Raw genomic sequence first — 60,948 nt, 5'->3', positions numbered from 1 at the left:
AGTGAATCTTTCCTTTTTAAATCGCTACACACAAAGACATGGCTGTAATTCTGCCAGGTTTGGGATTGACATTTCATTTTACTGCCTGAATTGAAATGGACGGGGAAAAACAAACAGTTTCTATTGGACAAATTCAGGTAGGTCGAAACGTTTTGCAACAGAATCAGCGGAATGAATACACCCGTCTTCTACACACACACAGAACATTTCCCTACACTGGACAAGGTGCTTCAAACTATGTTCCATCATTTCTTTTAAAACTACTTTTTTTTATATTTTTTTTACTGCATATAGTAATTCACTTGATAAGATCTGTAAAGTTCATGGTCCTTGTATATTTGTCCCATTTATAACAAACTTAATGCCACTGAAAACATCACATTCTTCGAGATGGGGGAAAAACAAAGTTTATATTAAAAAATGCACTTCTAATGAGGAAATACAATCACAAAGAGCTTTATACTTAGTTCACACTAATCAGATCATGCTTCAACTTTACACGTCGTCTTGGGTTCCATCTCAAATGGCACCCGCTTCCCTTTATAGTGCACTGTTTAAACAGGGCCCATAGGGAGCCATTCCCTTTATAATGCACTGTTTAAACAGGGCCCATAGGGAGCCATTCCCTTTATAGTGCACTGTTTAAACAGGGCCCATAGGGAGCCATTCCCTTTATAGTGCACTGTTTAAACAGGGCCCATAGGGAGCCATTCCCTTTATAGTGCACTGTTTAAACAGGGCCCATAGGGAGCCATTCCCTTTATAGTGCACTGTTTAAACAGGGCCCATAGGGAGCAATTCCCTTTATAATGCACTGTTTAAACAGGGCCCATAGGGAGCCATTCCCTTTATAATGCACTGTTTAAACAGGGCCCATAGGGAGCCATTCCCTTTATAATGCACTGTTTAAACAGGGCCCATAGGGAGCCATTCCCTTTATAATGCACTGTTTAAACAGGGCCCATAGGGAGCCATTCCCTTTATAGTGCACTGTTTAAACAGGGCCCATAGGGAGCCATTCCCTTTATAGTGCACTGTTTAAACAGGGCCCATAGGGAATAGGGTGCCATTTGGGATGTATCCTTGCTTCAAGTAAAAACAGACATAAGGACGTAACAATGGGCTAACTTCACAGTTAATATGATCACAGCGTTTCCAAAGCAACACTAGCCTGGTCCCAGATCTGTTTGGGCTGTCTTGTCATTACCTAGCCTGGTCCTAGATCTGTTTGGGCTGTCTTGTCATTGCCTGGTCCCAGATCTGTTTGGGCTGTCTTGTCATTACCTAGCCTGGTCCCAGATCTGTTTGGGCTGTCTTGTCATTACCTAGCCTGGTCCCAGATCTGTTAGGGCTGTCTTGTCAACTCCTATGGTCATTAACCGTTCTAGTTGGTTATGAAGAAAAGCACAAACAGATCTGGGACCAGGCTAGGTAATGACCATAGGAGTTGACAAGACAGCCCAAACGGATCTGGGACCAGGCTAAATCCACACACCGTTAGAGTGCCTTAACGGGGCCTGGTTCAGTAGCCAGATAGAAATACCATGAATAGAGCAGACATCACTCCGGTTGAGGGTTGTCATGGGGAGAGAGAGAGCAGGGGGGGTATAGAGGAGATGGAATAGCAGACTGGTTAGAGGAGATGGAATAGCGGACTGGTTAGAGGAGATGGAATAGCAGACTGGTAAGTGGAGATGGAATAGCAGACTGGTTAGAGGAGATGGAATAGCAGACTGGTAAGTGGAGACTATAGAGGAGATGGAATAGCAGACTGGTAGGTGGAGACTATAGAGGAGATGGAATAGCAGACTGGTAAGTGGAGACTATAGAGGAGATGGAATAGCAGACTGGTTAGAGGAGATGGAATAGCAGACTGGTAAGTGGAGACTATAGAGGAGATGGAATAGCAGACTGGTAGGTGGAGACTATAGAGGAGATGGAATAGCAGACTGGTAAGTGGAGACTATAGAGGAGATGGAATAGCAGACTGGTTAGAGGAGATGGAATAGCAGACTGGTTAGAGGAGATGGAATAGCAGACTGGTAAGTGGAGATGGAATAGCAGACTGGTTAGAGGAGATGGAATAGCAGACTGGTGGAGGAGAGATGGAATAGCAGACTGGTAAGTGGAGATGGAATAGATGCAGACTGGTTAGAGGAGATGGAATAGCAGACTGGTAGGTGGAGACTAGAGGAGATGGAATAGCAGACTGGTAAGTGGAGACTATAGAGGAGATGGAATAGCAGCAGACTGGTAGGTGGAGACTATAGAGGAGATGGAATATTAGACTGGTTAGAGGAGACTATAGAGGAGATGGAACAGCAGACTGGTAGCAGGAGATGGAATAGCAGACTGGTAAGTGGAGACTATAGAGGAGATGGAATAGCAGACTGGTTAGAGGAGATGGAATAGCAGACTTGTAGGTGGAGACTATAGAGGAGATGGAATAGCAGACTGGTAGGTGGAGACTATAGAGGAGATGGAATAGCAGACTGGTAGGTGGAGACTATAGAGGAGATGGAATAGCAGACTGGTAAGTGGAGACTATAGAGGAGATGGAATAGCAGACTGGTAGGTGGACAGTATAGAGGAGATGGAATAGCAGACTGGTAAGTGGAGACTATAGAGGAGATGGAATAGCAGACTGGTAAGTGGAGACTATAGAGGAGATGGAATAGCAGACTGGTAAGTGGAGACTATAGAGGAGATGGAATAGCAGACTGGTTAGAGGAGACTATAGAGGAGATGGAATAGCAGACTGGTTAGAGGAGATGGAATAGCAGACTGGTAAGTGGAGACTATAGAGGAGATGGAATAGCAGACTGGTTAGAGGAGACTATAGAGGAGATGGAATAGCAGACTGGTTAGAGGAGATGGAATAGCAGACTGGTAGTTGGAGACTATAGAGGAGATGGAATAGCAGACTGGTTAGAGGAGATGCATACCTAGTCAATAGGACAACTGAAATGTGGGTTGTAAGGCATAATGTAAATGAAGTTAGGATATATACGGCACTGTTGGTATGTGTTGGGGGGGGGAGAACAGCATATGGTGGACAATGCAGGCAGCATTTAGTTGCGGACGTTAAAGTAGAACCCTCATCCCAGTCCATTCATCTGGCAACACAGCAGCAACCTTCCTTCACCCTCCTTTACTTTCTGTCCAAAAGGCATCAAACATTTCCACTAATAATCACCATGTTCTAGAATTGTGCATGATTCTAGAATTGTGCATGATTCTAGAATTGCGCATGATTCTACATAGCAGCTGCAGAGAAATCATTGACAACAACAACAAAAAAATCTAGGATTTTGCTGGTAGTTTAAGCTGTCATCTCCCATGTTCTGTGGTACAGCTCTGTCCCTCTCCTATCTGGACATATACTGCATCACCGCCTCTTCCTCTTTCCTCTGCGGCTGTCCCGCCACCCTTTCTTCCTCATCCTCTTCCTCACCCCCCTCTTCCTCACCCCCGCCGGACATCTGAACTTTGACCCATCCGTCGGTGGCGAGGCCATGTTTCTTCTGGTGTCGTTTGTAGTTGTCCCAGTGTCCCGTGGTGTAGCCACACTGCTGGCACTTATAAGGCTTCTCTCCTGTGTGTCTCAGCATGTGTCTCTTCAGATTCATACTCTGGTTACAGCTGTAGCTACACACTGTGCACTGGAACGGCTTGGCGCCCGAATGGACCCGCTGGTGACGTTTTAAGTTAGCCAGGTTCCCACAGGCGTAGTCACACAGGTGGCACTTGTACGGCTTCTCGCCCGTGTGCACGCGGTGATGGCGTTTCAGGTTGTCGAAGTGGGCGGAGGCGTAGTCGCACTGAGGGCACTTGTACGGCTTCTCTCCACTGTGCGTCTTCATGTGTCGCGCCAGGTGGTTGGGGTAGTGGGTGAGGAAGGGACAGGCACTGCAGGTGTAGACCTTGTCCCCGCGCTCTCCGGGGCTGTTGGGGCCAGATGACTCCTTGGTCAGCATGTCCAGGGTGCATTTGGCACAGATCTGTGCAGTGGAACCGTCCTCGTCCTCCAGGGGGGTACCACAGAGACGACAGGTAAAGGGGAAGAGCAGAGGAAGGAGAGAGTCTCTGTGTGTCTCCTCTGACTTCACTCCAGACCTAGACCCAGTCAAACACCTTCCTAAAGTCCCAGCCCCGACCCTAGCCCCAAGTCCAGGCCCCTCAAGAAGTCTTGGGGGCTGTTGCTCCAGTGGTGGTTGTAACCTTAGTCTGCTGTAGCGTGGCAGGTAGTCTCTGTTGTGGAGGTTTAGATCAGACCTCACCACTTCTGAAATCAGAGCAGAGGTGGGCCAAATTAGTCATCACACACACAGGGTTTTGGTTTAGTTTTACTATTTTTATGAGATTCTTCAAAGTAGCCACCCTTTGCCTTGATAACAGCTTTGCATTCTCTCAACCAGCTTCATGAGATAGTCACCTGGAATGCATTTTAATTAACAGGTGTGCCTTGTTAAAAGTTCATTTCTTTCCTTCTGATTGGCTCAAACGCATTAAGTTGTGTTGTGACATGGTAGGGGTGGTATACAGAAGATAGCCCTATTTGGTAAAAGACCAAGACCATATTATGGCAAGAACAGCTCAAATAAGCAAAGAGAAACGACAGTCTATCCTTACTTTAAGACATGAAGGTCTGTCAATATGGAAGACTAAGAACTTTGAACGTCTCTTCAAGTGCTATGATGAAACTGGCTCTGAGGACCGCCACAGGAAAGGAAGACCTAGAGTTACCTCTGCTGCAGAGGATTAGTTAGTTTACCAGCCTCAGAAATCTGCAATTAACTGCACCTCAGACTGGCAGCTTCATAAAATAGTACCCGCAAAACACCAGTCTCAACGTCAGCAGTGAAGAGGCAACTCTGAGATGCTGGACTTCTAGGCAGAGTTGCAAAGAAAAAGCCATATCTCAGACTGGCAAAATAACACAGACACTGGACAGAAGAACTCTGCCTAGAAGGCCAGCATCCCGGAGTCACCTCTTCACTGTTGACGTTGAGACTGATGTTTTGCGGGTAATATTTTATGAAGCTGCCAGTTAAGGACTTGTGAGGCATCTGTCTCTCAAACTAGACACTAATGTACTTGTCCTCTTGCTCAGTTGGGCACCGGGGCCTCCCACTCCTCTTTCTATTCTGGTTAGAGTCAGTTTGCGCTGTTCCATGAAGGGAGTAGTACATAGCGTTGTACGAGATCTTCAGTTTCTTGGCAATTTCTCGCATGGAATAGACTGACGAGTTTCAGAAGAAAGGTCTTTGTTTCTGGCCATTTTGATCCTGTAAACGAACCCACAAATGCCGACGCTCCAGATACTCAACTAGTCTAAAGAAGGCCAGTTTTATTGCTTCTTTAAATCAGAACAACAGTTTTCAGCTGTGCTAACATAATTGCAAACGTGTTTTCTAATGATCAATTAGCCTTTTAAAATGATAAACTTGGATAAGCTAACACAACGTGCCATTGGAACACAGGAGTGAAGGTTGCTGATAATGGGCCTCTGTACGCCTATGTAGATATTCCATTAAAAATCAGCCTTTTCCAGCAACAGTAGTCATTTACAACATTATCAATGTCTACACTGTATTTCGGATCAATTTGATGTTATTTTAAATGGACAATTAAAAAAAAAAAACATTTCTAAGTGACCCTAGACTTTTGAACGGTGGTGTAATTGTATGAAAATATACATGAACACATCTTTAAAGTATTCCAAATGGTGAAACTGAAGAACAGGCCTAAATCTTTAGTTCACATGTTTCATGAGCTGACATAAAAGATCCCAGAAATGTTCCACACACACAAAAAGCTTATTTCTCTCAAATGTTGTGCACACATTTGTTTACATCCTTGTTAGTGAGCCTTTGCCAAGATAATCCATCCACCTGACAGGTGTGGCATATCAAGAAGCTGATTGAACAGCATGATCATTACACAGGTGCACCTTGTGCTGGGGGCAATAAAAGGCCACTGTAAAATGTGCAGATGTCTCAAGTTGAGGCAGTGTGCAATTGTCATACTAATTGCAGGAATGCCGCCAGAGAATTGAATGTTCATTTCTCTACCATAAGCCGCCTCTGTCGTTTTAGAGGATTTGGCAGTAAGTCCAACCGGCTTCAGAACCGCAGACCACGTGTAACCACGCCAGCCCAGGACCTCCACATCTAGCTTCTTCACCTGCGGGATCGTCCTGCGGGATCGAGACCAGCCACCTGGACAGCTGATGAAACTGTGGGTTTGCACAAACTGTCAGAAACAGTCTCAGGGAAGCTCAACTGCGTGCTATTCTTCCTCACCAGGGTCTTGACCTGACTGCAGTTTGGCCTCGTAACAGACTTCAGTGGGCAAAACCTTCGATGGCCGCTGGCACACTGCTCTTGATGGAGGAATCATGGTTTTAACTGTACCGGGCAGATGGCGTCATGTGTGCGAGCGGTTTGCTGATGTTAGTGTTGTGAAAAGCCTCATTGTGGGGTTATGGTATGAGCAGCAGGTATAAGCTATGGACAACGAACACAATTGCATTGTATCGATGGCTATTTGAATGCACAGAGATGCCGTGACGAAATCCTGAGGCCCGTTGTGGTGCCACTCGTCCTCCACCATCACCTCATGTTTCAGCATGATAACGCACGGCCCCATTAAGCAAAGTTCTGTACACACTTCCTGGAAGCTGAAAATGTCCCAGTTCTTCCATGGCCTGCATACTCACTAGACATGTCACCCATTGAGCATGTTTGGGATGCTCCGGATTGACGTGTACGGAAGCCTGTTCCAGTTCCCGCCAATATCCAGCAACTGCGCAGAGCCATTGAAGAGGAGTGAGACAACATTCCACAATCAAGAGTCTGATCAACTCTATGTGAAGATGTGTCACTGCATGAGGCAAATGGTGATCACACCAGATATTGACTGGTTCTCTGATCCACAGCCTTACTTTTTATCTGTGACCAACAGATGCATATCTGTATCCCCAGTCATGTGAAATCCATAGATTAGGGCCTAATGAATTTATTTACATTGACTGATTTCCCTCTATGAACTAACTCAGTAAAATCTTTTAAACTGTTGCATTTTATATTTTTTCTGTGTAATTGAAAAATACCTTCAGCTGAAGCACTGGGCTCCTCCTTCCTCTTAAGACCATGCCCACTAGCAGGAGGACCAACAGCAGGAGGGCCATTAGCAGGAGGACCAACAGTAGAGGGATCAATAGGAGATCCGCAGGCAGGTCTCACTGCTCCCTGTCCCGCCCCCTGTCCCGGCTGTCCAGCCACATGCATCCTCTGATGCCTCTTCAGGTTGCCTAGGGAACTGCAGGCGAAGGAGCAGCAGTCACACCTGTATGGTTTCTCCCCAGTGTGAATCCTCAGGTGTCTCTGCAGGTTGACCAGCTGGGCCGAGGCGTAGGTACACAGGGGACAGTGGTACGGCTTCTCCCCGTTGTGAGTCTTCATGTGCCTCTTGACGTGATTGGCATAGCGTGAGGAGAACCCACACAACTGGCAGGAGTGGAGCTTGGAGTTGGGACCGTCGTCACCCATTATGGAGTTGTCGTCCGTTACGTCCCCTCCTTCCTCGCTGTCGTCCGCTTGTGACTGCGAACCGGAGCGAAAGCCACCGAACGCGCCGCTGAATCCCCCTCCCCCTCCTCCTCCCTTGCAGCAGCGGTGACAGTAGGGTCCCACCAGATCCAGACCACAGCCCCGGCAGGACAGGTAGGGGGGGAAGGGGGGCTCGAGGTCGGGCTGGGAGGTTGGACCATCCTCCTGGTCCCTGCAGCTCTCGGTGGCGGTGTGGGGCTCATCTGCGTCACTCTCCATACTGAGACGGCTGAAGGCACAACTCTCTTCCTCATCCCCCAGAGGGTACACAGAGAAGCCGATCTCAGCCGCTACAGAGTCTGAAAGGCAGATAAAAAAGATGTTACGATGAATCCTCACAGTCACAGGGTTAAATAAACTACCAGTAGACACGTTAGACTGAGAACCCATCTACACCACAGGAGGAGAGACACGTTAGACTGAGAACCCATCTACACCACAGGAGGAGAGACACATTAGACTGAGAACCCATCTACACCACAGGAGGAGAGACACACTGAGAACCCATCTACACCACAGGAGGAGAGACACGTTAGACTGAGAACCCATCTACACCACAGGAGGAGAGACACGTTAGACTGAGAACCCATCTACACCACAGGAGGAGAGACACATTAGACTGAGAACCCATCTACAGACACGTTAGACTGAGAACCCATCTACACCACAGGAGGAGAGACACGTTAGACTGAGAACCCATCTACACCACAGGAGAGTTAGACTGAGAACGTTAGACTGAGAACCCATCTACACCACTGGAGGAGAGACACGTTAGACTGAGAACCCATCTACACCACAGGAGGAGAGACACGTTAGACTGAGAACCCATCTACACCACAGGAGGAGAGACACGTTAGACTGAGAACCCATCTACACCACAGGAGGAGAGACACGTTAGACTGAGAACCCATCTACACCACAGGAGGAGAGACACGTTAGACTGAGAACCCATCTACACCACAGGAGGAGAGACACGTTAGACTGAGAACCCATCTACACCACAGGAGGAGGAGAGACTGAGAACGTTACAGACTGAGAACCCATCTACACCACAGGAGGAGAGACACGTTAGACTGAGAACCCATCTACACCACAGGAGGAGACTGAGAGATCACGTTACAGACTACACCACAGGAGAACCCATCTACACCACAGGAGGAGAGACACGTTAGACTGAGAACCCATCTACACCACAGGAGGAGAGACACGTTAGACTGAGAACCCATCTACACCACAGGAGGAGAGACACGTTAGACTGAGAACCCATCTACACCACAGGAGGAGAGACGTTAGACTGAGAACCCATCTACACCACAGGAGGAGAGACGTTAGACTGAGAACCCATCTACACCACAGGAGGAGACACGAGACTGAGAACCCATCTACACCACAGGAGGAGAGACACGTTAGACTGAGAACCCATCTACACCACAGGAGGAGAGACACGTTACAGACTGAGAACCCATCTACACCACAGGAGGAGAGACACGTTAGACTGAGAACCCATCTACACCACAGGAGGAGAGACGTTAGACTGAGAACCCATCTACACCACAGACACGTTAGACTGAGAACCCATCTACACCACAGAGGAGAGACACGTTAGACTGAGAACCCATCTACACCACAGGAGGAGAGACACGTTAGACTGAGAACCCATCTACACCACAGGAGGAGAGACACGTTAGACTGAGAACCCATCTACACCACAGGAGGAGAGACACGTTACAGACTGAGAACCCATCTACACCACAGGAGGAGAGACACGTTACAGACTGAGAACCCATCTACACCACAGGAGGAGAGACACGTTACAGACTGAGAACCCATCTACACCACAGGAGGAGAGACACGTTAGACTGAGAACCCATCTACACCACAGGAGGAGGACGTTAGACTGAGAACCCATCTACACCACAGGAGAAGAGATTGAGAACCCATCTACACCACAGGAGGAGAGACACGTTAGACTGAGAACCCATCTACACCACAGGAAGAGACACGTTACAGACTGAGAACCCATCTACACCACAGGAGTTACAGACTGAGAACCCATCTACACCACAGGAGGAGAGACACGTTACAGACCGAGAACCCATCTACACCACAGGAGGAGAGACACGTTAGACTGAGAACCCATCTACACCACAGGAGGAGAGACACGTTAGACTGAGAACCCATCTACACAACAGGAGGAGAGACACGTTAGACTGAGAACCCATCTACACCACAGGAGGAGAGACACGTTAGACTGAGAACCCATCTACACCACAGGAGGAGAGACACGTTAGACTGAGAACCCATCTACACCACAGGAGGAGAGACACACTGAGAACCCATCTACACCACAGGAGGAGAGACAGGTTAGACTGAGAACCCATCTACACCACAGGAGGAGAGACACGTTACAGACGAGAACCCATCTACACCACAGGAGGAGAGACACGTTAGACTGAGAACCCATCTACACCACAGGAGGAGAGACACGTTAGACTGAGAACCCATCTACACCACAGGAGGAGAGACAGGTTAGACTGAGAACCCATCTACACCACAGGAGGAGAGACACGTTACAGACCGAGAACCCATCTACACCACAGGAGGAGAGACACGTTAGACTGAGAACCCATCTACACCACAGGAGGAGAGACACGTTAGACTGAGAACCCATCTGAGAACCCATCACAACAGGAGGGAGAGACACGTTAGACTGAGAACCCATCTACACCACAGGAGGAGAGACACGTTACAGACTGAGAACCCATCTACACCACAGGAGGAGAGACACGTTAGACTGAGAACCCATCTACACCACAGGAGGAGAGACAGGTTAGACTGAGAACCCATCTACACCACAGGAGGAGAGACACGTTACAGACTGAGAACCCATCTACACCACAGGAGGAGAGACAGGTTACAGACTGAGAACCCATCTACACCACAGGAGGAGAGACACGTTAGACTGAGAACCCATCTACACCACAGGAGGAGAGACACGTTACAGACTGAGACGTTAGACTGAGAACCCATCTACACCACAGGAGGAGAGACACGTTAGACTGAGAACCCATCTACACCACAGGAGGAGAGACACGTTAGACTGAGAACCCATCTACACCACAGGAGGAGAGACACGTTAGACTGAGAACCCATCTACACCACAGGAGGAGAGACACGTTAGACTGAGAACCCAACCCATCTACACCACAGGAGGGAGAGACACGTTAGACTGAGAACCCATCTACACCACAGGAGGAGAGACACGTTAGACTGAGAACCCATCTACACCACAGGAGGAGAGACACGTTAGACTGAGAACCCATCTACACCACAGGAGGAGAGACACGTTAGACTGAGAACCCATCTACACCACAGGAGGAGAGACACGTTAGACTGAGAACCCATCTACACCACAGGAGGAGAGACACGTTAGACTGAGAACCCATCTACACCACAGGAGGAGAGACACGTTAGACTGAGAACCCATCTACACCACAGGAGGAGAGACACGTTAGACTGAGAACCCATCTACACCACAGGAGGAGAGACACGTTACAGACTGAGAACCCATCTACACCACAGGAGGAGAGACAGGTTACAGACTGAGAGCCCATCTACACCACAGGAGGAGAGACACATTAGACTGAGAACCCATCTACACCACAGGAGGAGAGACACGTTACAGACTGAGAACCCATCTACACCACAGGAGGAGAGACACGTTACAGACTGAGAACCCATCTACACCACAGGAGGAGAGACACGTTAGACTGAGAACCCATCTACACCACAGGAGGAGAGACACGTTACAGACTGAGAACCCATCTACACCACAGGAGGAGAGACACGTTAGACTGAGAACCCATCTACACCACAGGAGGAGAGACACGTTAGACTGAGAACCCATCTACACCACAGGAGGAGAGACACGTTAGACTGAGAACCCATCTACACCACAGGAGGAGAGACACATTAGACTGAGAACCCATCTACACCACAGGAGGAGAGACACATTAGACTGAGAACCCATCTACACCACAGGAGGAGAGACACAGACTGAGAACCCATCTACACCACAGGAGGAGAGACGTTACAGACGTTACAGACTGAGAACCCATCTACACCACAGGAGGAGAGACACGTTAGACTGAGAACCCATCTACACCACAGGAGGAGAGACACGTTACAGACTGAGAACCCTCTAGACTGAGAACCCATCTACACCACAGGAGGAGAGACACATTAGACTGAGAACCCATCTACACCACAGGAGGAGAGACACATTAGACTGAGAACCCATCTACACAACAGGAGGAGAGACACGTTAGACTGAGAACCCATCTACACCACAGGAGGAGAGGTGAACGACGAGTCTCTACAGTAAGGGGCGACATACTTTTTTTTTTTTTTTTTTTCATTTTTACTTTTTGTGGGGGGAGCCTTTCATTTTTATTACCAAAAAAACAAACATTCTACATTTAAACATTTGTTATATTCTTCAGATCAACAATGGATCGGCCATCTAAAGATATCCATGTGAACACTGTACAGAATGCACGTTTTTAAAAATCTCTCTTTTCTATTCTGTAGGCCAACAATAACAAGCAATCCTTTTTCTCCTATTAGGGATGGAACCAATGATGGATATAAACCCTGGATTGATGATGCTATGTTTTGACCATTGAGAGGCTTTGAATCCACCGGTCGGCCATGTTGGCACTCCCCAGTAGGAGCAGTCCTACATCGGAATTAATGGAATTCTACAGTGTTTCAGTTAAAAATGACAAACATTTTAAAAAGTATAACAATTGTAGTGGGGACAGTCGCATTAGTAATCTATAAAAAATTATACTTTAAGGAGAATGTTTAACTCATGTTTATGTCTGTAATAGAATAACGTGGCAAAAACAAAATGTAGACATTAAGTGCATTTCTATATCTTCCTAAATCTTTTTTTACACTGGTGAGGGCGAGCCAAGATGGAGGCAAGGTGGCTTCAACACAATGGTGAGGGAGAGCCAAGATGGAGGCACAGTGGCTTCAACACAATGGTGAGGGAGAATCAAGATGGAGGCACAGTGGCTTCAACACAATGGTGAGGGAGAACCAAGATGGAGGCACAGTGGCTTCAACACAATGGTGAGGGAGAACCAAGATGGAGGCACAGTGGCTTCAACACAATGGTGAGGGAGAATCAAGATGGAGGCACAGTGGCTTCAACACAATGGTGAGGGAGAACCAAGATGGAGGCACAGTGGCTTCAACACAATGGTGAGGGAGAATCAAGATGGAGGCACAGTGGCTTCAACACAATGGTGAGGGAGAACCAAGATGGAGGCACAGTGGCTTCAACACAATGGTGAGGGAGAGCCAAGATGGAGGCACAGTGGCTTCAACACAATGGTGAGGGAGAATCAAGATAGAGGCACAGTGGCTTCAACACAATGGTGAGGGAGAACCAAGATGGAGGCACAGTGGCTTCAACACAATGGTGAGGGAGAATCAAGATGGAGGCACAGTGGCTTCAACACAATGGTGAGGGAGAACCAAGATGGAGGCACAGTGGCTTCAACACAATGGTGAGGGCGAGCCAGGATTATTTACCTTTATTTATTTAACTAGGCAAGTCAGTTAAGAACAAATTGTTATTTTCAAATGACAGCCTAGGAACAACTGCCTTGCTCAGGGGCAGAACAACAGATTTTTACCTTGTCAGCTCGGGGATTCGAACTTGGGGGGGATTCGATTAGTTTCGGTTACTAGTCCAACGCTCTAACCACTAGGCTACCTGCCGCACCACAAGATGGAGGCAAGGTGGCTTCAAAACAGTGCCCCATATCAGGCATCTAGTGTATGTATAAATCATTGGATGTGACAAATGGATCATTTCCCAATGCTTCAACAAGCATCGGGTCTGGGTGTCACGGTGCGTCCCTGTCAGATGGTTAAGCACGGCACCTGTACTACCCTCTACTGTACCCCACCTCGCAAAGTTTGCATTTCCTTCTCATTTAACTTCTCAAAATATTGCCGTACAGGACTTCACTGCTGTCGCTAGCCTTTCTCAACTCCAAAATAATTATTTCCTTGACTCCTTGTACGTCAACTCCCATTGGTGAGTGTCAAGATTCGACTCCTAAGATTCAGTATTTTTGGAACGGAAGAGACTGATTAGTTGCAGTAATTCCGAGAACACAAACAATCACATCTTTCATAGCGAGCTAGCGAGGGACGGAGAGAGAGAGAGAGAGGCGAGGGGCACAGTATAGGCAGGTCTTTAAAACTTTTTTTTGTAGCAGGTTAGGAAAGCATTTTAGCTAACCTTAACCCTTTTTCTAACCTAAGTCTCCTACCTTCCACATAAATTCTCCTAACCGGCTACAAAAAAGGTAACTTCCGGTCGCAGCTGTACTACGTCTGGCCAGAACTGTGGTGGAATCAGGGCACCAAAACAGTAGAGCAGTTGAGCCTCGTGCTTCAACACTCTTTGTTGTGGAAATTGACCCACTAAGCAGTTAACTTTCTGCATCGACCAAAAAAAACATGTTTTTCTTTTTGGTTAGGGATTTTTTTTCTTAAACGTTTAAGGATCCCAATTTCGTTTAAACATTTACATCCCTATCTCCTATCAAGAGTGAAATAGCCAAACCTCCAAACCCAATAACCCATAGCAGATGTGCTGACAATACTTAGACAGTGTTAGACAGGTCAGACTAAACAGACAAGAATGCATCCCAACTGGCACCCTATTCCCTGTATAGTGCACTACTTTTGATTAGGGCACATAGGGCTCTGGTTAAAGTAGTGCACTACTTTTGATTAGGGCCCATAGGGCTCTGGTTAAAGTAGTGCACTATATAGGGGAAAAGGGTGCCATTTGGGACGGAGGTAAATCTGACAGACCTGCATTTGATTAAACCCTCAACAGAACAATTTAAAAGCCTTACTGTGAAACAGTGTCTTTCGAATCCTGGCTAAGACTGCATGCCCTAGACTCCAAAGAACATTTCAGTGTTCACAAGAAGGTATCTAGCTCCATCTCCGAGGTCAGACTAGAATACATTCAGAAGGTATCTAGCTCCATCTCCGAGGTCAGACTAGACTACATTCAGAAGGTATCTAGCTCCATCTCCGAGGTCAGACTAGACTACATTCAGAAGGTATCTAGCTCCATCTCCGAGGTCAGACTAGACTACATTCAGAAGGTATCTAGCTCCATCTCCGAGGTCAGACTAGACTACATTCAGAAGGTATCTAGCTCCATCTCCGAGGTCAGACTAGACTACATTCAGAAGGTATCTGGCACCATCTCCAAGGTCAGACTAGTATACATTTAGAAGGTATCTGGCTTCATCTCCAAGGTTAGACTAGAATACATTCAGAAGGTATCTAGCTCCATCTCCGAGGTCAGACTAGAATACATTCAGAAGGTGTCTGGCACCATCTCCGAGGTCAGACTAGAATACATTCAGAAGGTATCTAGCTCCATCTCCGAGGTCAGACTAGACTACATTCAGAAGGTATCTAGCTCCATCTCCGAGGTCAGACTAGACTACATTCAGAAGGTGTCTGGCACCATCTCCGAGGTCAGACTAGAATACATTTAGAAGGTATCTGGCTTCATCTCCAAGGTTAGACTAGACTACATTCAGAAGGTATCTAGCTCCATCTCCGAGGTCAGACTAGACTACATTCAGAAGGTATCTAGCTCCATCTCCGAGGTCAGACTAGACTACATTCAGAAGGTATCTAGCTCCATCTCCGAGGTCAGACTAGACTACATTCAGAAGGTGTCTGGCACCATCTCCGAGGTCAGACTAGAATACATTTAGAAGGTATCTGGCTTCATCTCCAAGGTTAGACTAGACTACATTCAGAAGGTATCTAGCTCCATCTCCGAGGTCAGACTAGACTACATTCAGAAGGTATCTAGCTCCATCTCCGAGGTCAGACTAGACTACATTCAGAAGGTATCTAGCTCCATCTCCGAGGTCAGACTAGACTACATTCAGAAGGTATCTAGCTCCATCTCCGAGGTCAGACTAGACTACATTCAGAAGGTATCTAGCTTCATCTCTGAGGTCAGACTAGAATACATTCAGAAGGTGTCTGGCACCATCTCCGAGGTCAGACTAGACTACATTCAGAAGGTATCTAGCTCCATCTCCGAGGTCAGACTAGACTACATTCAGAAGGTGTCTGGCACCATCTCCGAGGTCAGACTAGAATACATTTAGAAGGTATCTGGCTTCATCTCCAAGGTTAGACTAGACTACATTCAGAAGGTATCTAGCTCCATCTCCGAGGTCAGACTAGACTACATTCAGAAGGTATCTAGCTCCATCTCCGAGGTCAGACTAGACTACATTCAGAAGGTATCTAGCTTCATCTCCGAGGTCAGACTAGAATGCATTCAGTTGGAATCAAACCAATTCAAAAAGGCAAATACAATCTCTGTTCTAGCAAATAATCATTCATAGCTCTACGTAGATAGTGTTTCATACTCACAGTGCTGGCAGCTTGTATTACCGCTATGCTGTTTGCAGTATTTATCCAAATAATAAGGGGTGAAAGATAAATAAGATGCCTCTGTTGCAGTAGGCCTCCCCCCAAAAACATGAAGAAAGAACAGACAGTTTGGCTAGGCCTCTGTTCTCTCCCTCTCTAAATCCTTCGTTCTCCGTCTCCTTTTCACTCCCTTTATCTCGGTCTGTGAAGAAGCAGCCTTCTCTGACCTAGTCGTGGCTAGGCCTCTTTAGTGTTTTTCTTCTCCCTCAGTCTCTCTCCTTCTTTCTGGCCTTATCTCTCTCTGAACTAAACCCAGCAGCAGTAAGGAATGGGAGATAAACCTCCTTCTCCCAGCCAGGCAGAGAGAGACTGTGAGCAGGGTGGGAGTCTGATACAGCCTTTTATTGAGCTTGTCTGTCCCTGCTCTGCTAGAAACTCTGCCTGCTGGATGATTACCAAGCCTAATGATGATGACTATAATGGCAGTGGCTGATGGTAATGATGATGGTGATGATGATGATGATGACGATGACAGCGGGGGAGCAGGAGGCAGACAGGACATGATGATGATGATGATGATGATGATGAATAAATGGTTTCCAGGGTAATGGAGTCCTTGATGATAATGGTGTCCTTGATGATAATGGTGTCCTTGATGATAATGGCACTGCGTCTTTTTATCACCCTTATATAATAATGGCTGCTGCTTGCCACTGCTCTTTTTTAAAATATTTTCCTTTGCCATTTTTCAGATTGTTCTTTCTGACAAAGAGGCCACAGAGGGAGGGAGAAGAAGGAGAGAGAGGGAGAAGGAGAGAGAGGGAGAGGAAGAAGGAGAGAGAGGGAGAGGAAGAAGGAGAGAGAGGGAGAGGAAGAGAGCAGGAGGGAGAAGGAGAGAGCGGGAGGGAGAAAAAGGAGAGGGAGGGAGAAGGAGAGAGCAGGAGGGAGAAGAAGGAGAGAGCGGGAGGGAGAAGGAGAGAGCGGGAGGGAGAAGAAGGAGAGAGAGGGAGAGGAAGAAGGAGAGAGAGGGAGAGGAAGAAGGAGAGAGAGGGAGAGGAAGAAGGAGAGAGAGGGAGAGGAAGAGAAGGGGAGGGAGGGAGAAATGTCCCTGAGCAGCACCCAACCAGCAGTGGGTTTATTTCTCTCTCTCTGTCTGTCATACTAAAAAGAGGCTGTCACCAACACAGAGAGACAGCTCAATGTGTGGTCAAATGCTTTTATGCAAATATTGTTCATGGCACATTGCTTTAGTAAACCTAATCAAGGATTCTCAAAGAATTTTCAGAAAGATATTTACTGCTGGTTATGAACTTTGTGTAAAAAACAATCTCACAAAATAGCCACAGACCTAATACTCATAGAAAAAGCAGAAATATAAAAATGAATGATAAAATGTAGGCAAGCGTTTAGTTTTCCAACAGACAGTGATTTTTCTTTGTCTCTATTTTTTAAGTGATAAACACCACTGACTACAGCGTTACCCTGTGAACTACTTTCAGCGTTACCCTGTGAACTACTTACAGCGTTACCTCGTGAACTACTTACAGCGTTACCCTGTGAACTACTTACAGCGTTACCCTGTGAACTACTTACAGCGTTACCTCGTGAACTACTTACAGCGTTACCCTGTGAACTACTTACAGCGTTACCCTGTGAACTACTTACAGCGTGACCTCATGAACTACTTACAGCGTTACCTCGTGAACTACTTAAAGCGTTACCCTGTGAACTACTTACAGCGTTACCTCGTGAACTACTTACAGCGTAACCTCGTGAACTACTTACAGCGTTACCTCGTGAACTACTTACAGCGTTACCCTGTGAACTACTTAAAGCGTAACCTCGTGAACTACTTACAGCGTTACCTCGTGAACTACTTACAGCGTTACCCTGTGAACTACTTAAAGCGTAACCTCGTGAACTACTTACAGCGTTACCTCGTGAACTACTTACAGCGTTACCTCGTGAACTACTTACAGCGTTACCTCGTGAACTACTTAAAGCGTAACCTCGTGAACTACTTACAGCGTTACCTCGTGAACTACTTACAGCGTTACCCTGTGAACTACTTAAAGCGTTACCCTGTGAACTACTTACAGCGTTACCCTGTGAACTACTTACAGCGTTACCCTGTGAACTACTTACAGCGTGACCTCATGAACTACTTACAGCGTTACCTCGTGAACTACTTAAAGCGTTACCCTGTGAACTACTTACAGCGTTACCTCGTGAACTACTTACAGCGTAACCTCGTGAACTACTTACAGCGTTACCTCGTGAACTACTTACAGCGTTACCCTGTGAACTACTTACAGCGTTACCCCGTGAACTACTTAAAGCGTTACCTCGTGAACTACTTACAGCGTTACCCTGTGAACTACTTACAGCGTTACCCTGTGAACTACTTACAGCGTTACCCTGTGAACTACTTACAGCGTTACCCTGTGAACTACTTACAGCGTTACCCTGTGAACTACTTACAGCGTTACCCTGTGAACTACTTACAGCGTTACCTCGTGAACTACTTACAGCGTTACCTCGTGAACTACTTACAGCGTTACCCTGTGAACTACTTACAGCGTTACCTCGTGAACTACTTAAAGCGTTACCTCGTGAACTACTTACACCACTGACTACACTGTTACCTCGTGAACTACTTAAAGCGTTACCCTGTGAACTACTTACAGCGTTACCTCGTGAACTACTTAAAGCGTTACCCTGTGAACTACTTACAGCGTTACCCTGTGAACTACTTAAAGCGTTACCCTGTGAACTACTTACAGCGTTACCTCGTGAACTACTTACAGCACTGACTACACTGTTACCTCGTGAACTACTTAAAGCGTTACCTCGTGAACTACTTAAAGCGTTACCTCGTGAACTACTTACAGCGTTATCTCGTGAACTACTTACAGCGTTACCCTGTGAACTACTTAAAGCGTTACCTCGTGAACTACTTAAAGCGTTACCTCGTGAACTACTTACAGCGTGACCTCGTGAACTACTTAAAGCGTTACCTCGTGAACTACTTACAGTGTTACCTCGTGAACCACCTCGTGAATAACCCTTTTCAGGTTTCAGCACTAGATTTAAATTTGTGAAAGGGGCATACTCATAATGGTAAAATTAAATTGGCCCCCACAGGCACAACACAACCAGTGTTAAACAACCTCTATGTCAGGCAGTGTCAGAGGAAGGGCACCCCCCCCCCCAAAAAAAAATCCAAGACTCCGGCCACCCAAGCCATAGACTCTCCTACCAACCGGCAAACTGTACCAGAGCATTGGCTTTTGAACCAACAGGCTTCGAGACAGCTTCTACCCAGAAGCCATAAAACTACTAAATAGTGAATTAATGGTTACCCAGACTATCTGCACTGACTTATACACACTCACCAGACTATATACGGTGCATTCGGAAAGTATTCAGACCCCTTAACTTTTTACACATTTTGTTACGTTACAAATTTATTCTAAAATGATTCATTTGTTTTTTCCCCCCCTCATTAATCTACACACAATACCCCACAAAGAAAAAAAATATATATATATAATTTTTTGCACACGTGTTAAAATAAAACTGAAATATCACATTTACATAAGTATTCAGACCCTTTACTCAGTACTTTGTTGAAGCACCTTTGGTAGCGATTACAACCTTGAGTCTTATTGGGTATGACGCTACAAGCTTGGCAAACCTGTAATTGGGGAGGTTCTCCCATTCTTCTCTGCAGATCCTCTCAAGGTCTGTCAGGTTGGATGGGAAGCGTCACTGCACAGCTATTTTCAGGTCTCTCCAGAGAGTGTTCGATCGGACTCAAGTCCGGGCTCTGGTTGGGCCACTCAAGGACATTCAGAGACTTGTCCTGAAGTCACTCCTGTGTTGTCTTGGCTGTGTGCTTAGGGTCGTTATCCTGTTGAAGGTGAACCTTCACCCCAGTTTGAAGTCCTGAGCAGATTTTCATCAAGGATCTCTCTGTACTTTGCTCCGTTCATCTTTTCCTCGATCCTGACTAGTCTCCCTGTCCCTGCCGCTGAAAAACACGCCCACAGCAAAATGCTGCCACCACCATGCTTCACCGTAGGATTGGTGCCAGGTTTCCTCCAGACGTGACACTTGGCATTGTGAAAAATAGTTCAATCTTGGTTTCATCAGACCAGAGAATCTTGTTTCTTTTAGATGCCTTTTGGCCAACTCCAAGTGGGCTGTTGTGTGCCTTTTACTGAGGAGTGGCATCCATCTGACCACTCTACCATAAAGGCCTGATTGGTAGAGTTCTGCAGAGATGGTTGTCCTTCTGGAAATTTCTCCCGTCTCCACAGAGTAACTCTAGAGCTCTGTCAGAGTGACCATCATGGTTCTTGGTCACCTCCCTAACCAAGGCCCTTCTCCTCCAATTGCTCAGTTTGGCCGGGCAGGCCAGCTCTAGGAAGAGACTTTGGTGGTTCCAAACTTCTTCCATTTAATAATGATGGAGGCCACTCTGTTCTTGGGGACCTTTAATGCTGCAGAAATGTTTTGCTACCCTTCCCCAAATCTGTTCCATGACACAATCCTGTCCCCGAGCTCTATGGACAATTCCTTCAACCTCGTGGCTTTGTTTTTGCTCTGACATGCACTGTCAACTGTGGGACCTTATATAGCCAGGTGTGTTTCTTTCCAAATCATGTCCAGTCAATTGAATTGACCACAGGTGGACGCCAATCAAGTTGTAGAAACATCTCAAGGATGATTAATGGAAACAGGATGCACCTGAGCTCAAAGCAAAGGGTCTGAATACTTATGTAAATAAGATATTTGTTTTTTATTGTAATAAATTTGCAAACATTTCAAAAATGTTATCGCTTCGTCATTATGGTGTATTGTGATGTCAATATTTTTTATTTAACCAGGCAAGTCAGTTAAGAACAAATTCTTATTTTCAATGACAGCCTAGGAACAGTGGGTTTAACTGCCTTGTTCAGGGGGCAGAACAACAGATTTTTTCCCTGTCAGCTCAGGGATTCGATCTTGCAACCTTTCGGTTACTAGTCCAACGCTCTAACCACTAGGATACCTGCCGCCCCATGATGGGGTATTGTGATGTCATTATGGGGTATTGTGATGTCATTATGGGGTATTGTGTGTAGATTGAAGGATGAAATAAGGTAAACATCTCTCATCTTAGAAAAAGGCTGTAACGTAAAACAAAAGTCAAGGGGTCTGAAAACTTTCCGAATGCACGGTACACACAAACATCATTTACTGTTCTTTATTTTACTAATACCTAGTCACGTTACCCTGCCTTCCATGTACATATCTACCTTATTATTATCTATCCTGATGTCTAGTCACGTTACCCTGCCTTCATGTACATATCTACCTTATTATTATCTATCCTGATGTCTAGTCACTTTACCCTGCCTTCCATGTACATACTGTATCTACCTCAAATACCTTGTACCTCTGCACATTGATCTGATACTTCCTGTATATAGCTCCACATTGATCTGGTACTGGTACTCCCTGTATATAGCTCCACATTGATCTGATACTTCCTGTATATAGCTCCACATTGATCTGGTACTGGTACTCCCTGTATATAGCTCCACATTGATCTGGTACGGGTACTCCCTGTATACAGCTCCACATTGATCTGGTACTAGTACTCCCTGTATATAGCTCCACATTGATCTGGTACTAGTACTCCCTGTATATATAGCTCCACATTGATCTGGTACTGGTACTCCCTGTATATAGCTCCACATTGATCTGGTACGGGTACTCCCTGTATACAGCTCCACATTGATCTGGTACTGGTACTCCCTGTATATAGCTCCACATTGATCTGGTACTAGTACTCCCTGTATATAGCCCCACATTGATCTGGTACTCCCTGTATATAGCTCCACATTGATCTGGTACTTCCTGTATATATTGATCTGGTACTCCCTGTGTATAGCTCCACATTGATCTGGTACTTCCTGTATATAGCTCCACATTGATCTGGTACTGGTACTCCCTGTATATAGCTCCACATTGATCTGATACTTCCTGTATATAGCTCCACATTGATCTGGTACTTCCTGTATATAGCTCCACATTGATCTGGTACTTCCTGTATATAGCTCCACATTGATCTGGTACTTCCTGTATATAGCTCCACATTGATCTGGTACTTCCTGTATATAGCTCCACATTGATCTGGTACTTCCTGCATATAGCTCCACATTGATCTGGTACTCCCTGTATATAGCTCCACATTGATCTGGTACTACTAATTATTGTATAAACACAAACTCACTTCATTGACAACAGCTCTGCTAGGCGCAAGAAGTATGAATGTCCTGACTTATACGGAGGCCGTATCAGTCAAATGCTGTACGTCACCACAGATTCCACAATGACCATAAAATAGGCTTTTAGTGATTTACGCCTTGTGCACAACGGTTGCGTCAAAATGTATGTGTTCCAGCAGAAGCCAATTAAATTAATTGGGAGGGACTCTGCACTGCTGCAAATCACCAGCTGGACTAGTGTGCAGTGTGGCATGCTTTAGATTTATTGAACTTGTGTGTTGTTTTGTCTACCAGTAGTAAACCACCTTAGAAGTTACTCATGTGTAACGCGATTCCTTTTGTTGTTATGCGGCGCGTGGATTGTGAAGACTAAGTCAAATGTACCGTAGGGCAATAACCACATGGCGTTATGCTTGATCTGGTAATGTGGTGCGGAAGGCGCCGTACAGAGTGTGTGATGCAATTGCCGAGCCTTCAGATGCTTGTTGCCAAATCAACTCTCCATAACGGAGATGCCGTGCGCCCCGCATAGCTCCCACATCAACATGATTGTTTTGACGGTAGGTGGGACCGGTACATCCTATACAAACACATTTCCTTCACAACAAACACGGGAGAACTTTGACTAAAGGCCTCATCTGAACAAGTTTACATAAATAAACAGATTTCTATATCTCGTGTAGGGTTTTTATTTATTTATTTTTTTTAACACGAAAATGAGTTTGAACTCCTGGAAAGAGATCGGGGAGGTAAATAGGGATTCATGCGGTGGAGGTCAAAGGAACATCGACCGTGGATTGGCACACATTCAGGAAATCTGCTGTAACAATGTGGATATCCGTCATGATTGATGAAAACATTTTTTTTTTTAAAGAAATGGCCCACAATGGGGTTACTAAAGTCCGATTTTGATATATTTGGCTGTTTTTGCTGCATAACATTTAGAAGGTGACCCTTTTTGGGATTTAGAAGAAGTGACTGCTAACTCCCGTTTGTATCAGCTGTTAGCATAGCTAGCATACAGAAATCGGTGGTGGTGGTGGTGGAAGTAAAGTTGTTTTTAACTGTAATGCATTTGATTGATGACATGAAATGCATTGGGGTTGGCATCTATACAAGCATTATACTCCGATTTTTAATCTCAATATAGTGGGAAATACAAATGTAGGCTAATTTTGCTGGAGGGGGGCAATGAAGAGATTCGGATATTTCCCCCGTGGCTTCTCCGATGTTTTTGGTTGACCTCTTTACAGTATCTATGGAAACGCAAGCTTGCCACAAGAAGTGGACGCAGTTGCGGGACAAGTTCGCAAAACCACAAAAAAATATATATATATATAATCAAAAGGTTGAAATGGAGATGCATGTGGGAAATCGCCTTTTTACTTGATGCCATCTTGGCTGAGCTCCTATGTCAAGCACACGGGAATTGCAGTCCAACATCTCAGAAGTAGGAAGGTAATTCTTTCGCTTAGCCAGTTGCTTGTCATTAGCAGGCTGGCTAAGGAGATTAGCCCTGAGTGGTGCGTTTTAGGAGGAACTCCCCGAAGCACGATAGGTATGAATGCTCTTAACTTTTGCGGAGGCCACGTTACTGTAGAAGCTGTATGGACACTGCAGACGCTGGATGGACCATACAATCTCTCTCACTCACACACACACAGCCTCCACTCCTTAATAGCCTACAGCTGTTAGCTCTGTGCCTCTCTCAAATCAAATCTTATTTATCACATGCGCCAAATACAACTAGCTATATACAGGGAGTACCAGTCCCGGATCAATGTGGAGCTATAGACAGGAAGTACCAGATAAATATGGAGCTATATACAGGGAGTACCAGATCAATGTGGAGCTATATACAGGGAGTACCAGTCCCGGATCAATGTGGAGCTATATACAGGAAGTAAAAGATCAATGTGGAGCTATATACAGGAAGTACCAGTACCGGATCAATGTGGAGCTATAGACAGGAAGTACCAGATCAATAGGGAGCTATATACAGGGAGTACCAGTACCAGATCAAAGTGGAGCTATATACAGGGAGTACCAGTACCAGATCAAAGTGGAGCTATATACAGGGAGTACCAGTACCAGATCAGTGTGGAGCTATATACAGGGAGTACCAGTACCAGATCAATGTGGAGCTATATACAGGGAGTACCAGATCAATGTGGAGCTATATACAGGAGTACCAGATCAATGTGGAGCTATATACAGGGAGTACCAGACCAATGTGGAGCTATATACAGGGAGGGAGTACCAGTACCAGATCAATGTGGACCTATATACAGGGAGTACCAGATCAATGTGGAGCTATATACAGGGAGTACCAGTACAAGATCAATGTGGAGCTATATACAGGGAGTACCAGATAAATATGGAGCTATATACAGGGAGTACCAGATCAATGTGGAGCTATATACAGGGAGTACCAGTCCCGGATCAATGTGGAGCTATATACAGGAAGTAAAAGATCAATGTGGAGCTATATACAGGAAGTACCAGATCAATGTAGAGCTATATACAGGGAGTACCAGTACCAGATCAATGTGGAGGTATATACAGGGAGTACAAGTACCAGATCAATGAGGAGCTATATACAGGGAGTACCAGATCAATGTGGAGCTATATACAGGGAGTACCAGTACAAGATCAATGTGGAGCTATATACAGGGAGTACCAGATCAATGTGGAGCTATATACAGGGAGTACCAGTACCAGATCAATGTGGAGCTATATACAGGGAGTACCAGTACCAGATCAATGTGGAGCTATATACAGGGAGTACCAGATCAATGTGGAGCTATATACAGGGAGTACCAGATCAATGTGGAGCTATATACAGGGAGTACCAGTACCAGATCAATGTGGAGCTATATACAGGGAGTACCAGATCAATGTGGAGCTATATACAGGGAGTACCAGATCAATGTGGAGCTATATACAGGAAGTACCAGATCAATGTGGAGCTATATACAGGGAGTACCAGATCAATGTGGAGCTATATACAGGGAGTACCAGATCAATGTGGAGCTATATACAGGAAGTACCAGATCAATGTGGAGCTATATACAGGGAGTACCAGATCAATGTGGAGCTATATACAGGGAGTACCAGATCAATGTGGAGCTAAATACAGGAGTACCAGATCAATGTGGAGCTATATACAGGAAGTACCAGATCAATGTGGAGCTATATACAGGAGTACCAGGAAGTACCAGATCAATGTGGAGCTATATACAGGGAGTACCAGATCAATGTGGAGCTATATACAGGAGTACCAGATCAATGTGGAGCTATATACAGGAAGTACCAGATCAATGTGGAGCTATATACAGGAAGTACCAGATCAATGTGGAGCTATATACAGGAAGTACCAGATCAATGTGGAGCTATATACAGGGAGTACCAGATCAATGTGGAGCTAAATACAGGGAGTACCAGATCAATGTGGAGCTATATACAGGAAGTACCAGATCAATGTGGAGCTATATACAGGGAGTACCAGACCAATGTGGAGCTATATACAGGGAGTACCAGTACCAGATCAATGTGGAGCTATATACAGGAAGTACCAGATCAATGTGGAGCTATATACAGGGAGTACCAGATCAATGTGGAGCTATATACAGGGAGTACCAAATCAATGTGGAGCTATATACAGGGAGTACCAGTACCAGGTCAATGTGGAGCTATATACAGGGAGTACCAGTACCAGATCAATGTGGAGCTATATATATATGGAGTACCAGTACCAGATCAATGTGGAGCTATATATATATATATGGAGTACCAGTACCAGATCAATGTGGAGCTATATACAGGGAGTACCAGATCAATGTGGAGCTATATACAGGGAGTACAGATCAATGTGGAGCTATATACAGGGAGTACCAGTACCAGATCAATGGGGAGCTATATACAGGGAGTACCAGATCAATGTGGAGCTATATACAGGAGTACCAGATCAATGTGGAGCTATATACAGGAAGTACCAGATCAATGTGGAGCTATATACAGGAAGTACCAGATCAATGTGGAGCTATATACAGGGAGTACCAGATCAATGTGGAGCTATATACAGGGAGTACCAGATCAATGTGGAGCTATATACAGGGAGTACCAGTACCAGATCAATATGGAGCTATATACAGGGAGTACCCATACCAGATCAATGTGGAGCTATAGACAGGAAGTACCAGATCAATATGGAGCTACAGTGCCTTGCGAAAGTATTCGGCCCCCTTGAACTTTGCGACCTTTTGCCACATTTCAGGCTTCAAACATAAAGATATAAAACTGCATTTTTTTTGTGAAGAATCAACAACAAGTGGGACACAATCATGAAGTGGAACGACATTTATTGGATATTTCAAACAAATCAAATCAAACTGATTACAGCTGTAAGTCGCTTGGGGTATGTCTCTATCAGTTTTGCACATCGAGAGACTGACATTTTTTCCCATTCCTCTTTGCAAACAGCTCGAGCTCAGTGAGGTTGGATGGAGAGCATTTGTGAACAGCAGTTTTCAGTTCTTTCCACAGATTCTCGATTGGATTCAGGTCTGGACTTTGACTTGGCCATTCTAACACCTGGATATGTTTATTTTTGAACCATTCCATTGTAGATTTTGCTTTATGTTTTGGATCATTGTCTTGTTGGAAGACAAATCTCCATCCCAGTCTCAGGTCTGTTGCAGACTCCATCAGGTTTTCTTCCAGAATGGTCCTGTATTTGGCTCCATCCATCTTCCCATCAATTTTAACCATCTTCCCTGTCCCTGCTGAAGAAAAGCAGGCCCAAACCATGATGCTGCCACCACCATGTTTGACAGTGGGGATGGTGTGTTCAGGGTGATGAGCTGTGTTGCTTTTACGCCAAACATGACGTTTTGCATTGTTGCCAAAAAGTTCCATTTTGGTTTCATCTGACCAGAGCACCTTCTTCCACATGTTTGGTGTGTCTCCCAGGTGGCTTGTGGCAAACTTTAAACGACACTTTTTATGGATATCTTTAAGAAATGGCTTTCTTCTTGCCACTCTTGCATAAAGGCCAGATTTGTGCAATATACGACTGATTGTTGTCCTATGGACAGAGTCTCCCAACTCAGCTGTAGATCTCTGCAGTTCATCCAGAGTGATCATGGGCCTCTTGGCTGCATCTCTGATCAGTCTTCTCCTTGTATGAGCTGAAAGTTTAGAGGGACGGCCAGGTCTTGGTAGATTTGCAGTGGTCTGATACTCCTTCCATTTCAATATTATCGCTTGCACAGTGCTCCTTGGGATGTTTAAAGCTTGGGAAATCTTTTTGTATCCAAATCCGGCTTTAAACTTCTTCACAACAGTATCTCGGACCTGCCTGGTGTGTTCCTTGTTCTTCATGATGCTCTCTGCGCATTTAACGGACCTCTGAGACTATCACAGTGCAGGTGCATTTATAAGGAGACTTGATTACACACAGGTGGATTGTATTTATCATCATTAGTCATTTAGGTCAACATTGGATCATTCAGAGATCCTCACTGAACTTCTGGAGAGAGTTTGCTGCACTGAAAGTAAAGGGGCTGAATAATTTTGCACGCCCAATTTTTCAGTTTTTGATTTGTTAAAAAGTTTGAAATATCCAATAAATGTCGTTCCACTTCATGATTGTGTCCCACTTGTTGTTGATTCTTCACAAAAAATACAGTTTTATATCTTTATGTTTGAAGCCTGAAATGTGGCAAAAGGTCGCAAAGTTCAAGGGGGTCGAATACTTTCGCAAGGCACTGTATATACAGGGAGTACCAGTACCAGATCAATGTGGAGCTATATACAGGGAGTACCAGTACCAGATCAATGTAGAGCTGTAGACAGGAAGTACCAGATCAATGTGGAGCAACAGTACCAATCAAACATTTGGACACCTACTCATTCAAGTTTTTATTTTAAAATTGGACTTTTCTACATTGTAGAATAATAGTGAAGACATCAAAACTATGAAATAACACATATGGAATCATGTAGTAACCAAAAAAGTGTTAAACAAATCAAAATATATTTTGGATTCTTCAAAGTAGCCACCTTGACAGCTTTCCACACTCTTGGCATTCTATCAACCAGCTTATCCTTCTTGGTCAAATATCCCTTACACAGCCTGGAGGTGTGTTGGGTCATTGTCCTGTTGAGAAACAAATGATAGTCCCACTCAGCGGAAATTAGATGGGAAGCGTATCGCTGCAGAATTCTGTGGTAGCCATGCTGGTTGAGTGTGCCTTGAATTCTAAATAAATCCCAGACAGTGTCACCAGTAAAGCACCCCCACACCATAACACCTCCTCCTCCATGCTTCACGGTGGGAAATACACATGCAGAGATCATCCGTTCACCCGCACCACGTCTCACAAAGACATGGCGGTTTTAACCAAAAATCTCATTTGGGCTCATCAGATCAAAGGACAGTTTTCCACCGGTCTAATGTCCATTGCTCGTGTTTCTTCGCCCAAACAAGTCTCTTCTTCTTATTGGTGTCCTTTAGTAGTGGTTTCTTTGCAGCAATTCGACCATGAAGGCCTGATTCGCGCAGTCTCCTCTGAACAGTTGATGTTGAGATGTGTCTGTTACTTGAACTCTGAAGCATTTATTTGGGCTGCAATTTCTGAGGCTGGTAACTCTAACTAAGCCTCTGCAGCAGAGGTAACTCTGGGTCTTCCTTTCCTGTGGTGGTCCTCATGAGAGCCAGTTTCATCATAGCGCTTGATGGTTTTTGCGACTGCACTGCACAATGTTCCGTATTGACGGACCTTCATGTCTTAAAGTAATGGACTGTCGTTTCTTTTTGCTTATTTCAGCATAATATGGACTTGGTCCAAATAGGGTTATCTTCTGTATACCACCCCTACCTTGTCACAACACAACTGATTGGCTCAAACACATTAAGAAGAAAAGATCGGCTCTCGAGTGGGGCAGTGAGCTAAGGCACTGCATTGCACCTGTGCCACTAGAGATTCTGGGTACGAGTCCAGGCTCTGTCACAGCCGGCCGCGACCGCAAAATTGTCCCAGCGTCGTCTGGGGATATCCTTGTCCTATCGCGCACTAGCGACTCCTGTGGCAGGCCGGGCGCAGTGCACGTTGACACGGTCGCCAGGTGAACAGTGTTTCTCGGAGTTGCAGCGATGAGACAAGACGATAACTACCAATTGGATATCATGAAATTGGGGAGAATTTTTTTTTATTTATTTAAAGGAAAGAAATTACACCAATTACCTTTTAAGGGACACCTGGTAATTGAAATGCACTACCTCATGAAGCTGGTTGAGAGAATGCAAAGAGTGTGCAAAGCTGTCATCAAGGTAAAGGGTGGCTATTTGAAGAATCTCAAATTTAAAATATATTTAGACTTCTTTAACACTTTTTCGGTTACTACATGGTTCCATGTGTTATTTCATAGTTTTGCTTCATCATTATTCTACAACGTGAAAAACCCTGGAATGAGTAGGTGTCCAAACTAGTGGGCGTGTCCAAACTAGTAGGCGTGTCCAAACTAGTAGGTGTGTCCTAACTTTTGACTGGTACTGTATATCAGCTGTTATGACAGATGATGACATGGTTATGACCGTGTTACGACACTGAGTGTCAAATAAAGTGTTACCGAAAATAGCTTTTCATGCCAGGAGAGGCAGGCCTACCGTATCAGGCCAAATGGGTTCCGGAACGAAACAGTCAAGAACAGAGGAGGTGGATCCTGTTCCGGCAGGACACAGCTCAAATTAAGCACTGGATGCATCGTTAAAACAGTCCAACCTAAATTCCATCGCTAACGGGAAACCAGGCCCAGGCCATTAACGAGGGCTGTTATGAAGTTTGGTCGACTACCCATCAGTGCCATTCATTTGGACAGTTTTGGATTGGATTACCGTGAAAAACGGTCGCAGGGAATTTGACTGCGGTCGGGACTTGTGACTGCCGTTGTGGCGGTAATACAGTCACCACAACAGCCCTTAGCCTGGAGGTAGCAAACAGCCCCATCATACCTGACATGATAAAATAACAAAGGAGCCGTCTAAAGCCCAACAAGGCACGTGTCTAAAGCCCAACAAGGCACGTGTCTAAAGCCCAACGAGGCACGTGTCTAAAACCCAACGAGGCACGTGTCTAAAACCCAACGAGGCACCAGTCTAAAACCCAACGAGGCACCAGTCTAAAACCCCAAAAGGCACCAGTCTAAAACCCCAAAAGGCACCAGTCTAAAGCCCAACAAGGCACCAGTCTAAAGCCCAACAAGGCACCAGTCTAAAGCCCAACAAGGCACCAGTCTAAAGCCCAACAAGGCACCAGTCTAAAGTCCAACAAGGCACCAGTCTAAAGCCCAACAAAGCACCAGTCTAAAGCCCAACAAGGCTAGTATGCAGGTTAAGCAGATAACTCAGGCCTCAAAACCTTGACATAGGACTGGGTGATACGGCCAATATATAATTTTACAATATTTTTCAAATTTTTGGCAGTATTTGAACAATGACAGCTCTAAATATGTTTTATGAGTAGTGCTGTGCGTGACCCTAGAATGGCAACAAATGAATCCTGTGGTTTTAATTGGCTTTCTCTAATCTCATGGTTACCATACTCAACCAAACTAGGACCGAACTGACAGTGAAGTAGTCCAATTTGTGTAACTTTTCATTTAATTCAGCACCGCATCAAAATACCGTTATAGAAGATATTGTAAAAAAAAAAATCATACCATACATATGTATATTACCCATACTTTGACCCCGACTGTTCTAGGTTTCTCCAGAACATCTGAAATGTGTCTGGCAATGCAAGATTTATTCAGTGGTAAACGTTTTGACCTCCACGACATGCTTCTATCATGGAACAAGTCTCGGTTATAAAATAGATTTGATTTCAATCGCCCATCATTTACATTACGTTTTAGTCATTTAGCAAGACGCTCTTATGCATACATTTTCATACCATTTTTGTACTGATCAAGGCCTTGATTTAGGCCTAACAATTGTCTAGTTAAGATGAGATGCTCTACATCTCAAGTTATACACTGCTCAAAAAAATAAAGGGAGCACTAAAATAACACATCCTAGATCTGAATGAATGAAATATTCTTATTAAATATTTTTTTCTTTACATAGTTGAATGTGCTGACAACAAAATCACACAAAAATTATCAATTGAAATCAAATGTATCAACCCATGGAGGTCTGGATTTGGAGTCACACTCAAAATGAAAGTGGAAAACCACACTACAGGCTGATCCAACTTTGATGTAAAGTCCTTAAAACAAGTCAAAATGAGGCTCAGTAGTGTGTGTGTGGCCTCCACGTGCCTGTATGACCTCCCTACAACGCCTGGGCATGCTCCTGATGAGGTGGCGGATGGTCTCCTGAGGGATCTCCTCCCAGACCTGGACTAAAGCATCCGCCAACTCCTGGACAGTCTGTGGTGCAACGTGGCATTGGTGGATGGAGCGAGACATGATGTCCCAGATGTGCTCAATTGGATTCAGGTCTGGGGAACGGGTGGGCCAGTCCATAGCATCAATGCCTCCCTCTTGCAGGAACTGCTGACACACTCCAGCCACATGAGGTCTAGCATTGTCTTGCATTAGGAGGAACCCAGGGCTAACCGCACCAGCATATGGTCTCACAAGGGGTCTGAGGATCTCATCTCGGTACCTAATGGCAGTCAGGCTACCTCTGGCGAGCACATGGAGGGCTGTGCGGCCCCCCAAAGAAATGCCACCCCACACCATGACTGACCCACCGCCAAACCGGTCATGCTGGAGGATGTTGCAGGCAGCAGAACGTTCTCCACGGCGTCTCCAGGCTGTCACGTCTGTCACGTGCTCAGTGTGAACCTGCTTTCATCTGTGAAGAGCACAGGGCGCCAGTGGCGAATTTGCCAATCTTGGTGTTCTCTGGCAAATGCCAAACGTCCTGCACTGAGTTGGGCTGTAAGCACAACCCCCACCTGTGGACGTCGGGCCCTCATACCACCCTCATGGAGTCTGTTTCTGACCGTTTGAGCAGACACATGCACATTTGTGGCCTGCTGGAGGTCATTTTGCAGGGCTCTGGCAGTGCTCCTCCTGCTCCTCCTTGCACAAAGGCGGAGGTAGCGGTCCTGCTGCTGGGTTGTTGGCCTCCTCCACGTCTCCTGATGTACTGGCCTGTCTCCTGGTAGCGCCTCCATGCTCTGGACACTACGCTGACAGACACAGCAAACCTTCTTGCCACATTTCGCATTGATGTACCGTCCTGGATGAGCTGCACTACCTGAGCCACTTGTGTGGGTTGTAGACTCCATCTCATGCTACCACTAGAGTGAAAGCACCACCAGCATTCAAAAGTGACCAAAACATCAGCCAGGATGCATAGGAACTGAGAAGTGGTCGTTTTTTTTTTTTCACCTGCAGAACCACTCCTTTATTGGGGGTGTCTTGCTAAATGCCTATAATTTCCACCTGTTGTCTATTCCATTTGCACAACAGTATGTGAAATGTATTGTCAATCAGTGTTGCTTCCTAAGTGGACAGTTTGATTTCACAGAAGTGTGATTGACTTGGAGTTACATTGTGTTGTTTAAGTGTTCCCTTTATTTTTTTTGAGCAGTGTATTTCTGTCCCAACAAAACTGTAATACATTTAGTACCAACCTGAGTACTTGTCGTCCAAGCCTAGGATCTTGTCATGGCCGGGGTCACCAAACTCAAGGTTGTGTCCCAGAAGGAAATCTGCCTTCAAGGTCAGGCTTCCTGGAGCTACAATGGTTAATACACCATCTTCAGAATCCACTGAAACACAAAAAAAAACTGTATTTATATTTGTCAGGGAATTAATACTCAAGTATAATAATCTAGTATTAATAATCTAGTATAATAATCTAGTATAATAATCTAGTATTAATAATCTAGTATTAATAATCTAGTATAATAATCTAGTATATTCTAGTATAATAATCTAGTAATAATAATAATCTAGTATAATAACCTAGTATTAATAATCTAGTATTAATAGTATAATCTATCATAATCTAGTATTAATAATCTAGTATAATAATCTAGTATTAATAATCTAGTATACTAATCTAGTATTAATAATCTAGTATTAATAGTATAGTATAATAATCTAGTATTAATAATCTAGTATAATAAAATAGAGTTTCCTAGAAAATAGCTTTATATGAAGGTTAGAAGTCATAAGGATGTGAGGAAGTATGAATATTAATCAAGCCATGTTTTCCTAGCCTTACTGACAGAAATGTTAATTGATAAAGCCAGTGACTGATGTGGTGTACTATGAATATTACAGAATATTCATAGTACCACCTGCCAGTAATTTCCAAGACAGTCTGCCACAATTAAAGGGATACTACGGGATTTTGGCATTTTGTAAAATTGTATTTATTTATCCGTTATTTTACCAGGTAAATTGACTGAGAACACGTTTTTGCAGCAACGACCCGGGGAATAGTTACAGGGGAGAGGAGGGGATGAATGAGCCAATTGTAAACTGGGGATTATTAGGTGACCGTGATGGTTTGAGGGCCAGATTGGGAATTTAGCCAGGACACCGGGGTTAACACCCCTACTCTTACCATAAGTGCCATGGGATCTTTAATGACCTCAGAGAGTCAGGACACCCGTTTAACGTCCCATCCGAAAGACGGCACCCTACACAGGGCAGTGTCCCCAATCACTGCTCTGGGGCATTGGGATATATTTTTTTTTAGACCAGAGGAAAGAATGCCTCCTACTGGCCCTCAACACCACTTCCAGCAGCATCTGGTCTCCCATCCAGGAACTGACCAGGACCAACCCTGCTTAGCTTCAGAAGCAAGCCAGCGGTGGTATGCAGGGTGGTATGCTGGGTGGTATGCTGCTGGCAAATGACTGGAAGTCTACAGGTATTTTATTTTTAACCTTTATTTAACGAGGCAAGTCAGTTAAGAACAAATTCTTATTTACAATGACGGCCTACCCCGGATGATGCTGGGCCAATTGTGTGCCACCCTATGGGACTCCCAATCACAGCCGGATGTGATTCATTATGTATGGATTAGGTATGTAGACTTCCAGCCATTGTGCTAACACTAGTTAGCATTGGCTCGGGAAGGTACCACTAACTTCCTTCATACTGGACACAGAGACATGAAAATTGTATCCACAAGTTTATCTGACTCTGGGGAAGTAGTGCCAAAATCCCAAAGTATCCCTTTAAAGGCCTTCTGAGTGAACTAATACTCTGCTGCCCTCTAGTGGAGAGTGTGATGCATGACAGTACATGAGTCAGTGGCTGCCTCCCTGCATAATTCAGAGCCATATGGGGCCCTGGTCAAAAGTTGTGAACTATCTCGGGTTCACAACTTGTTCGGGCCAAACGCTACACCACGCTCGCGGACGTTAGTTTCTTTTCTGCAATGAGTGAATCCCCGAGCTGGCAAGGTAAAAATCTGTCATTCTGACCCTGAGCAAGGCAGTTAATCCACTGTTACGTGCAGAAGACACATTTCAGTTGGACAACTGACTAGGTATCTCCCTTTCCGAGAGTCTTCCCGGACCCTTCACCGAATGCCAACATATTCGAGGCAGTCTGATTTCTCCAGAAACCAATGGGTTTGGCCAGAGCCAGTCACACAGGTGGGTAAAGCTGCGTTTTTTTTAAAAATCAGTCATTGGCTTTGATACTCTGATTGGTTAGAGACGACCAAAAGCGTTGAGGACTTTGTTTTGTACAAAACGGCCCTCGTGCCCCTTGAAAAACCACAAACGACTTCAATGACGTCAGGCTCAGACTGAAGTATGTAGCGAACGACAGCAGAAAAAAATGATTTAGTGTGAGTCGTCAGACTAGAATAGGGCACCATTTGAGACGTAGCCTTAATTGGTCTTTGGAGAGGAGGTTTAGTTAAGGCAGTAGCCAATGTTAATGACGAGATCCCATCTGCTGCCATCGATGAGAAACCAAGACGCCTAGTAAAGTGTTTCTATGATGTTTCCTGTATGTCATATTCAAGTCTTTCCTGAATTGCCACCTCCTCAAAACACATTGGAAGGAAGGACCCCTGACATTTTTTCTCCAATATTGGTGAGGAGGCGAGGCGATTGGATGTGATGTAATCACAGGAAGTCAAATTGGTACAGAGCCACTTCCGGCATCTTACCTAATAAGTCATTTCCTGACTGATAGTTTTTAAAACTATTTTTTTTCTTACACATGTGTTCCTCAAAGATTATATAGTGAAAACAACTGTTTAAGCATAGCGAGGTTCTCCAGTAAAATGTCTATGTGGGGACATATTGTTTGTGTCCATTTCTATGTCTGGCATTTTTTTGGTCTGTAGCTACATGAACTTGATGATCCCCCTCTTCAGCGTGTTAGAAAGTGGTCACCATTAGTTCCCACCCTACAACTGGTCTAGTAAACAAAATTCTGTAGTGAATGAATACAGTTGTTCCTGTATTTCATATTTGACCATCTGCTCTCATACAGGAAACGTTAAAACCAGAGCACAAAGATCAGGAACGTCATTATCATGCATGTTGCCCTCTAGAGAATAGATCAACGTTTGAGCCCTTACACTTGACAGGTTGAGGATTCTGTTGTTTTCTTCTTGGCATCTTCCGGTCAGCCTCTCTCTTCTGCCACCTCTTCTGAAAGACCACTGGAACTATCAGCTCATTCTGTTTTTATCCATGAAACCGCTTCTCCAGTGGTTCTAATAGTCACACAAACACAGATACATATCGATGACAATCAACCAGATATGACAATGCATTTTCAAGCAATTAGCCCAAGCTATCTCTATTGCCCTGGTATGGGCATTTATTAGTTAGCTACCTAGCTAGCAAACTACACGTGAGATACACGGACCTGCCAGCTCCACACCAATGATTAAAATGCCATTTTAAACAACTAGATGGCTTGATAAGTAGAGTATGATAATGCAGGCAGATCGAATCGCTGGCTATCGTGTGGATGTTGTTGCAGCTTGCTCCTGGCCCTTAATGATCCTTTGTAGACAGCTAGCCAGCTGGTTAATGATGTTAGGCTAACGAATACACAACGTTACCAGGCTAATTTGTCTGGAAGAGCAAACAAAACAATAACGTGAGAATTATAGCTAGCCAATGTTAGATATGTATGTCCGGTTTGTTATATATGAAGTACTCTGAAAGCGTGATAGTTAATAATAGCGTGAAGGTTAACATTAGTAGCTAGTGAGCTAAACAGCAAGTACAGTATGTGCTAAATTAGCCAGCTAGCTAACGTTAGCTATCAAGCTACCTTTTATTTACAAAGCTACATTTAGTAAATAACCCTCTCGATTGTAGCCAGTAAAGCTCCATGTACCCGTGCATAAACGAGACCTAAATTACCGTGTCTATATATCCGCCATTTCTTTATCTGCAGCGGCGACAAAGAAAGGCAATTAATATTGTTTTTCATAACTTAATTGTTTTTTTTATTTCCATTGTATACATTCGCTTCCGCTGTTGTACGTATTTCCGCTTCCTAAATTAATTTCCGGTCGTCTGAGTCATGGTACTTGTAGTTATTTATTGTTTCTAATCATTTTAGCCATGTGAAATGTATATTTTTGTGTATTTCATGTGCTGTGACAGGAGAAGAAGACATTTATTATTATTAGAAGAAGACGTTATTATATTCTTATACATTCTTATTCAATGTCTTAAAAATGTATGTTGGGGAATTTATCAAGATCGCACATTTTAACCTATTTTATGGGGAAGTTTGAGGTTAAGCCTGATGGTTGCAGACTTCTACGCTACATTTTTGGGCAATTGCGTGACACTTAATGTTTAACCCATTTGAAAACGAATGAATGAGGCTGTGTTGTAACGTTTGACGAGGCTGAGATATTTATGAATCGGAGAGTGATCCCATCGGTCTATGTCACTAGAGCGTGCCACCCGCAGGCAGCCGGACGGTTGCACCCACCCTCCCCAATATGAACCAACAGGCGCCTGCGAGTGAAATAACGGGGATGCTCGCTCTACAAAGGGTAGGGGGATCTCCTCCGCAGCGTCATACGTCACTGCCCTGGGGCATTGGGATATTTTTTTTAGACCAGAGGAAAGACTCCTACTACTGGCCCTACTGGCCCTCCAACACCACTTCCAGCAGCATCTGGTCTCCCATCCAGGAACTGACCAGGACCAACCATGCTTAGCTTCAGAAGCAAACCAGCAGTGGTATGCTGGGTGGTATGCTGCTGGCAAATGAGGTGGAATATGTAATAACCTCGCCACTCCCGGCACTGCTGCCTTGGTCAGACCCCCTAATTAATAATAGACCGTCCGTGTGATGATACGGTGTCAAGCCTGTAAAACGAGGCGTTGAATGGTGCCGCTTTCGATGCGTCTCAAAGGGTTTCTTTAAATATGAAATAAGTGTTGACTTTTCTCCCCGCAAAATTGTTCAGCATATAATCTGAAATAATATAATATAAAATAATATATAAAATAAATAATAAATAATAATATATAATAAATAATAAAATAATATAATATGATAAAATGTTCAGCATATAATCTGAAATAATATAAAATAATATATAAAATAAATAATAATATATAATAAATAATAAAATAATATAATATGATAACATTTTCAGCATATAATCTGAAATAATATATAATAAATAATAATATAATATGATAAAATGTTCAGCATATAATCTGAAATAATATAAAATAATATATAAAATAAATAATAATATATAATAAATAATAAAATAAGATAATATGATAAAATGTTCATCATATAATCTGAAATAATATAAAATAATATATCAAATAAATAATAAATAATAATATATAATAAATAATAATATAATATGATAACATTTTCAGCATATAATCTGAAATAATATAATATAAAATAATATATATAATAAATAATAATATATAATAAATAATAAAATAATATAATATGATAAAATGTTCAGCATATAATCTGAAATAATATAATATGTTTTCTAGGCAATATATTATTGTCTATAAAACGGACCAACCTCAACAGTTTTTTTCGTGATATTTTAAAACGGGGCAAACATATATTTTTACCCAACTCTCTGTCCATAGCCTACTGTATATAACAAGGTTGGTTATGTATTGGGATGTTTATGTATTCCGGGTTGGTTGAATTTACATATCAATGAGGTTTTATGCCATTGGTCCTGCTTGCACCAGTCTAAAACCCAATGAGGCACCAGTCTAAAACCCAATGAGGCACCAGATTCCAAGAACACAGGATGAGATGTTACTATCCTTTGTGCAAGCACTTCCAAGAGTTAATGAACAGTGAGCGTGGTGGTGAAATTTGGGGAGCGCATCGTCAGTAGTGTACCTTTGGTTCCTAGGGTGTTTCGGCCTTTCACACTATACACCCTCCCCAAAGGCGGCCAGCGACAGGGTGATCAATCCTACGCTTGCGTCCCATTCCCAATTAGTCATAGGAGTTGCCTTGTTGTTGATAGCCAACATCCCATGGGACTATGCATGGCAGGGGCGTCCTCCTCCCTGAGTCAAGCATTGTTGACCGCATACCTCCTGGCCCTCTCACTTCAGGGCCCGCCCACCAGTCTAAAACCCAATGAGGCACCAGTCTAAAACCCAATGAGGCACCAGTCTAAAACCCAATGAGGCACCAGTCTAAAACCCAATGAGGCACCAGTCTAAAACCCAATGAGCCACCAGTCTAAAACCCAATGAGGCACCAGTCTAAAACCCAATGAGGCACCAGTCTAAAACCTGCTTGCAGATAAGGGGAGATCACGAATTCTTCACAGCCTGATGTTAATATGCAACTTTCTGAAATACGGTGTTCTATTTTCATATTCACAATGTTTACTGTGTGTGTGTGTGTGTGTGTGTGTGTGTGTGTGTGTGTGTGTGTGTGTGTGTGTGTGTGAGAGAGATGTTTTCACAAGTGGACAAAACATTAAGAACACCTGCTCTTTCCATGTCATAGACTGACCAGGTGAATCCAGGTGAAAGCTATGATCCCTTATTGATGTCACTTGTTAAATTTGCTTCAATCAAATACAAATCAAATTTTATTTGACACATGCGCCGATTACAACAAGTGTAGGACCAACCCTGCTTAGCTTATTGTGAAATGCTTACATACAAGCCCTTAAACAACAGAAGAAGAGTTAAGAAATATTGACCAAAAATACTAAAGTCAAAAATGATAAAAAGTAACACAATAATGAGGCTATATGCAGGGGGTACCAGTAATCTGTGGAGGTACAGGTCATTTGTACATGTAAGTAGGGGTGAAGTGACTATGCATAGTTAAACAGCAAGTAGCTACAAAACAATTGCAATGCGGTAGCAGATAAAACAGTCTATGACTTGGGTGACTGGAGTCTCTGACAATTTTATGGGCTTTCCTCTGACACCACCTATTCTGTAGGTCCTGGATGGAAGGACGCTTGGCCTCAGTGATGTACTGGGCCGTTCGCACTACCCTCTGTAGTGCCTTACAGTCAGATGCTGAGCAGTTGCCATACCAGGCGGTGATGTAACCGGTCAGGATGGTCTCGATGGTGCAGCTGTAGAACTTTTTGAGGATCTGGGGACCCATGCCAAATCTTTTCAGTCTCCCGAGGGGCAAAAGGTTTAGTCGTGTCCTCTTCACAATTGTCTTGGTGTGTTTTGACCATGATAGTTTGTTGGTGATGTGGACACCAAGGAACTTAACTCTCGACCCTCTCCACTACAGCCCCGTGAATGTTAATGGGGGCCTGATCGGCCCGCCTTTTCCTGTAGTCCACGATCAGCTCCTTTGTCTTGCTCACATTGAGGGAGAGGTTGTTGTCCTGGCACCACACGGCTAGTTCTCTGACCTCCCTATAGGCTGTCTCATGGTTGTCAGTGATCAGGCCTACCACTGTTGTGTGTTCAGTAAACTCAATGATGGTGTTGGAGTCGTGTTTGGCCACGCAGTCGTGGGTGAACAGGTAGTACAGGAGGGGACAAAGTACACACCCCTGAGGGGCCCCAGTGTTGCGGATCAGCGTGGCAGACGTGTTGTTACCTACCCTCACCACCTGGGGGCAGCCCGTCAGGAAGTCCAGGATCCATTTGCAGAGGGAGGTGTTTATCCCAGGGTCCTTAGCTTAGTGATGAGCTTTGTGGGCACTATGGTGTTGAACTCTGAACTGTAGTCAATTAACAGCATTCTCACATAGGTGTTATTTTTGTCCAGGTGGGAAAGGGCAGTGTGAAGTGCAATAGAGATTGGATCGTCTGTGGATCTGTTAGGGTGGTATGTGAATTGGAGTGGGTCTAGGGTTTCCGGGAGGATGCTGTTCATGTGAACCATGACCAACCTTTTAAAGCATTTCATGGCTACTGCCGTGAGTGCTACCGGGAGGTAATCATTTAGGGGAGAAGACAGGTTAAAGAAGGATTTTTAATTATTGAGACATGGATTGTGTGTGTGTGCCATTCAGAGGGTGAATGGGCAAGACAACATATTGAAGTGTCGTTGAACGGGGTTTGGTAGTAGGTGCCAGGAGCACCGGTTTGTGTCAAGAACTGCAACGCTGCTGGGTTTTTCATGCTCAAGTTTCCTGTTTGTTTCAAGAATGGTCCACCACCCAAAGGACATCCAGCCATCCAGCCTTGACACAACTGTGGAAAGTTATCCCTGGGGAACGCTTTCAACACCTTGTAGAGTGCATCCCTGGGGGCGCTTTCAACACCTTGTGTCAACATGGAGTCAACATGGGCCAGCATCCCTGTGCCAGCAACGCTTTCAACACCTTTGTCAACATGGACCAGCATCCCTGGGGAAGTCAACACCTTGGGCCAGCATCCCTGTGGAACGCTTTCAACACCTTGTAGAGTCAGTCAACATGGAACGGGCCAGCATCCCTGTGGAACCTTTCAACACCTTGTAGAGTCAACATGGGGGCCAGCATCCCTGTGGAACGCTTTCAACACCTTGTAGAGTCAACATGGGCCAGCATCCCTGTGGAACACTTTCAACACCTTGTAGAGTCAACATGGACCAGCATCCCTGTGGAACGCTTTCGACACCTTTTGTATATTGTTGTGAATTGTTAGGTATTTCTGCACTATTTGAGCTAGAAACACAAGCATATACAGTGGTGCAAAAAAGTATTTAGTCAGCCACCAATTGTGCAAGTTCTCCCACTTAAAAAGATGAGAGAGGCCTGTAATTTTCATCATAGGTACTACACCCGCAATAACATCTGCTAAACAAATACAATTGGATTTGATTTAGAGTCCATGCCACGACAAGTTGAGGCTGTTCTGAGGGCAAAAGGGGGATGTGCTGGTTATTGCTGTAAGACCGTGTTGGCTAGCATGCTCTAATTATAATGTTCACATTAGCTCCCTGCTCATTCATAGTTATTTCCATGCCAACAGATGAATCACGAATCTACAACCATCAACATACTGTTGACCTTCACATCTAATGTGCTTCCTTATGTCTTTAGTCAGAATAAACACCAATCAACTGGGCTCGCTGGCTCTTGATAAACACAACAGTAGAGAGATCACATCTCTTACACAGCCTATATCTCTCTATTCCGCCCTAAAGCCTTGATAAGAGGCCAAAGTTGGCAGCATTTTTACAAGCTATGCCTTTAATGACCCCTTTGTCATGACACCTTCTTACAAAAAGGGGATGAGCATCCTTTGGACAGTTGCTTGTTATGTAATAACCCATCTGTCATTAACATTATATGGGTCATCATTAAAGCTAGGACCATAGCCTCATAACATTAGAGGGGTCATCATTAAAGCTAGGCCCAGAGCCTCATAACATTAGATGGGTCATCATTAAAGCTAGGACCATAGCCTCATAACATTAGAGGGGTCATCATTAAAGCTAGGACCATAGCCTCATAACATTAGAGGGGTCATCATTAAAGCCAGGCCCAGATCCTCATAACATTAGATGGGTCATCATTAAAGCCAGGCCCAGATCCTCATAACATTAGAGGGGTCATCATTAAAGCTAGGCCCAGATCCTCATAACATTAGATGGGTCATCATTAAAGCTAGGACCATAGCCTCATAACATTAGAGGGGTCATCATTAAAGCTAGGACCATAGCCTCATAACATTAGAGGGGTCATCATTAAAGCCAGGCCCAGATCCTCATAACATTAGAGGGGTCATTAAAGCTAGGCCCAGATCCTCATAACATTAGATGGGTCATCATTAAAGCCAGGCCCAGATTCTCATAACATTAGAGGGGTCATCATTAAAGCCAGGCCCAGAGCCTCATAACATTAGATGGGTCATCATTAAAGCCAGGCCCAGATCCTCATAACATTAGATGGGACCATAGCCTCATAACATTAGAGGGGTCATCATTAAAGCTAGGACCATAGCCTCATAACATTAGAGGGGTCATCATTAAAGCCAGGCCCAGATCCTCATAACATTAGAGGGGTCATCATTAAAGCTAGGCCCAGATCCTCATAACATTAGATGGGTCATCATTAAAGCCAGGCCCAGATCCTCATAACATTAGAGGGGTCATCATTAAAGCTAGGCCCAGATCCTCATAACATTAGATGGGTCATCATTAAAGCTAGGACCATAGCCTCATAACATTAGAGGGGTCATCATTAAAGCTAGGCCCATAGCCTCATAACATTAGAGGGGTCATCATTAAAGCCAGGCCCAGATCCTCATAACATTAGAGGGGTCATCATTAAAGCTAGGCTCATAACAGATAGAGGGTCATCCTAGGACCATAACATTAGATGGGTCATCATTAACATTAAAGCCAGGCCCAGATTCTCATAACATTAGAGGGGTCATCATTAAAGCCAGGCCCAGAGCCTCATAACATTAGAGGGGTCATCATTAAAGCCAGGCCCAGATCCTCATAACATTAGAGGGGTCATCATTAAAGCCAGGCCCAGATTCTCATAACATTAGATGGGTCATCATTAGATGGGTCAGGCTCATAACAGAGGGTCATCATTAAAGCCAGGCCCAGATCCTCATAACATTAGAGGGGTCATCATTAAAGCCAGGCCCAGATCCTCATAACATTAGATGGGTCATCATTAAAGCCAGGCCCAGAGCCTCATAACATTAGATGGGTCATCATTAAAGCCAGGCCCAGAGCCTCATAACATTAGATGGGTCATCATTAAAGCCAGGCCCAGAGCCTCATAACATTAGATGGGTCATCATTAAAGCCAGGCCCAGAGCCTCATAACATTAGATGGGTCATCATTAAAGCCAGGCCCAGATCCTCATAACATTAGATGGGTCATCATTAAAGCCAGGCCCAGAGCCTCATAACATTAGATGGGTCATCATTAAAGCTAGGACCATAGCCTCATAACATTAGAGGGGTCATCATTAAAGCTAGGACCATAGCCTCATAACATTAGATGGGTCATCATTAAAGCCAGGCCCAGAGCCTCATAACATTAGATGGGCCATCATTAAAGCTAGGACCATAGCCTCATAACATTAGATGGGTCATCATTAAAGCTAGGCCCAGAGCCTCATAACATTAGATGGGTCATCATTAAAGCCAGGCCCAGATCCTTATAACATTAGATGGGCCATCATATGAATCAGGTAGTGAGGTTGTAATGGTAAACCATGTACTGTATGTCTCTAATAATAACTATTTTTTGTGTCCCAAATGGCACCCTATTCCCTTATATAGTGCACTACTTTTGACCAGAGTCTCATAGGCCTTGGTCAAAAGTAGTGCACTATATAGGGGAATAGGGTGCTGTTTCTGACAGTACCCCCCCCCCCCAAAGGTGCGGACGCCGACCTCAGACTGGGGACCCTTGCAGCGGGCCCCGAATAGACAGGAGACTCCGGCAGCGCCTGAGTGAAGGGCGACTCTGGCAGCTCCTGGCTGACGGACGACTCTGGTGGCTCCTGACTGATGGGTGGCTCTGGCGGCTCCTGCCTGACGGGCGGCTCTGGCGGCTCCTGACTGACGGGTGGCTCTGGCGGCTCCTGACTGACGGGCGGCTCTGGCGGCTCCTGACTGACGGGCGGCTCTGGCGGCTCCTGCTTGACGGGCGGATCTGGTGGCTCCTGCTTGACGGGCGGCTCTGGCGGCTCCTGACTGACGGGCGGCTCTGGCAGCGCTGGACAGGAGGGAGACTCTGGCAGCGCTGGACAGGAGGGAGACTCTGGAAGCGCTGGACAGGAGGAAGCACCTGGAGGGAGGAGACGGAGAGACAGCCTGGTGCGTGGGACTGCCACTGGATGGACCAGACCGTAGAGGCGCACTGGAGGTCTTGAGCACCGAGCCTGCACAACCTGTCCTGGCTGGATACTCCCTGTAGCCCGGCAAGTGAGGCGGGGTGGAACAGACCGCACAGGGCTGTGCTGGCGAACCGGGTGGACTGTGCTCTACCAGCCACTGTTCACAGCAATAGTCTGACCAGGTTTTCTTTCTCCAGGTTAATGTACCTGAACCCATCTTTGACCAGGGTCGACTTTTTCAATAGTCGCACCTTGAAACCAATGGCTTCTCACCCGCCGCCTTCCCTTTAAGTACGTCCCCGTCATTGTCCAGTGTGTGCGATTAGCGTCCACTCGGCATGTAGAAGAGATCGGGCAAGGGTGTCTTGCTCTTCACTCACTGGGTTACCACCCTTGGAAGAGGGTGGGACTTTCTCTTCTCTTTGCTCACTGGGTTACTACCCGTGGAAGAGGGTGGGACTTTCTTTGCTCACTGGGTTACCACCCTTGGAAGAGGGTGGGACTTTCTCTTCTCTTTGCTCACTGGGTTACCACCCTTGGAAGAGGGTGGGACTTTCTTTGCTCACTGGGTTACCACCCTTGGAAGAGGGTGGGACTTTCTTTGCTCACTGGGTTACCACCCTTGGAAGAGGGTGGGACTTTCTTTGCTCACTGGGTTACCACCCTTGGAAGAGGGTGGGACTTTCTTTGCTCACTGGGTTACCACCCGTGGAAGAGGGTGGGGCTTTCTTTGCTCACTGGGTTACCACCCGTGGAAGAGGGTGGGACTTTCTTTGCTCACTGGGTTACCACCCTTGGAAGAGGGTGGGACTTTCTTTGCTCACTGGGTTACCACCCTTGGAAGAGGGTGGGACTTTCTGTTTCCCACTTCACCCGGCTGACTGTTTCCTGGTTCCCTAATCTGATGCTGACTGTTTCCTGGTTCCCTAATCTGATGCTGACTGTTTCCTGGTGTTCTAATCTGATGCTGACTGTTTCCTGGTGTCCTAATCTGATGCTGACTGTTTCCTGGTGTCCTAATCTGATGCTGACTGTTTCCTGGTGTCCTAATCTGATGCTGACTGTTTCCTGGTGTCCTAATCTGATGCTGTCAGTTTCCTATTCTGATGCTGTCAATTTACTAATCTGCTGCTGTCAATTTCCTATTCTGATGCTGTCAGTTTCCTAATCTGATGCTGTCAATTTCCTAATCTGATGCTGACTGTTTACTGGTGTCCTAATCTGATGCTGACTGTTTGCTGGTGTCCTAATCTGATGCTGTCAGTTTCCTAATCTGATGCTGTTTCTGAACTTCTCTTGAAGATCATCTATTCTCTCATGTAGTCAGCGACCACTGGCCGGAACTGGGTGGCCAGACCAACCCCACTCTCAGCGACACCAGCGTCCAGGAAGTCCTACAGGATGTTAGGATCAGCGGACAGGAAGTCTGTGCTCCCCAACACCAGCAGTGCCGCCACGACCTCGGAACCAGAAACCTGTGTGGGATTGGATGAGCAGCAGGACAGCCAATCAGACTGTGAAGGAGCTGGGGTTGGGGGTGCTGGGATGCTGCATGACACAAAGACATTCTCCTTGCGGTGAGTGTCTCTTGTCATATTTTTCTCAATTATTTATATATTGAGCCTATTTTCTTATTTTGCTATGTTTCAATACAAGTCAGTAATGTATCCCCTCAGTTAAGAGAAACCAGTCAGTTCTATACAAATTAATGTATCCCCTCAGTTAAGAGAAACCAGTCAGTTCGATACAAATTCAATCGATTACAGAGACAGAATGGGGGTAGGCCTCACCTCCGAGGTGCTGATGACAGGTTGCCCTATTCTGGGCAGCTGGCATCGAAACCCCCACACACGGGCCTGAATGCCAAACGTCTCTTCAAATGGAATGACAATGATTCTAAGCACATAGCCAACACAACACAGGAATGGCTTCAGGACAAGTCTCGGAATGTCCTTGAGTGGCCCAGCCAGAGCCCGGACTTGAACCCGCTCCGAACATCTCTAGAGAGAGCTGAAAATAGCTCTGCAGCGACACTCCCCATCCAACCTGACATGAGAGGATCTGCAGAGAAGAATGGGAGAAACTCCCCAAATAAAGGTCTGCCAAGATGTCATACCCAAGAAGACTTGAGGCTGTAATCGCCGCCAAAGGTGCTTCAACAAAGTACTGAGTAAAGGGTCTGAATACTTATGTAAATGTCATATTTAAGTTTTTATTTTATTTTTATAAATATGCAAACATTTCTGAAAACCTGTTTTTGCTTCATTATGTTCTATTGTGTGTAGATTGATGAGGGGGGGGGGGGACTATTTAATCCCTTTTAGAATAAGGCTGAAATGTAATTAAAAAATGTGGTAAAAGTCTGAATACTTTCTGAATGCTCTGTAGATATCATTTCAACATCCTTCTCTGACTCAGTTATTCCTTTGATGCAATCTGCCCCATTTTATATATACAGTGGGTCAAAAAAGTATTTAGTCAGCCACCAATTGTGCAAGTTCTCCCACTTAAAAAGATGAGAGAGGCCTGTAATTTTCATCATAGGTACACTTAAACTATGACAGACAAAATGAGAGAAAAAAATCCAGAAAATCACATTGTGGATTTTTAATGAATTTATTTGCAAATTATGGTGTTTTACATAATAATAATAATAATACCGTAATACATGTCTGAAATGTAGCAGACCCATTCTTAATGTTTTTCACTGTTTTAGGGAACAAACGTTGAGGTGCGTGTGGAGATCGAGGCCCAACCTCGAGGTGCCCGCCAGTCCAGCCTGAGTAGTGTCTTGTCCATCCGCAGCCTATCAGCCGAGTCCCTGGACCGCACCCACTCAATAGGCCATGCACACTTGCAAGATCACCTTGGCCACTCCCACTCCAGGGAACATCTGGACTCCGCCCACTCCCAGGAATACCTGTGTGCCTCTGAACATGAAGGAGAGGGAGGAGAAGAGGGAGGAAGAGACAGAGGAAGCAGGGACCACCTGCCTGTTTGAGTCGGACAATATCTGTGCTCCGCCTACTCTGTAGACTACACCCTGCTTCCATTACAGGCTCCTCCCACCAGCTCCACCCTCTGAGGAAGAGAAGGGGGACATGGGGAGAGAGAGAGGAGGGAGAAATTGAAATAGAGAATGAAAGAGAGAGTGTGTGTGTGAAAGAGAAAGTCTCTGGGTGAGGGAGGGAGGGAGGGAGGGAGAGAGAGAGAGAGCAACGCAAGGATGGACAGAAAACATCGACACAAACCAGAAATGACTGAACTGTTGATTGATTAGTTTAGGTGGCTGTTAACCTCCATTTTATTTTACTGTTGTCCTTTCAGCAGATGCTGCTTCCCCAGATGCTGACCCTGGTCTACTTGAAATGATTATTACCAAGCCTTTACCCACGTATTTATAGTGGGTTTACGGTTTATCTGAGTGTTTGCAGATACAGTTAGTGTTAACTTGATTTTATGCAGACAGACAGACAGCAGGCAGGCAGACAGACAGACAGACAGACAGACAGACAGACAGACAGACAGACAGACAGACAGACAGACAGACAGTCCAGGCAGACAGGCAGGCAGACAGACAGTAAAGACAGACAGACAGACAGACCAGGCAGACAGGCAGACAGACAGACAGTCCAGGCAAGCAGACAGGCAGACAGACAGACAGACAGACAGACAGACAGACAGGCAGGCAGGCAGGCAGGCAGGCAGGCAGACAGAGCTAGGGTTGGTCTGCTTTCAAAATGGAACCCTATTCACATGATATGGGACAAGGTGCCATTTGGGACCAAATCTTGACCTTCCCTGGCTTAGAACATCTCTCCTAGAGTTGCATGGTTCTGCTCCACACTCACTGTGTATCCAGGCGTTAAACACCTCAACACACACAGTCGCTATTGAACTGCAGTACTATTGCTGTCAACAAACAGGAATCACCACCCAGACCCAAACAGGAAACACAGGACTCACCACCCACACCCAAACAGGAAACACAGGACTCACCACCCAGACCCAAACAGGAAACGCAGGACTCATCACCCAGACCCAAACCAGAAACACAGAAATCACCACCCACACCCAAAGAGGAAACACAGGAATCACCACCCAGACCCAAACAGGAAACACAGGAATCACCACCCAGACCCAAACAGGAAACACAGGAATCACCACCCAGACCCAAACAGGAAACACAGGAATCACCACCCAGACCCAAACAGGAAACACAGGAATCACCACCCATACCCAAACAGGAAACACAGGAATCACCACACAGACCCAAACAGGAAACGCAGGAATCACCACACAGACCCTCTCATTTGATCATAGAGCAGCTCAGAAAAAAACCCAGAAAGATTCCTGAGTGTGAAATCCCATGTGAAGATGACCTCAGTAGAGACAGACAGCCATGGGACTGGACATGGTCAAATGCATTGTGATGCTAAGGGCCTTAACACAGCCGTGGTATAATGTGTTATATGGGCCTTAACACAGTCGTGGTATAATGTGTTATAAGGGCCTTAACACAGCCGTGGTATAATGTGTTATAAGGGCCTTAACACAGCCGTGGTATAATGTGTTATATGGGCCTTAACACAGTCGTGGTATAATGTGTTATAAGGGCCTTAACACAGCCGTGGTATAATGTGTTATGAGGGCCTTAACACAGCCGTGGTATAATGTGTTATATGGGCCTTAACACAGTCGTGGTATAATGTGTAATAAGGGCCTTAACACAGCCGTGGTATAATGTGTTATAAGGGCCTTAACACAGCCGTGGTATAATGTGTTATAAGGGCCTTAACACAGTCGTGGTATAATGTGTTATAAGTGCCTTAACACAGCAGTGGTATAATGTGTTATAAGGCCTTAACACAGCCGTGGTATAATGTGTTATAAGGGCCTTAACACAGTCGTGGTATAATGTGTTATATGGGCCTTAACACAGCCGTGTTATATGGGCCTTAACACAGCCGTGGTATAATGTGTTATATGGGCCTTAACACAGTCGTGGTATAATGTGTAATAAGGGCCTTAACACAGCCGTGGGATAACGTGTTATAAGGGCCTTAACACAGCCGTGGGATAACGTGTTATAAGGGCCTTAACAAACGTGGTATAATGTGTAATAAGGGCCTTAACACAGCCGTGGTATAATGTGTTATAAGGGCCTTAACACAGCCGTGGTATAATGTGTTATATGGGCCTTAACACAGCCGTGGTATAATGTGTAATAAGGGCCTTAACACAGCCGTGGTATAATGTGTTATAAGGGCCTTAACACAGCCGTGGTATAATGTGTTATAAGGGCCTTAACACACCCGTGGTATAATGTGTTATAAGGGCCTTAACACAGCCGTGGGATAATGTGTTATAAGAAACACAGCCGTGGTATAATGTGTTATAAGGGCCTTAACACAGCCGTGGGATAATGTGTTATAAGGGCCTTAACACAGCCGTGGTATAATGTGTTATAAGGGCCTTAAACACGTGGTATAATGTGTAATAAGGGCCTTAACACAGCCGTGGTATAATGTGTTATATGGGCCTTAACACAGCCATGGTATAATGTGTAATAAGGGCCTTAACACACGTGGTATAATGGTAATAAGGGCCTTAACACAGCCGTGGTATAATGTGTTATAAGGGCCTTAACACAGCCGTGGTATAATGTGTAATAAGGGCCTTAACACAGCCGTGGTATAATGTGTAATAAGGGCCTTAACACAGACCGTGGTATAATGTGTTATAAGGGCCTTAACACAGCAGTGGTATAATGTGTTATCAGGGCCTTAACACAGCCGTGGTATAATGTGTTATAAGGGCCTTAACACAGTCGTGGTATAATGTGTTATATCTTAACACAGCCGTGTTATATGGGCCTTAACACAGCCGTGGTATAATGTGTTATATGGGCCTTAAACAGTCGTGGTATAATGTGAATAAGGGCCTTAACACAGATAACGTGTTATAAGGGCCAAACAGCCGTGGGATAACGTGTTATAAGGGCCTTAACAAAGCCGTGGTATAATGTGTAATAAGGGCCTTAACACAGCCGTGGTATAATGTGTTATAAGGGCCTTAACACAGCCGTGGTATAATGTGTTATATGGGCCTTAACACAGCCGTGGTATAATGTGTAATAAGGGCCTTAACACAGCCGTGGTATAATGTGTTATAAGGGCCTTAACACAGCCGTGGTATAATGTGTTATAAGGGCCTTAACACAGCCGTGGTATAATGTGTTATAAGGGCCTTAACACAGCCGTGGGATAATGTGTTATAAGAGCCTTAACACAGCCGTGGTATAATGTGTTATAATAACACAGCCGTGGGATAATGTGTTATAAGGGCCTTAACACAGCCGTGGTATAATGTGTTATAAGGGCCTTAACACAGCCGTGGTATAATGTGTAATAAGGGCCTTAACACAGCCGTGGTATAATGTGTTATATGGGCCTTAACACAGCCATGGTATAATGTGTAATAAGGGCCTTAACACAGCCGTGGTATAATGTGTAATAAGGGCCTTAACACAGCCGTGGTATAATGTGTTATAAGGGCCTTAACACAGCCGTGGTATAATGTGTAATAAGGGCCTTAACACAGCCGTGGTATAATGTGTAATAAGGGCCTTAACACAGCCGTGGTATAATGTGTTATAAGGGCCTTAACACAGCCGTGGTGTAATGTGTTATATGGGCCTTAACACAGCCGTGGTATAATGTGTAATAAGGGCCTTAACACAGCCGTGGTATAATGTGTTATAAGGGCCTTAACACAGCCGTGGTATAATGTGTTATAAGGGCCTTAACACAGCCGTGGTATAATGTGTAATAAGGGCCTTAACACAGCCGTGGTATAATGTGTAATAAGGGCCTTAACACAGCCGTGGTATAATGTGTAATAAGGGCCTTAACACAGCCGTGGTATAATGTGTAATAAGGGCCTTAACACAGCCGTGGTATAATGTGTTATAAGGGCCTTAACACAGCCGTGGTATAATGTGTTATATGGGCCTTAACACAGCCATGGTATAATGTGTAATAAGGGCCTTAACACAGCCGTGGTATAATGTGTTATAAGGGCCTTAACACAGCCGTGGTATAATGTGTTATAAGGGCCTTAACACAGCCGTGGTATAATGTGTTATAAGGGCCTTAACACAGCCGTGGTATAATGTGTTATAAGGGCCTTAACACAGCCGTGGTATAATGTGTTATAAGGGCCTTAACACAGCCGTGGTATAATGTGTAATAAGGGCCTTAACACAGCCGTGGGATAACGTGTTAAATCATTGTGAATTTTAAGAGGAAAAAAACACGAATAAAGGTTTCACCATGAAGGACAAAACTTTGTCTGTCTAGTTGTATTTTATCAGTCACCTAATCTCATCCAGGCTAGTCCTAGGCTGTGTCCCAAGTTGCCCTATGGGTCCTGGTCTAACGTAGTGCACTATAGAGAATAGGGTGCCAGGCTTAAAACCTTCCAACTCCAGTCTGGACCTCCAAGCCAGTTCCACTGCATTTCATCATTGTTCCCCTCTAATCAGGGACTGATTTAGACCTGGGACACCAGGTGGGTGATTCGCCTCTAATCAGGGACTGATTTAGACCTGGGACACCAGGTGGGTGATTCCCCTCTAATCAGGGCCTGATTTAGACCTGGGACACCAGGTGGGTGATTCTCTTCTAATCAGGGCCTGATTTAGACCTGGGACACCAGGTGGGTGATTCCCCTCTAATCAGGGTCTAGACCTGGGACACCAGGTGTATGATTCCCCTCTAATCAGGGACTGATTTAGACCTGGGACACCAGGTGGGTGATTCCCCTCTAATCAGGGACTGATTTAGACCTGGGACACCAGGTGGGTGATTCCCCTCTAATCAGGGACTGATTTAGACCTGGGACACCAGGTGGGTGATTCCCCCCCTCTAATCAGGGACTGATTTAGACCTGGGACACCAGGGGGTTGATTCCCCTCTAATCAGGGACTGATTTAGACCTGGGACATCAGGTGGGTGATTCCCCTCTAATCAGGGACTGATTTAGACCTGGGTCACCAGGTGGGTGATTCCCCTCTAATCAGGGTCTAGACCTGGGACACCAGGTGTATGATTCCCCTCTAATCAGGGACTGATTTAGACCTGGGACACCAGGTGGGTGATTCCCCCTCTAATCGGGGACTAATTTAGACCTGGGACACCAGGTGGGTGATTCCCCCTCTAATCAGGGACTGATTTAGACCTGGGACACCAGGTGGGTGATTCCCCTCTAATCAGGGACTGATTTAGACCTGGGACATCAGGTAGGTGATTCCCCTCTAATCAGGGACTGATTTAGACCTGGGACACCAGGTGGGTGATTCCCCTCTAATCAGGGACTGATTTAGACCTGGGACACCAGGTGGGTGTAATTAATTAGTGAGGTAGAACAGAAAACCAGCAGGTTACTGACCCAGTAAGGTGGAGTTGAGGATCCCTGCCCTATACTATAAATATAGCATGAAACATTTGACTTCTATAACATATGTATTAAAACACATGCGTTTACCTACAGACTAAAACATCGTTAATTAGTTACGTTGTGACCGACATTATTTCCACTGGTCTGAACAAAGTGTAGTAGGGTTGCACGCCCTGGCCTTAGAGCTTTTTATGTCTTTTTTTTGGTTTGGTCAGGATGTGATTTAGGGTGGGCGTTCTATGCTATTTTTTCTATGTTTTTGTATTTCTTTGTTTTGGCCGGGTATGGTTCTCAATCGGGGACAGCTGTCTATCGTTGGCTCTGATTAGGAATCATACTTAGGTAGCTTTTCCCCACAGGGGTTTTGTGGGTAGTTGTTTTCTGTTTTGTGTTTCTGCACCTGACAGGACTGTTTCGGTTTTCATTCATTCTCTTTGTTAATGTTGGTATTTGTTAATGTTGGTATTTAGTGTTCAGTTCATATAAACGTATGAACACTTGCCACGATGCACCTTGGTCCTCTCCATTCATCAGCCGTGACATAGGGACAGGAACAGGAGACACAGATAAGAGGGTACAGGGATCTCCTGTAATGACTGCTCATATTCAACAGAGGGCGCTGTGGCACTGATACTGATCCAGTCACTTCAGAATAGCGGTAGAGTTTGGCAAATTATATTATCTGCATCCAAGGACAGAACTTGATTTGGTCGAAGGTTATTATTGTTGAACTTAATTTGATACAGGGTATAGTTTTGATCATAAAGAGACCATGCAATTAGCATTCTATTATATAGTTGATGTGTAAGTTGATAGATTGGGTTAATTAAGGTCAATATGCCTACTAGGTTAAATAAATAATTATACGGTTACAGGACAGGTTATGTAGCCTAGAAAATAATTGCAAGAGTTGGCAGTGCTTGGTTATGGGTAACATAGACAAATGAAACAGGAAACGGTTACAGGGAAACGGTTACAGGACACGGTTACAGGACACGGTTACAGGGACACGGTTACAGGGACACGGTTACAGGACACGGTTACAGGACACGGTTACAGGGACACGGTTACAGGGACACGGTTACAGGGACACGGTTACAGGACACGGTTACAGGACACGGTTACAGGACACGGTTACAGGACACGGTTACAGGGACACGGTTACAGGACACGTTACAGGACACGGTTACAGGGACACGGTTACAGGACACGGTTACAGGACACGGTTACAGGACACGGTTACAGGACACGGTTACAGGACACGGTTACAGGGACACGGTTACAGGACACGGTTACAGGACACGGTTACAGGGACACGGTTACAGGGACACGGTTACAGGACACGGTTACAGGACACGGTTACAGGACACGGTTACAGGACACGGTTACAGGGACACGGTTACAGGACACGGTTACAGGACACGGTTACAGGGACACGGTTACAGGGACACGGTTACAGGGACACGGTTACAGGACACGGTTACAGGACACGGTTACAGGGACACGGTTACAGGGTCACGGTTACAGGACACGGTTACAGGGACACGGTTACAGGGACACGGTTACAGGGACACGGTTACAGGGAAACGGTTACAGGGACACGGTTACAGGGACACGGTTACAGGACACGGTTACAGGACACGGTTACAGAACACGGTTACAGGGACACGGTTACAGGACACGGTTACAGGACACGGTTACAGGACACGGTTACAGGGACACGGTTACAGGGACACGGTTACAGGGACACGGTTACAGGGAACACGGTTACAGGGACACGGTTACAGGGACACGGTTACAGGGACACGGTTACAGGGACACGGTTACAGGACACGGTTACAGGGACACGGTTACAGGGACACGGTTACAGGGACACGGTTACAGGACACGGTTACAGGACACGGTTACAGGACACGGTTACAGGGACACGGTTACAGGGACACGGTTACAGGGACACGGTTACAGGGACACGGTTACAGGGACACGGTTACAGGGAAACGGTTACAGGGACACGGTTACAGGGACACGGTTACAGGGAAACGGTTACAGGGACACGGTTACAGGGACAGGGTTACAGGACACGGTTACAGGGACACGGTTACAGGACACGGTTACAGGGACACGGTTACAGGGACACTGTTACAGGGAAACGGTTACAGGACACGGTTACAGGACACGGTTACAGGACACGGTTACAGGGACACGGTTACAGGGACACGGTTACAGGGACACGGTTACAGGGAAACGGTTACAGGGACACGGTTACAGGGACAGGGTTACAGGGACACGGTTACAGGGAAACGGTTACAGGACACGGTTACAGGACACGGTTACAGGGACACGGATACAGGACACGTTTACAGGGAAACTGTTACAGGGACACGGTTACAGAACACGGTTACAGGGTCACGGTTACAGGGACACGGTTACAGGACACGGTTACAGGGACACGGTTACAGGACACGGTTACAGGGAAACTGTTACAGGACACGGTTACAGGACACGGTTACAGGGACACGGTTACAGGGACACGGTTACGGGGACACGGTTACAGGACACGGTTACAGGGACACGGTTACAGGGACACGGTTACAGGGACACGGTTACGGGGACACGGTTACAGGGACACGGTTACAGAACACGGTTACAGGGACACGTTTACAGAGGACACGGTTACAGGACACGGTTACAGGGACACGGTTACAGGGACACGGTTACAGGGACACGGTTACAGGGAAACTGTTACAGGACACGGTTACAGGGACACGGTTACAGGGAAACTGTTACAGGACACGGTTACGGGGACACGGTTACAGGGACACGGTTACAGGGACACGGTTACGGGACACGTTCCCTGACTCAGACCTTTGCATGCAAACTGTCATGTTGTTGCAAGTTGGTCACTTGATTGACCAGATTTCTGGTCAAGGGATGATAGGTTTCAAATGTTTGTTTTGCTGTTTGTGACTTTGATTTTAAGAAGATTTTAGGCCCTCTAGTTTTTATTTTCTTAATGTTTTAAGTAATCCTAGCTACATAGTCCGGCTATGCACTAGTTTTTATAATTTCACAATATTCTATCAGATTTAAAGTTGTAGCTTCGGCTATAGGCTATCTACTCTTGTTCCATTCAAATTATACCACTGCGCCTTAAACACGTCACTCTTTGCTTCAAGCCACACCCCACCAAACGGAGCAAACGTACCACAAAGTCTGTTCAAGAACATACATGAGAGTTTGGGGGAAACGTGTCGTTCAGTACAAACCGTTCCGCAACGTAGCAAACGTTCGAGCGAATTGAACGCTCATTGAATCTACCCGCTAGCTGTGCAGCCTCTTGCTTTTATTCATCCACAATAGTTTGTCGTTGTCCATTTAGAAATTGAATTCCATATATAAGCTATGTCCATCAACATGGCCATAATTTAAACTATTTAAAAAACAAACTAGCTAGATCAGGTATTGGGTAACGCTAATGGGGGTGGGGCCACACAACATCTGAACTCCTCATGAGGGGCGCAGAAAGCGCTGACATGGGCTCATTGAGTATTATTTAACATGGGCTCATTGAGTATTATCTAACATGGGCTCATTGAGTATTATCTAACATGGGCTCACTGAGTATTATCTGACATGGGCTCATTGAGTATTATCTGACATGGGCTCATTGAGTATTATCTAACATGGGCTCACTGAGTATTATTTAACATGGGCTCATTGAGTATTATCTGACATGGGTTCACTGAGTATTATCTAACATGGGTTCACTGAGTATTATCTAACATGGGCTCATTGAGTATTATCTAACATGGGCTAATTGAGTATTATCTAACATGGGCTGAGTATTATCTAACATGGGCTCACTGAGTATTATCTAACATGGGCTCATTGAGTATTATCTGACATGGGCTCACTGAGTATTATCTAACATGGGCTCCCTGAGTATTATCTAACATGGGCTCACTGAGTATTATCTAACATGGGCTCATTGAGTATTATCTAACATGGGCTCATTGAGTATTATCTAACATGGGCTCATTGAGTATTATCTAACATGGGCTCATTGAGTATTATCTAACATGGGCTCATTGAGTATTATCTAACATGGGCTCATTGAGTATTATCTAACATGGGCTCATTGAGTATTATCTAACATGGGCTCACTGAGTATTATCTAACATGGGCTCACTGAGTATTATCTGACATGGGCTCATTGAGTATTATCTGACATGGGCTCATTGAGTATTATCTAACATGGGCTCACTGAGTATTATCTAACACGGGCTCATTGAGTATTATCTAACATGGGCTAATTGAGTATTATCTAACATGGGCTCACTGTATTATCTGACATGGGCTCATTGAGTATTATCTAACATGGGCTCACTGAGTATTATCTAACATGGGCTCACTGAGTATTATCTAACATGGGCTCACTGAGTATTATCTAACATGGGCTCACTGAGTATTATCTGACATGGGCTCATTGAGTATTATCTGACATGGGCTCATTGAGTATTATCTGACACAGTATTATCTAACATGGGCTCATTGAGTATTAACTAACATGGGCTCACTGAGTATTATCTAACATGGGCTCATTGAGTATTATCTGACATGGGCTCATTGAGTATTATCTAACATGGGCTCATTGCGTATTATCTGACATGGGCTCATTGAGTATTATCTAACATGGGCTCATTGAGTATTATCTGAGATGGGCTCATTGAGTATTATCTAACATGGGCTCATTGAGTATTATCTAACATGGGCTCATTGATTGACTATCAGTCACGGACATACAGTGGTGGAAAAAGTACTCTGTTCTCATACTTGAGTAAAAGTCAAGATCCCTTAATAGAAAATAACTCAAGTAAAAGTGAAAGATTCCCACTAAAATACTACTTGAGTAAAAGTCTAAAAGTATTTGGTTTTAAATATACTTAAGTATCAAAAGTAAAAGTATAAATAATTTCAAATTCTTTATATTAAGGAAACCAGATGCACTATTTTCTTGTTTTTTTAAAATGATTTAGGGATAGACAGGCGCACGCTCCAACTCTCAGACATAATTTACAAACAAAGCCTGTGTGTTTAGTGAGTCTTCCAGATCAGAGGCAGTAGGGATGACCTGGGATTTTCTCTTGATAAGTGCAGGAATTTGACTATTTTCCTGTGCTGCTAAGCCTTCAAAATGTAACTTGTACTTTTGGGTGTCAGGGAAAATGTATGGGGTAAAAAGTACATTATTTTCTTTATGAATGTAAGTGATGTAAAAGTAGTAAAAAAAATGTAATAGTAAAGTATAGATACCTCCAAAAACTACTTAAGTAGTACTTTAAAGTATTTTTACTTATGTACTTTACACCACTTTTGACCTAACAAGAGAAACTGCTGAAGCACAACTACATTTTGAAATGGTCCCTTGTGTATTATACTATTCTAGCAGTAATTTGAGACCTGACTGATTTGATTTGATCCCGGGGCCTTTAAAACGCGCGGTGCAGTTACCCATCTCTGAGCTAGATGATGTACACGATGTATTTTGCGCATAGGTTTACCCCGCCCGCATCCAATGTAGCATCCCTCCAGAAATGGGTGTGGCACACATTTCATTCGTGACCGCCCCCTATGTTCCGTCGTTCCTCGGTTCAGCAGTAGCCTACCGAAAAGCAACGGGGTTAAATGGAGGCTGCGTTGCCCATGCTTTCACTAGACCCTTGTTTCAGACAACGGGAGTTGGTCGGAACTAGGAAACACGGACATTTCTGACATGCTAAATGTTTGTAGTTATACACGTGCCGCGTTCAACGAATCAGCAATTCTGAGTTATCTGAGTTTCCTAGTTCCGACTGGATGTGAACGCCGCACAAATCCTATACCCGAGCAGTTCATTCCGCGCATCACTCACTCGTACTCGACTATTGTATGTAGGCTGGCTACTAGTCTACTGTTTATGTTTCGGAGCCAAAGCAAGCACAGGTTAAAGTAGGCTATCCACTTACCGCTGTCAGAGTTTATTTTACGCCTGCTACGCTGGGTTAGGCTACTGTCAGAGACACACCTAAAGCATGGATGCTCTGAAATCAGCTGGAAGAGCGATTATCAAGAGTCCCGGAGTTCCGCGGCACACATGGGGCACCTCCAAGCACGACAGTAAGTGTAGTATTCATGTCTACAGGATGTAGTTATATCGTTGCGCAGAAATGGTAACACGACAGCGCAATGCAACGAGACTAGGGAAAGGAAAGCGCTGACAATAGGCGATTTATGTAGCTGCCGTTCTATTCTCACCTCTCTTGTTGGTATAGGAAGTGAAGAACAGTTCAATTATGAGGTGTGATGTAAAATAATAGGTTGTAAGTGTGGCTATACAGTCGTGAATAGCAATAGTATAACGTTTTTAATTCCACATTATCAATTCAACACCTATTGCTTTCTTTTCTTTTTTCTGCCCGAGTGCACCAGGGAACTTGGCCACATTTCACATGTCCTAATGGTGTCCCAATGACTTGGGTTACCTAATTCCACCGTTCCCATAGTGAAAGCCCCATTGTCGGCTCATGTGTGATGAATCCGTTGTTTAAAGCATGTAAGCAACCGTAAGAGAGTATTCATACCCCTCGACTTATTTTCACATTTTGTTGTGTTTACAACCCACATTCAAATTAAATAGATGTTGTTTTTTCTCTCTCACCGATTTACACACAATACCCCATTAATGACAAAGTGAAAACATGTTTTTTAGACATTTTTTGCTCATTTAAAAAATATATAATACAGAAATATCTAATTTACATAAGTATTCACACCCCTGAGTCAATACTCTTTAGAAGCATCTTTGGCAGCAATTACAGGGGTGAGTCTTTCTGGGTAAGTCTCTAAGAGCTGTGAGTCTTTCTGGGTACGTCTCTAAGAGCTGTGAGTCTTTCTGGGTACGTCTCTAAGAGCTGTGAGTCTTTCTGGGTAAGACTCTAAGAGCTGTGAGTCTTTCTGGGTAAGACTCTAAGAGCTGTGAGTCTTTCTGGGTAAGACTCTAAGAGCTGTGAGTCTTTCTGGGTAAGTCTCTAAGAGCTGTGAGTCTTTCTGGGTACGTCTCTAAGAGCTGTGAGTCTTTCTGGGTAAGTCTCTAAGAGCTGTGAGTCTTTCTGGGTAAGACTCTAAGAGCTGTGAGTCTTTCTGGGTAAGACTCTAAGAGCTGTGAGTCTTTCTGGGTAAGACTCTAAGAGCTGTGAGTCTTTCTGGGTAAGACTAAGAGCTGTGAGTCTATCTGGGTAAGACTCTAAGAGCTGTGAGTCTTTCTGGGTCAGTCACTAAGAGCTGTGAGTCTTTCTGGGTCAGTCACTAAGAGCTGTGAGTCTTTCTGGGTCAGTCACTAAGAGCTTTGCACACCTGGATTGTACAACAATTATTATTTTCTAAATGATTCTTTGCTCTGTCAAATTGATGCCTGTATCTATTATTGCACACAGTGAGTCCATGCAACTTATTATGTGACTTGTTAAACACATGTTTACTCCTGAATTTATTTAGGCAACACCACCACCATAACAAAGGGGTTGAATACTTATTGTCTGAAGACATTTCAGCTTGTCATTTTTTATTAATTTCTGAACATTTGAAAAAACATAATTCCACTTTGACATTATGGGATGTGTGTAGCCCGGTGACAAAAAAATCATTTTAAATTCAGGCTGTTACACATCAAAATGTGGAAAAATAAATTCCTTTTGGGACATGTGAACTTTTATAACAAATTTCTATTCCATCCATTAATACCAATACCTTTGTTAAATTACGAGCCAAGTTGGTTTAGCCACGGAAAAATAC

The 60,948-nt window shown here is 44.8% G+C and overlaps 2 protein-coding genes across 3 annotated transcripts in view; one reads left to right on the top strand and one right to left on the bottom strand.

Annotated features, from left to right (window-relative positions):
• Positions 1–2,039: 2,039 nt before the first annotated feature.
• LOC112249871 (zinc finger protein 513) lies at positions 2,040–36,905 on the bottom strand. 2 transcript variants are annotated; one of them, XM_024419582.2, is made up of 5 exons: positions 36,772–36,905; positions 35,973–36,110; positions 33,049–33,186; positions 7,115–7,912; positions 2,040–4,285 (listed from the first exon to the last, which is right to left on the bottom strand). In XM_024419582.2, exons 2-5 carry the CDS (start codon positions 36,010–36,012, stop codon positions 3,369–3,371), a joined length of 1,893 nt encoding a protein of 630 aa, XP_024275350.1. In that variant the 5' UTR covers positions 36,013–36,110; positions 36,772–36,905; the 3' UTR covers positions 2,040–3,368. The 2 variants fall into 2 exon arrangements, with proteins under 2 accessions (XP_024275350.1, XP_042177286.1); XM_042321352.1 differs by lacking the exons at positions 33,049–33,186; positions 35,973–36,110; positions 36,772–36,905 and adding an exon at positions 16,122–16,600.
• A 21,886-nt stretch (positions 36,906–58,791) lies between these two features.
• The window catches only part of LOC112249813 (low density lipoprotein receptor adapter protein 1-like), a 68,578-nt gene continuing 66,421 nt past the window's right edge, over positions 58,792–60,948 (top strand). The window contains exon 1 of the mRNA XM_042321822.1: positions 58,792–59,274. Coding sequence (XP_042177756.1) covers positions 59,190–59,274 — 85 coding nt within the window. The 5' untranslated portion in view covers positions 58,792–59,189. The remainder of the gene's footprint in view (positions 59,275–60,948) is intronic.

The sequence above is a fragment of the Oncorhynchus tshawytscha genome, linkage group LG05, assembly GCF_018296145.1.
Source record: "Oncorhynchus tshawytscha isolate Ot180627B linkage group LG05, Otsh_v2.0, whole genome shotgun sequence".
NCBI classification, from domain to species: Eukaryota; Metazoa; Chordata; class Actinopteri; order Salmoniformes; family Salmonidae; genus Oncorhynchus; species Oncorhynchus tshawytscha.
Note: the sequence above shows the minus strand (reverse complement) of the source record. Positions and strands in the feature narration are given on the sequence as shown.

What these genes read in the sequence shown, in the direction of transcription:
- LOC112249871 (XM_024419582.2), bottom strand. Translation starts at nt 36,012, where the DNA reads ATGCCAAGAAGAAAACAACAGAATCCTCAACCTGTCAAGT. An exon ending in GAATCCTCAACCTGTCAAGT is followed by an intron (nt 33,187 to 35,972) that starts GTAAGGGCTCAA and finishes TTTGTGTTTCAG; the next exon opens with TGGATTCTGAAGATGGTGTA. An exon ending in GCCCAGTGCTTCAGCTGAAG is followed by an intron (nt 4,286 to 7,114) that starts GTATTTTTCAAT and finishes CTCTGATTTCAG; the next exon opens with AAGTGGTGAGGTCTGATCTA.